The following is a 72,089-nucleotide window of genomic DNA, read 5'->3' on the forward strand; positions in this document are numbered from 1 at the left end:
AGCTTGTTTCCACTCAGGAAATTAAAGAAAAGTGGTTCAAAATGCAGCTGCAAGGCTTCTAACAGGGAGTGGCAGAGGCCAACATATTACTCCAATTTTAAAAACCTTACATTGGCTGCCGGTTAGATTCAGAATCGATTTTAAGATACTCCTCCTAACTTATAAGGCATTAAATGGTCTAGCCCCCGCCTATTTGAGTGTTTTGCTCCATCGATACAATCCCCCTCGTGTTCTTAGATCCGCAGATCAGCTGCTTCTAACCGTTCCCAAGGCACGTTTCAAAGCTCGTGGTGAAAGGGCTTTCTCCGTCGGTGCACCCAGGCTCTGGAACTCCCTACCCTTAGTGGTAAGGCAAGCCACTTCAGTTGCCACATTCAAATTACGCTTAAAAACGCACTTCTTCACATTAGCTTTTAATTCTTAACTTGTTTCATTTTCTACTTGTTTTTCGCTATTTTATTGGGTCCTCTGACCTGTTTTTAGTTTCTTAGCTCAAATTCTCTCTTAATGTTTGCTTTTAATATTTTGTTTTTAGTCCTGTTTGTTTTAACTATACAGCGCTTTGGTCGGTTGTAATGCTGTGTTTTTAAGCGCTTAACAAATAAATATGGTAATATGGTAAAATCACTGAGGTACAACTTGAGAAAGAAAGCAGAATTTTTGAAGCAATTCTCATTTGAAGACTTTTTTCTTTTATTTGGATCTCCAAATAAAGCCAAATCAAAGATTTAATAATGTTTTATATTCATGCATTTATCCATTTTCTACATTTGTTTAGTCCATTAGTGGGATACTTGTAGTTACATGTCATTCATGGCCGGGGAATTCAGGATGGGATGCCAGGACATTGGGAATGAGAAGAAAGAAAATTTTATATAGCAGCTTTCTATAACAAATGCCATTCCAGGCACTTTGAGAAATTTAGATTCTGCCTACAATAATTTTTGGACGATTAGCTAGGAGCCAGGGCAACCACTGTGCCACTATACCCTCCTCAATAAGTATACAGTAGTGGAAAACATTAAACATTGTGGAAGATGACCTGGACACAGACAAGCGGACACGTTGAAGTCACCCAACACACGTTTATTCCAGTACTCCATGTTTACAACAAGTGCACACACAGCCCCAAAGTCCCCAAAGTCCTGGCCAACAACAATGCCTCACTTTCTTTAGGCCGCCTCCTTGTCTCTCCTCCTAGACCTTGTCCTTCCTTCACTCCCGATTCCAGCCCCTGAATGGAAGGAGGAAGCCCCTTTTATGACCACCCGGATGTGCTCCAGGTGCCTCCCGACAATCTTCCGCCAGCACTCCCCAGTGTGGCGGAAGCGCCGGCTGTACAGCCGGAAGCAGTCCAGGTGTCCCTGATCCTCTTCCCCCCCAGCACTTCCGGGTGTGGCAGAAGTACTGAGGTCCAGGGCTCCCAAGGCATTGGGGCACCCCCTGGGGGTGACCACAGGACCCTACAGGGTTGAGCTTCAAAGCTCTGTACCCGTGGTCCTCAAAGCCACCAGGGTGGTTGCCCCCACGGGGTCTGGGGAAGGCGTAAGCCCTCCTCTGGTCCTCCAGGGGCATCCCAGCTGGGTCTCCCCCCCAGCCACCTGTGACAACATACAGTTATCATGTATAAATATTAAAAACAGATAAAGTAACAAGCAGGGATTACATGAAATTGAGACCCAGAATGGTTTTGTATTATATTTTTAGTGTAGATGTTTTCAAGTGATCTGTCTTAGTCACAGATGAGGTCATTCTGTATTAAAGTGAAAACTGTTTGGTAGTCAATTAAATCATTGAATGCTTCCTTGATGGGATGTGTGGGATCTAAGATGATGGATATGGCTTTTTGGGAATAAAGTGTCCTCTATAGGTGGGACATTTACCCTAGTGTTAAATTGGGGCATCTTATACACTCAGTACAGGATCTTGGAGCACAGTAAATCTTCGTTCAACCTTATTGTAAAGTTAAAACATGTTTGAGCCTTTTAAACTAGACAGGTTGCGGGGGCCTCAAGAGGTCCTCATTGAAGTGGACCCCAAATTGCTCACTATCTTTATGGCAGAACCTCGTCTACATCCTGTGAAGCTTACAATCGGCACCTTTGTTTTGGTAAGTTTGGAAAACAGATTGTTGTTATCATATCTTTTAGCAAGAAGTATGGCCACCTACCAGATCCACTACTATTGTGTCACCAGTGTACTTGATAGAATCTGTGTAATGCTTGGCACCTCCATCATGTGTAAACAGGCAGAGCAACAGTGCATCCAAATGTGTACTAGTTTTCATAATATAATGTTAAAATATGAACTGGGTTCTGTCCATGGCCACATCTTTTAATGGTTTTGTGCTAATTGGCCTGCCATCAACATGGTTATTATTTTCTACTTTGACTTGAGAGCTATTTCTGTCACAGATAAATTGAGCTTTGACCAGGATTTGTTTTTGTTGGCTCATCCAGTACATAACTACATTATAATTACTGCAAAGGGATTTACCTGCAGTAGGGTGGTGCACAGAGAAAGCAGTTTCCTGGTTTGTACACTGATTAGGCAATTAGGTAAGGTCTGATGTGGCATAACAGGATAAACCAGAGTTTGTTTGTTTTCATGAAGGGGAGGTGAAAATTGTGACAAAAAATTCAATACCTTCAGAGTAAGGTTGTGACATGAGAAAGAGAGGAAGGCACTTATATAAAATCCATAAGCAGGTGGGGGTGCAACTAATATTGTGTACTAGCAAAATACCCGCGCTTCGCAGCGGAGAAGTAGTGTGTTAAAGAGGTTATGAAAAAGAAAAGGAAACATTTTAAAAATAACGTAACATGATTGTCAATGTAATTGTGTTGTCATTGTTATGAGTGTTGCTGTCATATATATATATATATACACACACAGACACACATAAACATATATATACATATACATATATACATATATATACATATCTACATATACACATATCTACATATACACATATATATATCTATATATATATATATATATATATATATATATATATATATATATATATATATATATATATATATATCTATATATATATATATCTATATATATACACACATATATATATATACATATCTATATATATATATATATACACATATATATACATATCTACATATATACATATCTACATATATATATATTACGATTGTTATAGTTCTCTTTGTATACCACGTTGTCAGTTCAGCACTCCGGTTGTAATATGACCAAGCCGTGCAAGCACACTCTTGAGAATGCAACGTATAGTTGTACAGGAGAAAAGCAATTTTGCCTCAAATCAATGGCAACCTTTTGTAGGTCTATGAACTTAATTTAAACTTTAGGTTTACACGGTGCTTTGTTTCCGACGTGCTGCGTTCAGTCAGTTCACGTGAGCCGCTCTCTTGTGTGATGTTGCGATGTCCACGGCTTTATTTAATGTTAGCTAAGACCTGGCACTTAAAAGTTTCTCGCTACAGCAATTTTAACTCCGTTACAAAGTCATCTAAAGTCTTGTTTATACCTCGTGTCTTCTCATTAAACTTGTATCTCACAAATATGGTATTGCAAACAGCAGCGGGAGCGTTTCTATAAACTTAATTTAAACTTTCGGTTTACACCGTGCTTTGTTTCCGCAGTAGCGAAGTGATCACTCCTGCTGCGTTCAGTCAGTTCACGTGAGCCGCTCTCTTGTGTGATGTTGCGATGTCCACAGCTTTATTTAATGTTAGCCAAGACCTGGCACTTCAAAGTTTCTCGCTACAGCAATTTTAACTCTGTTACAAAGTGATCCAAATCTCGTTTATACCTCGTGTCTTCTCATTAAACTTGTATCTCGCGAATATGGTATTGCAAACGGCAGCGGGAGCGTTTCTATAAACTTAATTTAAACTTACGGTTTACACCGTGCTTTGCTTCTTATTGTTTCGCTGCCTTCTCAATTGTGTAATGAATGTTTTCTTCAGCGCTCTTTGGGGCTCTTCCTTGTTTTGTACGTACTGCCTTCACAGTCAGTTCACGTGATTACGTGGGAGGCATGATGACTGTGAGCTGCAGTCCATTACAGTATATGGACAAAAAAGAGGTTCCAGTTATGACCGTTACGCTTTGAATTTCGAAATGAAACCTGCCTAACTTTTGTAAGTAAGCTGTAAGGAATGAGCCTGCCAAATTTCAGCCTTCCACCTACACGAGAAGTTGGAGAATTAGTGATGAGTCAGTCAGTCAGTCAGTGAGTCAGTGAGGGCTTTGCCTTTTATTAGTATAGATAAACTATAGAGAAAAAGGGATACTTAAGCAATTATACTTTGGATACACTACTATTTATGCAATGGAAATTTATAGAAAATGTACTTACCCAGAAGCAAATAAGCATGCAGTGGCTTAACGTAGGACATAATGGGTATAAAGGAAACACCTTATTGACAAATTGAAAACTTTAGGGCAGACACAATTTACCCTGCGGTGATGGTCATCAATGTACATACAAATGCTTGTTGATAATATTTTCCATTTTATTTGTTTTTTTTTTCAATTGCTGCATTCTCTTGTGTCTTTGCTCCACTCTCCCAACCAGAGGATAATCACTGAAACTTTAACATCACTTAACCATTTCATGAATATAAACAGGTTCAGAATATGGACATTTCTGCTGTTAGGATTTAGCACGGGAGGAAGGGACAAATTCAAAAAAATCCTTCCCTATATTGTAACCAGTAAATGTATAATTTATATATGCTTTTAACAATATTAAAATACAAATTATTAAGAAAATTAAATGAAATAACCAAAACAAGGGGAATCACATACTAAATTGATTAAAAAAAACAAAAATTAACGAAACAACAAACTTAATAAGCAGAACTACTAAAGGAACTAAAGAGGAGAACTAAAGAAACTCTTAATTTAGCAAGTTAAAACCAGAATGTCAAAATCATAACTCCTAAGACTGAATAAAATGTCAAACCAGAAATTGCTTACCTGACTTTTAATCTGTTTTATAATCCTAACCCTTATGAGAAAGGAATCACATATAGCCAAATGAGAAACAACAATAGTAATAACCATTAAGTAGGAGTGGGATATTTAACAATAGACTGAATGAAGTTTTTTATTCCAGTATGGGTTTCAAAGAAAATATTTTACTGGTGTGCAAAAACATGAGTGGAAAACTTGTGAACACATTTAAACATTGTGTACAACAACAGGAAAATAAATGAGACTTTTCTGCTGGTGAATTAGTGTCTTAAAGGTAATGTATTTTGTGTGTGGACTTGTATGTGTTCACTCAGTAAACAACTGAGAAAGAGAGAGAAGGAAGTTGTACTTTTATTTGTTAAAGAGAGGTTAATGCCTGCTGTCATATCTGTTTATGGAGCAGGGCATCAAAATAATTCTGATGAATAAGAAATGCATCTGTGTGCACAATTAATCAGTATTACATTTATCCATCCATCCATCCATTGTCTCCCGCTTATCCGAGATCGGGTCGCAGGGGCAGCAGCTTGAGCAGAGATGCCCAGACGTCCCTGTCCCCGGCAACTTCTTCTAGCTCTTCCGGGAGAATCCCGAGGCGTTCCCAGGCCAGTCGAGAGACATAGTCCCTCCAACGTGTCCTGGGTCTTCCCCGGGGCCTCCTCCCGGTTAGACATGCCCGGAACACCTCACCAGGGAGGCGTCCAGGAGGCATCCTGATCAGATGCCCGAGCCACCTCATCTGACTCCTCTCGATGCGGAGGAGCAGCGGCTCTACTCTGAGCCCCTCCCGGATGACTGAGCTTCTCACCCTATCTTTAAGGGAGAGCCCAGACACCCTGCGGAGGAAACTCATTTCAGCCGCTTGTATTCGCGATCTCGTTCTTTCGGTCACTACCCATAGCTCATGACCATAGGTGAGGGTAGGAACATAGATCGACTGGTAAATTGAGAGCTTTGCCTTATGGCTCAGCTCCTTTTTCACCACGACAGACCGATGCAACGCCCGCATTACTGCGGATGCCGCACCGATCCGCCTGTCGATCTCACGCTCCATTCTTCCCTCACTCGTGAACAAGACCCCGAGATACTTGAACTCCTCCACTTGGGGCAGGATCTCACTCCCAACCCTGAGAGGGCACTCCACCCTTTTCCGGCTGTTATTGTTTTCTAAAAGATATCTTTTGGAAGAAAAATTATATTATAATATATTCTATCTATCTATCTATCTATCTATCTATCTATCTATCTATCTATCTATCTATCTATCTATCTATCTATCTATCTATCTATCTATCTATCTATCTATCTATCTATCTATCTATTGTAATGTTATCTACTGAAACTGTCAGAATTTTAAATTATATCATGATGTGTATTTTTGGCCATACTGCCCACTCCTAACATTAAGCAAATAAAAAGTTTTGGTAAAGAAATCTAAACTAAAGAATATAGTTTTTTGATGCATTAAAAGACCAACTTGGAAAGATGGGGACTGAAGGCTCACAGAAAAGAAATGAGTCAATCAAAGGGTCTTTTTTTATTTTCCCTCAGGTAATTTCAGTTCTGTTATTTAAAAGGAATTTATTAAAATAATTTCTTTCATGAATATGCAGAGACAAAACTTATCAATTACACAATGAAGGGGGTTACTTTTAGTGTATGTGGGTGAGACAAAATGTGTTGTACTACAAATGGTTTCATTTGTGATTGAGCAGGATGAAACCTTTTAGGTAGTGGACTGTATTATTCTGGGTGGAATTGATTTTTTTAAGCCCTCTATCTGATGAATTGGATTGAACAGGTTTGGAAATACAGTATTATGTTTATTTTTGTAATGATGTTGTTATTCCCAATTCACCATGAGTTTAAAATGGAGGTATGCGGCTGGTGAAAAATTCAATGAATGCATTTTGTCTTTTTGTAAATTGGCCAGAGTACAGTATATGTGAGAGAATGTCTGGACACCGCTGCTCTAGTCTTTGGTGCTGCTACAGTTACTGTCTCCTGGAAAACTGAAAGGTCCTCAGACCCATGCTGGAAAAAAACCTCCAGGTTACCTCTGTCAGGGATGGATACAGCAAATGTGTGATGGGACACCATCCAGTTAACTTCAGCGTCATTCATGGCCATACAAGATCTGCGCTACAGATCTCTGTTGTCTATGGGTGACAGTGATGACGGTATGTGTAAGACAAGGTTATCTTTCTGACATTGATTGTGTCACACAGATCCTGCTGGAATTCTAAGCTAAAAGAAAATACATGCATTCTCACCATGTGCCATTTATTTTTTGATTCTACAAGTGATCGGTCCATAATTTTCTACATTCATGAAAATTCATAACTTTTTCATAGATCTCCACAAATTAAAAGGGGAATGAAAAGGGTTTATTAGACACCTTGGAACCACAGTATGACAATAGACCCTCTAATTATAGCAGGTATGAATTTGTTACGAATGAAAGTGTATTTTTTAGGATAGCACACTGTGTAGTAAACATTTTACAAATGTTTTTCAAACAACTATTCATGGTTACAAAGGCAATTCCAAAATCACATTATGTGCAAATAAAATAATCTAAAAATTATTTAGTAATTACATTTATGTTAATTATGAATAGACTAGTAGATCAATTTGCAGAACAAATGGCAACTAAATAATAATTGAAATTATACCAAGTCTTTAAGTAAGCTAAAATAAGAAAGGGCTTATGATTAAATAGCACCCACAGTCGTGATCAGGAAGTTCATTCACATTAAAAACACAGAAATGACTTGTTAGAACAGTTATTTGTTCAGTGTGTCTCCTCATATTTTATGGATGGTACACAGGACATAGCCTTGGACATCTTCACTTTCAAGATCAGGCTTGGCCTTTACACTATGTGCTGAGTCCTTTAAGACAAAAAATAGAGTTTTAGTAAGTTAAGATATGTCTGATCTGTAACAGAAATCATGCTAGCACAATTCCATATGCTATTACCATTTAACACACTTGGTAGCATATGTGTAGTAAGAGCTTTTGGTGGTAGATTAAAATGAGAATTTAAATAGTTTCCAAGCCAGCAGTCAAATGCTTTCTCAATGTGTCAGAGTTCACTCTACTATGTACAGGTGACCGTAAACTTGAACTTTAACTGGAAGAACACTCAATAGACACTCAATAGACCATTTCAACCCATTCTATAGGTGATTGAGTGGGCTGACATTTGGTGACTGGGTGAACCAGGACATTAAGCTGACATTATCCTGCTGGGAAAGTTCATTTGCAAATTGGTATACCTCTGGTACTAGTGGTGATCAACAACAATGTCAGATATTCTGTGACATTCAGACAGGGTTTTCCTCATTTGAAAACACAAATATGTGCCATTGAAGCAAGCTACACACCATCGCCAATGTGTCCAGATGGATCAACTGACTCATTGGGTTTTCTTCATACGGTATATGCATGGTTCTATCACAGTGAATCAGCAAGAACTAGGATTAGGCTGCCTAAGAAATGTTTTTCTAAACTTCTAAACTAGCATTTCTGAACCGTAGCCCACTGTAATCCCATTATTTTTTATTCAATGACAGGAGTGGAACTCATCTGGATGGTCAACAGTTTCGCTGTTTCTGTGTCATTGTACAATTAATTTTGCATTTTGATATGCGTTGTTCATCACCAATTCTACATAAGATGTCTCAGCATCCAGTGGCCACTTTTCTCAAAGATCATTAATGACTCTTGCTGGATGTTTTTTGTACGATGGAACGGTTTTGATACACCTGGAACAATGGTGTACCCCAGGTGTGTAATTGTTTCTGGTATGACACCACATAGCATGCTGCTTTCTGAGTCATTTAAATGTTTAGCTTCCCAGGGTCTTTGCAAACACACTTAACATTTGCAGTAATATATGACTGGAACTTAAAATTCAATGGCAATTTGGATTTTAAAAATTAATAATCATGCATTTTATCCAAAATAATGTAATTAATAATGGTGTCTCAGAATGTCAATTTCTATACTGACACAAATCCCTCTGAGTCAGTCCTTAATAAACTGATAATTAGCACTGAATATTATACATACATGCATACCAATTAGACAATTCAGAGTTGCCAATAAATCCACCGAAACACAAATGAGTACAAGCAATTTCTAAATGAACGCAGAGCAGTTGGGAATTGAACTGATGTTAAGCAAGCAGCCATACCTGCATTATATTTGCCTTTACGTATGCCCTATGTAAAAGTCCTTGAAAGGACCTTAAAGGCACAACTCCCATGATTTTGAACAGAGTTATGGAAGTTTTGTTTTAATTCACATTAACCTTATTGTTTACTCAACCCAAACTCTAAAGGTAGCTCCATTGTTTGGTGCCATTAATAGTGGGATTAAAATTGTTGCTACTTTGTTAACATTCTTACAATGGTTTATGCAGAGCATTTTAAAGAGGGCCAAAGTTTAAGATACATGAGCAATCCCCACCATCCTTAGGTTATAGGTATTTTGTATGTATACCAACCTCTTTTCTTCACCTTCCAGGAGCTTCATGTAGGTGGCAATCTCAATATCTAGTGTCAGCTTTGTGTTCATCAGCAATTGGTATTCTTGCAGTCGTTGAGCCATCTCCTGTTTGGTGTTCTGCAGTGAAGATTCAAGTTCTGCCACATTCTTCTGAGATTCACGGATTGCCTTTTCCCCTTGTTCCTCTGCTTCAGAAACTGCTTGTGCAAGGGAATCACGCTAACATCCAAACAAGAGATATGTTACAGTGTTGCTTGGTTTAAAATTATTATTTAAAGGACTTAGATAAATTAAAAACATGATTTTCGTCTTATGATTCGTAAAATTCCATACTCTGATCCTACTGTAACTCAGTTTAAAAACTAATATAACCGTGGTGTACTTTATTTTCATTTATTATTATAGTAGTACACAAAAACCTTATGTCAAGCACAGACTACTCATTCCATCACATTTAATCAATTATTCTTTAAAAATAATTTGAAGATAATTGCAGAAAACTATGTTAATCCATCCATAATTTTAGTTTATGTAGTAGTGGTTGTGACATAGAGAATTTTGACATCATCTGAGAATATCTTAGAGAGGTGAAAGGGGCACTTTAAGAAACTCCAAAACCTGGATGATATGTCCAGCTTAGAGAAAGCAGTGCTAGAGGCAGTTTAAGTTCAAGTGAAGTGGAAAGAAGAAGAAAATTATTACATTTATTTAGGGAACTTTTACTGGTATAAATGGACACTCGTTCCACATGTGGATGATCATTCCTTTACCCCACTTAGGTTGATATACTGATTTGAAGAGACAGCTGAGAGCAATGTTAGGTTTAAACAATAATGCTGTTCCAAACCACATTTGTCCAAAGGTTACATATGTCCTGACAATAAGTTTTATATTGGGAATATATCACCAAACAGAAGTAAAAGCCTTCATGAAGCTAATCAGCGTACTTAATGGTCTTACTTTTTTTTATCATAACTTAAGTTAGCAAGATAACTCATCTATGTAAACTTGACTCCAAAGGTACTATGAGTGATACACATTCCAGTCTGAGTCAGTCAACAACAGCAACAACAACAATTTATTTCTTGTGTAACCCAAAATCACACAAGGAATGTCTCAATGGGCTTCAACAGGCCCTGTTTTCTGACAGTCTCCCAGTCTTGACTCTCTAAGAAGACAAAAATAAATCTCATAGGTAAAAAATCTTGGGAAAGGCAACTCAGAGAGAGACCCTAATCCCAATAGGTTAGGTGTCAAAAAATGGGGTAAATACAGTTCACAAAACCGAACACAAGTAATCCTCTTCACAGAGCTAGATGGCCAATCTATCATGGCTACCTCAGAAATACAATACAATTGCACAAACTACTTTGTTCTTGCACAGCGGTCCTCACCCTGTTCAGGCATAGAGCAGAGTGATAACTACAATGGCAAAATACAAAAATAGAATGTACCACTCACTGAATACAGAACTATCACATATGACGATACAGATTTGGTCAAATATATTAAAGGAAAGTAGAAACTAATTAAGAAAAACAACAACAGATGTCCATCAGCTAATTGTAGAATGAGGAAGAGTCAGACCAGCCAGACACATTCAGAGTCCTGGAGACCTCGGCCATTCTATAGCTGAGTTAGTGCTAGGCCAGCCAATCAGATGAAAGCACTCTTCTACCTGAGGATTCCAGGACTCCTTTATCTGACATGACTTTTCCATAGGTAGGCAGCTGTTACTGATTAATTATTACCACCCAAACCATGTGAGTCTGGGAACTACAGTAATCCCTCCTCCATCGCGGGGGTTGCGTTCCAGAGCCACCCGCGAAATAAGAAAATCCACGAAGTAGAAACCATATGTTTATATGGTTATTTTTATATTGTCATGCTTGGGTCACAGATTTGCGCAGAAACACAGGAGGTTGTGGAGAGACAGGAACGTTATTCAAACACTGGAAACAAACATTTGTCTCTTTTTCAAAAGTTTAAACTGTGCTCCATGACAAGACAGAGATAACAGTTCCGTCTCACAATTAAAAGAATGCAAACATATCTTCCTCTTCAAAGGAGTGCGTGTCAGAGAGAGAGAGAGAGGAAAAAAAGCAAACAGTCAAAAATCAATAGGGCTGTTTGGCTTTTAAGTATGCGAAGCACTGCGGCACAAAGCTGTTGAAGGCGGCAGCTCACACCCCCTCCGTCAGGAGCAGAGAAAGAGAGAGAGAGAGAGAGAGAGAGAGGCAGAGAAAAACAAACAAGCAAAAATCAATACGTGCCCTTCGAGCTTTTAAGTATGCGAAGCACCGTGCAGCATGTTGCTTCATGGAGCAGCTGCACAGAAGGTAGCAACGTGAAGATAATCTTTCAGCATTTTTAGACGAGCGTCCTTATCGTCTAGGTGTGCGAACAGCCCCCCTGCTCAATCACCCTACGTCAGGATCAGAGAAAGTCAGCGCAAGAGAGAGAGACAGAAAAGTAAGTTGGGTTTCTTCTCAGCCATCTGCCAATAGCGTCCCTTGTATGAAATCAACTGGGCAAACCAACTGAGGAAGCATGTACCAGAAATTAAAAGACCCATTGTCCGCAGAAATCCGCGAACCAGCAAAAAATCCGTGATATATATTTAAATATGCTTACATATAAAATCCGTGATAGAGTGAAGCCGCGAAAGGCGAAGCGCGATATAGCGAGGGATCACTGTATACCACATGTGCTACTTGAATAAACTGAACGGAGAGAGTTTGTCTTCAGAAAGGCTTTATCTCTAGCATTCTCAAAAACATTGATTGTTTCTCAATCAGAATTCTTTCAGGTAAACAGAAATCGGTGGAATTAAGGAGTTAGTTAAGAGTGCTCAAAAGAGAACCAAGTAAGATCTTCATTACACAAAGTGTTCTCAGCACATGGAGTCAAGCAGTGTGATTATTCTTTGAGATTACACTTTGGGTTTACCTGCTTCTTAGCAGCATCAACTTCACTTTGTAGCTTTGCAATCTGTCTCATAATTTTGCTCATCTGTGACTTGATTTCCTTTAGATCACGGCTGATATTCTGATCCTCTTCTGCCTTTTTATTGTACTGTTAGAAAATTAAACACTCAACTAATCAGTCCACAGTGTTGTTCTTGAAAAGCAAACATGAATGAATAACTTATTTTAAGCCATAATATTGCAATTACCATTGAACTGTAAGCCTTCTCTGCCTCGTTTCGGCCTTTGGAAGCAAGTTCTTCATAATGTTTTTTGGCGTCATCCACAATGGCAGCCGTATTCAGGTTATGGTGGCTTTTCAATTGCACTACAGTTGTGGCATTCTCAATACAGGAATTGATTTCTTTGGTCTCCTGTGTAGGATGTAGACAGAGTGTTGTTCATAAGATTATTTTCTATCATTATGTTTAAAAAAAAGTCCAAAACACAACTTACTTAGACATTTACACTGAAACTGGGGCAGTATGCTGGTATAGTTGTTAACGCTGCTGCTTCAAAGTTTCAGGGAGCAAGTTTGTGCCTATGCAGTTTACAGATTCTTTCTTTGTCCATGTGAGTTTTCTCCTGGTTCTCTCATTCCCCTCACATACCTATTAGGTTAATTGGCAAGTGTAAAGTGTCCATGTGTTTGTAGTAGCATGAGCTTGCCCAGTAGTGGATTCTTGGACTGGTTCTAGCATTATGTCTGATGCTACCAGTGACGTCCTGCTGTCTTGTTTTGTAATAATGAGGTTCAGAAGATGAAGGGATGAATTTGCTGCACCTAACTCTATGCCTAATCAAAGCATTTTCACAAAAATGATTAAAGTTGGCCAAAATAATTTAAATTTCAAACTATATAAGGGAAAGGGCTCAGAAACCCATGGACAATTTGAGCATCAAATGAATGTAAAATCTGTTGTTCATCTTGTGACATTTAATCAAACAATTATAAGATGATGCTATTCACATACTGAACTTTGGTTGGCATTTTTTTTATTATAATTATGTTTTGTTTAATACATTTCAGACTTATCAAGTTATTCGAGTTATTATTGAGTTATTCCATACAAAATTTAGTTGAATTATTTATTGTAAATATTGATGTGTGATGTAGGAGTGGTGTCAGTAAATCACATGGATTGTTTATATAAGTGCAGACAAGATTTGTTAAAGTCACTGAGTCTGTCCTTGTGAAATATATACTTAATTGAGCTCTAAAGTGTGAGAAGAAAATAACTTAAATTCCTTAGCAATATGCCCGGTGGCAATTAAATTCTTCAAAAATGGGTACACATGTCAAATATAGTGAATGACAATGAATATGTGTACATTTTGTAGGAAGTTTTCAGAAAGGAAGCCTAATAAGACAGTTAAATGAGAATGAAGCAGGTTGAAGCAAAGCAAAAGTCTTGTACCATAGGTGAGTGCTAATGTGTTGAATGAAGCTAAATATTACAGAGTATATGATTTATAGATGCTATTTTATGGACACGGAAATAAGGCTGATTTTTAACATATTAATTTTTACATATTGCTGCAGTTACACTTAATATTTGTTGGTAACATCACTGTTGATACAGCAGACTTTCATCACTGTCAGTAGATGTCATTTATTCACTCAGGTGCCCAGGGCATATATTCTTTTACAGCACTGTGTGTTCAGTAAGTTAAACTGTTCATTATTATTCAATGCCTTTCTTTATGGTGACTTTTTTCAAGTATTTGCATATTTAAGTCTCCTCCATTTGGCTGTGCTTTTGAAGAAACTAGGACATACCTCATCATATATCTCCCTCAGTAAATCCATTTCTTCATTCAGTGTGTGTATGTTATCTTCCGTTTCAATTTTTTTCATGAATGTGTCATCAAAAGCCTGAGGAATTAAATAGGAATATTAGTATGGAATATCAGTTAGAGGTTTTGTTTAAGACCAATGCAGTAGTACCACAGATCAGGCGTTGTTTAAAATAAAACTAAATTGGTGCCTATAAACATTTTGTGAAGTTCTGTAATTCTTAGGCTTTGTCAAAAATGTATTATTTTTTGTAAGTAATTGTAGTGAAGCTAAAGTGAACTAATCAATTACCACCTAAGCTTCATATATTCTTTCTTTAAATACAGGCCTGCACTATTGCTAATCTATTCTTCAGGGTTTGTCACCTTTCGAGTACAAGAACAAACATTTAGTATTGTTTATCTGTGCATCACTGTTCTTTTATTGGGTTAAATGGTGTTTTCTTTTTTTTTTTTTTACTTGTTTCATTTTAGTGCTTGTCTTATGTCTCTCTTTTACATCCATTTCACTTTTTCTTTGCCTCACTCCTTTTTATTTCTTTATATATGTGGTGCTGAAATCAAAGTCCAGAGGTGCTATTTCTGAAATTAGCATTAGATGTAAATGCTGAGTTACCATCAACTATAAGAAGCTGAAAGTATCTTGTTCTGAAGGACAATGTTGAGTTATTCTACAGGGTGGGCCATTTATATCGATACACCTTAATAAAATGGGAATGGTTGGTGATATTAACTTCCTGTTGTGGCACATTAGTATATGTGAGGGGGGAAAACTTTTCAAGATGGGTGGTGGCCATGGTGGCCATTTTGAAGTCGGCCATTTTAGATCCAACTTTTGTTTTTTCAATAGGAAGAGGGTCATGTGACACATCAACCTTATTGGGAATTTCACAAGAAAAACAATGGTGTGCTTGGTTTTAACGTAACTTTATTCTTTCATGAGTTATTTACAAGTTTCTGACCACTTATAAAATGTGTTCAATGTGTCAGGTCCGAGCATTCCTAGATGAACAGTTTCCTGGAAAGTGGAATGGTTGTCGTGGGCCAGTTGAATGGCCCCCAAGGTCTCCCGATCTGACCCCCTTAGACTTTTATCTTTGGGGTCATCTGAAGGCAATTGTCTATGCTGTGAAGATACGAGATGTGCAGCACCTGAAACTTTGGATACTGGAAGCCTGTGCTAGCATTTCTCCTGCGGTGTTGCTATCAGTGTGTGAAGAGTGGGAGAAGAGGGTTGCATTGACAATCCAACACAATGGGCAGCACATTGAACACATTTTATAAGTGGTCAGAAACTTGTAAATAACTCATGAAAGAATAAAGTTACGTTAAAACCAAGCACACCATTGTTTTTCTTGTGAAATTCCCAATAAGTTTGATGTGTCACAGCAACAACATTTTTTTATTTATTTTATTTATTTATATAGCACATTTTCATACAAAAAGTAGCTCAAAGTGCTTTACATAATGAAGAAAAGAAGAATAAAAGACAAATAAGAAATTAAAATAAGACAACCTTAGTTAACATAAGAAGGAGTAAGGTCCGATGGCCAGAGTGGACAGAAAAAACAAAAAAAAACTCCAGAAGGCTGGAGAAAAAAATAAAATCTGTAGGGGTTCCAGGCCACGAGACCGCCCAGTCCCCTTTGGGCATTCTACCTAACATAAATGAAATAGTCCTCTTTGTAGTTAGGGTTCTCACGGAGTCACTTGATGCTGATGGTTATACAGACTTCTGGCTTTTAATCCATCCATCATTGTTGGAACATCATGGTGCTTTGGGTAGATGGTGGTGGCACAAGCCACCACCAATAGGACACCGGAAAAGGAAACAGAAGAGAGAGTAGGGTTAGTACAGATTTTGAATGGTTATTATAATGAATTGGATATACAGAGTGTCAGGATTAAATTACAGTGAAGTTATGAGAAGGCCATGTTAAAGTAATGTGTTTTCAGTAGTTTTTTAAAGTGCTCCACTGTATTAGCCTGGCGAATTGCTACTGGCAGGCTATTCCAGATTTTAGGTGCATAACAGCAGAAGGCCGCCTCACCACTTCTTTTAAGTTTTGCTCTTGGAATTCTAAGGAGACACTCAGTTGAGGATCTGAGGTTGCGATTTGGAATATAAGGTGTCAGACATTCCGATATATAAGACGGGGCGAGATTATTTAAAGCTTTAAAAACCATAAGCAGAATTTTAAAGTCAATTCTGAATGACACAGGTAACCAGTGTAGTGACATCAAAACTGGAGAAATGTGTTCGGATTTTCTTTTCCTGGTAAGGATTCTAGCAGCTGCATTCTGCACTAACTGCAAACGATTGATGTCTTTTTTGGGTAGTCCTGAGAGGAGTGCATTACAGAAATCTAGTCGACTAAAGACAAACGCATGAACTAATTTCTCTGCATCTTTCGATGATATAAGAGGTCTAACTTTTGCTATGTTCCTTAGGTGAAAAAATGCTGTCCTAGTGATTTTATTAATATGCGATTTAAAATTCAGATTACAATCAACGGTTACCCCTAAGCTTTTTACCTCCGATTTGACTTTTAATCCTAATGCATCCAGTTTATTTCTAATAGCCTCACTGTATCCATTATTGCCAATCACTAAGATTTCGGTTTTTTCTTTATTTAATTTGAGAAAGTTACTATTCATCCATTCTGAGATACAGGTTAGACATTGTGTTAGCGAATCAAGAGATTTAGGGTCATCAGGTGCTATTGATACATACAGCTGTGTGTCATCAGCATAGCTGTGGTAGCTCACGTTATGTCCCGAGATAATCTGACCTAATGGAAGCATGTAGATTGAGAAGAGCAGCGGACCCAGGATAGAGCCTTGTGGAACACCATATAGAATATCATGTGTCTTTGAGTTATAATTACCACAACTAACAAAGAATTTTCTCCCTGCCAGGTAGGATTCAAACCAGTTTAAGACACTGCCAGAGAGGCCCACCCATTGACTAAGGCGATTCTTAAGAATATTATGATCAATAGTGTCAAATGCGGCACTCAAATCTAAGAGGATGAGAACAGATAAATGGCCTCTGTCTGCATTTACCCGCAAGTCATTTACTACTTTAACGAGTGCAGTTTCTGTGCTGTGATTTGTTCTAAAACCTGACTGAAATTTATCAAGAATAGCATGTTTATTGAGGTGCTCATTTAACTGCATAATGACTGCCTTCTCTAGAATTTTACTTAAGAAAGGCAGGTTAGAGATGGGTCTATAATTTTCAAGAGAAGAGGGGTCGAGATTATTTTTCTTAAGTAGGGGTTTAACTACCGCAGTCTTAAGACAGTCTGGGAAGACCCCCGTATCTAATGACGAATTTACTATGTCAAGAACATTATCAATAAGCACACCCGATACTTCTTTGAAAAAATTTGTTGGTATTGGGTCAAGGGCACAGGTGGATGGTTTCATTTGAGAAATTATTTTATGCAAATCAGGTAAATCTATCCTAGTGAAAGACTCTAATTTATTATTATGGAGTACTGGGGTTTCGGGGGATCCTTAGTGTTGGGGAGATATACTATGTTATTTCTAATATCATTAATTTTTTGATTGAAAAATACAGCGATAGCCTCACAGTTTTTACTGGAAGTACTTAGGAGGCATTCCTTTGAGTTACCTGGGTTTAACAGATGATCAATTGTCGAAAATAAGACTCTGGGATTACTAGCATTGTTATTTATAAGCTTAGAGAAATAGCAGCGCCTCTCAAGACGGACTGTGTTATTGTATTCTGTTATTTTAACTTTTAATATCTCATAGTCAATAGTTAGTTTAGTCTTCCTCCATTTACGCTCAGCTCTACGGCATGTTCTCTTTAAATCAGACACTCTTTGGGTCTTCCAAGGTATAACAATGCTAGAAGATTTTTTAACTGTCTTTTCAGGTGCAACTATGTCAACAGCAGCCCTCACTTTAGTATTAAATCTTTCCACCTTACTATTTACATTCTCCTCGCTATTATAGTTGGCACTATAAACGGACTGATTGGTTAGAATGTTTGTAAGTTTTAAAGTTGCTGATGAGTCAAAGAAGCGTTTTTTAACATATGCTTCTCATGAGTGTTTTCTATCATTATTTCTATATTAAAAAGTAGAAGAAAATGGTCTGAAAGACCCGTATCAATGACCTGCTTTATATCAACTTTTAGTCCTTTAGTAATTACTAAGTCTAACGTATGACCTGCTTTATGTGTAGGCTGATTAACGAGCTGTCTCAAATCAAAAGAGTCCAGGAGGTTCATAAATTCTTTTACATGATACATGATACATGACCCTCTTCCTATTGAAAAAACAAAAGGTTGGATCCAAAATGGCCAACTTCAAAATGGCCACCATTGTCACCTACCCTATCTTGAAAAGTTTCGTATTTCAGAAACTCATTGGAGTGAAATTAATGAAGTCTTTAACTTTAATGCCAATCAAACTCATCTTTAGGTTGTTTACAAAAATATCCATTCTTTATCTATATATCTGTGTGCTGCTGGCAATGAGTTGCACCAGACTAGCTAGTTAATTCCAAGTTGCAAGAAACATTTCATTGATAGATATCAACACCCACTGAACCATGTGTGAATGCAGGGTTTTTTATTGTATATATCTGTTCAGTTTGTAAATGCTGGAAACAGGGATAAACTATTGCCTTTTCCCTAATGCATAATGCTTTAAGACCTACTGAAACCAAAAATAGAGGTGAGAGTAAATGAAGATGATATTCCATTTTAATATGTGAGAGGCAAATGTAAGACTACAGTACTGCTTAAGGAAATGAGCAAAACACATTCTTTTGTTTTATTTTGCTATAATTGATTCCTTTTTGAAAGTTACCTTGTAACTGCAATGAACCTCCCTTGATTTTAAAATGTGCGATGGTGTCATTTTGTTAAAGATCCTGGTGAGTCTGTCACTCATTTCTATTAATTTCTTGCAAAGTAATGGGTTTATGCACAGATGGTGTGTATTTAGTGTAAATGAATGCACCTTTCACTTTATCATTAATGTTGAAGAATGTGGTACACTCTGTGGAATTACTATTTGCACCAAATATTGTGTAACATGCAACGTTGATTAACAAAGACCCCATACAGTATGCCTTCTAGTTAGCTAGATCTTACATTAAAGAAAATTATAAGGTTATTGTATTTTAGAATATTTTCAACTTCTTCCAAATTTATAAGATGATAATTTAGACTTTCAATTGTAAATAACAATTTAGTTATATAATATAATATTACAATGTAGGAATTTACCTTTTTACTGTCTGCAAATTCATTTTCAGAGTTGGTGCGTTTGTTGATTTGATCCTCATATCTGATAAGAGCAGAAAAACAAATGTAAATTTAGTTACCATGAAGTCACATGTGCATTCTTGCAACTAAATGCTTATTTTGTAAGGGTCATAAAATATTCTGTTTATGAAAAAAATAATATACTGTATGAATAGTTATCATTATTGTAAATTAGCGTTTCAAGTTTAATCATAGCTGATAATATTTACTAAAACATGGCTTTAAGGTCTGTCTCAAAATAGATAGATAGATAGATAGATAGATAGATAGATAGATAGATAGATAGATAGATAGATAGATAGATAGATAGATAGATAGATAGATAGATACTTTATTAATCCCAATGGGAAATTCACATTCTTCAGCAGCAGCATACTGATACAATAAATAATATTAAATTAAAGAATGATAATAATGCAGGTGAAAAACAGACAATAACTTTGTATAATGTTAACTGTTAACGTTTACCCCCCCCCCCCCCCCCCCCCGGGTGGAATTGAAGAGTCGCATAGTTTGGGGGAGGAACGATCTCCTCAGTCTGTCAGTGGAGCAGGACGGTGACAGCAGTCTGTCGCTGAAGCTGCTCCTCTGTCTGGAGATGACACTGTTTAGTGGATGCAGTGGATTCTCCATAATTGATAGGAGCCTGCTGAGCGCCCTTCACTCTGCCACAGATGTTAAACTGTCCAGCTCCATGCCAACAATAGAGCCTGCCTTCCTCACCAGTTTGTCCAGGCGTGAGGCGTCTTTCCTCTTAATGCTGCCTCCCCAGCACACCACTGCGTAGAAGAGGGCGCTCACCACAACCGTCTGATAGAACATCTGCAGCATCTTATTGCAGATGTTGAAGGATGCCAGCCTTCTAAGGTAGTATAACCGGCTCTGTCCTCTCTTGCACAGAGCATCAGTATTGGCAGTCCAGTCTAATTTATCATCCAGCTGCACTCCCATATATTTATAGGTCTGCACCATCTGCACACAGTCACCTCTGATGATCACGGGGTCCATGAGGTGTCTGGGACTCCTAAAATCCACCACCAGCTCCTTGGTTTTGCTGGTGTTCAGGTGTAGGTGGTTTGAGTCGCACCATTTAACAAAGTCATTGATTAGGTCCCTATACTCATCCTCTAGCCCATTCCTGATGCAGCCCATGATAGCAGTGTCATCCGCGAACTTTTAAAATTAGCATAACAGATTTTCATTAAAACTAGACCTGTTTGTTTAATTACAGTTTTTCTCAGTTGCTTTTAAGGTTTTTCCAAGCCATCAGTGCATGCTATCAGTTCTAAAGGCATCTGAGCAAAACAGAAAACTTTTCTGCGCAACAGTGAACTATTTCTCATTGAATGTACATCAGTCCCTAATGCTAATGGACTTTTTGCAAAACACTAGACACACTGGTCATTTGATAACACCAAAACCACCTGAAAGTCTCAGACCAAGCAAATCACAATAAAATGGCCTCTGCTGCTAAGGCCCTTTCTTCATCATATTGGCCTGGTCTTTCAACTGTTGACACACTTGTTTAAATCTGTCTCTAAACCAATCAACATAAGCCACATCACATAAAAGGGGTAGGCGACGTGTTTGTTTGTTACATTAACATAAAGTGGAGCAAGACAGACAACCACAACCAATGCGACAGAAAGAATGGGCGGATAAAGAAGAAGAGAAGTAGCTCCTGGAAGGGGTGGCCTAAGAGTGTGACATAGAACAGTTGTCTCTGATGAAATCAGAGCAACTATTGTAGACCATGTGATAAATCAAGGCCTCTTAACGTGAGGCTGGTTTGATGGATGCAGCCAAATGTTCCATGACACAAATACCAGGGGGAAAGAGACTCACCCATTACTCTTTGTTGTCAGCTATATCATGCAATGGTCCTGTAGCATACATCCCAACAGTTGGTCCATATAACTCTGTTAAACTGTATTCTTTCCTTGGATGAGATTTACAGATTTCACTGGTTGCTGAATGAGGGATGCTGGGGGTCATTGGCCCACTTTATGTAGTCACATGGGACGATGGCCCCATTTCCTCACTCATCTACAGTAATGGAGTAGTCTTAGGGCTCATGCACGCATGTCCATTGAATTCCTTCCTCCATATTTACCGTTCTTCTGTCCTAATGAGGGTGTTTTTCTACCTGGAGATGGAAAGGTTTTATGGCCACTATCCCTACAACAGAATGCCTCGTTGTTATGCTATGACTGTGGCTGAAAGGGGCAGTCACATTATCTTGGCTGTCATGGGGTGGATCAGGCATGCCCAGAGGTATTTCCCACATTGCATTGCCTAAGCGAAATATTTTATGTGAAATTGTTGAAAACATGTGACTCTGTATCCAGGACAGGATCAATCAGACAGGGGAGATTTTGATTTCCAATTCTCAAGCAAAAGGGAAACCTTTTTTTGTATATTGCACTCCAACTATATCAAATATACAATTAGACATGTTTGATTTCTTGCTCATGATCAAGTTTATGTTTGAGTTTTACTGTACCTGTATAATGTCCAATACAGTAATATTTCATTTCAGTGAATATGCGTCTTCTCTTTTTTGCATTTCACTTTGTTGTACAATCTGGTGTGCATATACCTGTATGTGTTTAGTCCGTGATGTTTATGGTTGACTAGGCAAAATACCCGCGCTTCACAGTGGAGAAGAGTGTGTTAAAGAGGTTATGAAAAAAAAAAGGAAACATTTTAAAAATAATGTAACATGATTGTCAATGTAATTGTGTTGTCATGTGTTATGAGTGTTGCTGTGTTTTATATATATAAAATACACACACACACATATAACATATATATAGCATATACATATACACATCCACATATCAACATATATATATACACATATATACACACACACACGCTTTATGGGTGATGATTGTTTTACTCTTTTTATCTTTATTTTATTTTATTGTAGAATCAACTCGTATCCTGCGCACAGCAGGGCAGCCGTGGGCGGATGCGTTATGGTGTATTCACTCCATGTTATCGTGCATTGCGCTGTCAGTGGTATTTTGATAAAAAGAATTTGAACAACATATAAGAAGCGTATAAATTATTAAACAGTAAAACATTAACATTTAAGAAGTAAAGTTACATTAAGTACTACTGCAGTGCCTTCGGGTATACCTCATTTTTTGTTTTGCCCATTTACCATGCTTAAATGTATACATTTTTTGGTGCACCTCTACCCGAGAACACGCGACATAGAACCGAGCGTGGGAGAAGCATGGATTTTAAACACGCGTTGAGTTCATCTGCTGGTCTCCCTCGTGGAATAACTGGTAATGTTTGACTAAAATCTACAGCGAGTAAAACGACATTACCTCCTATTTTTTTTTTTTACGATCTCTGAGATCTTGCTTTTTTCGGTTCAAGGCTTCATAAGCTCTTTTATGTTGTATGGTGTACTTATCCCAAACCATCACTCTTTGAATGTTGCAAGAGACTTTCACCTTGTATGTAGATTGGGGTAATTACATTCATTGCATTCCTAGTCTGAATCACAATCTGATTGTATGGGTGGTTACCTGGCACTGTAGGGTTGCCACCCGTCCTTTAAAATACGGAATCGTGCCCGCGTTTGAGAAGAAATTGCGCGTCCCGTTTTGAATCAATACTTGGACGGGATTTATCCGTATTTTTTTTAATCATTTTTTTTTAAAGCAGCGTCTCATGCAAATCATCCCACACGCATTTTATGAAGATGCCTCCTTTCCTACTTTTGATTGGGTAATACTTGATGTCATCGTTAGTTTGATTGGTGTTTTTAACTGTCCAGTGAGGAGGGCGTGTCTTTTAAGTACAGTCTGCAAAGTGTTGGCACTGAGATGTGCCGTCAGCGCCATACTTGAAGCCCCTAACGTTGCGGTCAGCAAGTCGGCTAACATCCGCCATGTGCCGTCTTTCAGTTGCGAGAAGCAGATCATAGAATGGTTGAAACTGTTGCCCCTAACGTTGCGCCACGGCGTGTGGTTCGTTTATACCTCGTGTCTTCTCATTAAACTTTTATCTCGCGAATATGTTATTGCAATCCGCAGCGGGAGCGTTTCTATAAACTTTATTTAAACTTACGTTTTACACCGTGGTTTGTTTCCCTTATGAACATGCTTGTATGCTTAACTCGCTCCGTTCTCAATTTGTTAATTAATTTTTTGCTCCTTCGCTGTTTGCGGCTGTTCCTCCATTTCCCCCTACTTCGTTTCTTTTATCTCGCGAATATGTTATTGCAAGCCTTAACGGGAGCGTTTCAATAAACTGATTTGAAAATAGTTTTGCATTTACTTTTTAGTAAAAGGCGAGCTTTTAAGCCTGAGAAATCACCCCGTAAAATGCACACGTTTAATTGGACATGTGTTAATATGTATGGTTACACAGTAATAAAAGACAGTGAACAACGTCAGTTACCTTTGTTCCCGCGTTTGATAAAAGGTGAGCTTTTAAGCCTGAGAAATCACCCCGTAAATGCACACGTTTAATTGCACATGTGTTAATATGTATGCTTACACAGTATTAAAAGACAGTCAAAAATTAACGTCATTTACCTTCGTTCCCGCGTGCGACTCGTGCTGTAAATCTCTCCTTGTTTTTAGTTCACGTGATTACGTAGGAGGCGTGATGACGCGATACGTGACTCCGCCTCCTCCATTACAGTGTATGGACAAAAATATATTCCAGTTATGACCATTACGCTTTGAATTTCGAAATGAAACCTGAGTAACTTTTGTAAGTAAGCTGTAAGGAATGAGCCTGCCCAAATTTCAGCCTTCCACCTACACGGGAAGTTGGAGAATTAGTGATGAGTGAGTCAGTCAGTCAGTGAGTTCAGTCGAGTCAGTCAGTCAGTGAGGGCTTTGCCTTTTATTATTATAGATTACAATAAATGTATGAAACAAGAATTGTGTTGTTAAACTTACTATGTTTTTTTTTCTCTGGTCTCAGTGAGATGTGTGAATATCCAGTGAATACTTGGTTACTATTATAATGCTACTTGTTAATGTTTTGAGTGGATTATGCAGTTTTGATTGGAGTAGTGTATTTTTCAGTGAAAATAAAGAATTTTGCAAAACACGTTATTGTTTTGCGAGGTTTTGTTGATTGTTAAGAGAATGTGGGTTACTGTTTCCACCATTGTGGTAAAAGCACCTAAGAAAAGCTATAAAAAGCACACACAATGTACTGAACTGTAGCTGAACATGTTACTGTATTTTTAATAAGATCCTCTTCCTTAGCAACTGCTTAACATTTGTCTAATTATGAGATGTAATTCATGATAAACATTACATTCTGAATTCTGTAAACTCCAGTCTATAGTCATGGGGGAACCATTGCCAAAAACTGGCAGGTGTGGGAATTGAAAGCAACAGTAAATGAGACACCTGACCCTCTTTCACAGGGTCCACTTATACATACCCACACTAGACCAATTTAGAATCACCAGCTGGCCTAACACACTTGTGTGCATATAGCAAGAGAAAAGTACCTGAAGAAAATGTGCTAAACTCCACACAGAAAATAAAAGACCACAGGATTATAAGGATTATATATAAACTGGATCTGAGATGAAAGCATGGCTACTATTTCAAAATGCAAATTAATTTCTACATTTATATATTTTATAAAGTATTTTACATATTCTTGAAAGTATACATTGCTTGGGATGCACAGCATGGGAACGCCACTACATGAATAAAATGTATTATTATTATTATTATTATTATTATTATTATTATTATTATTATTTATTATGTGTACAGACTCACTTTTGCTTCTGATCTTCTAGCATTTCTTCCAGCATTTCTAACTCTTTCTCAAGTTTTTTTCCTCTCATTCATCTAAGGCATCTATCTGATTCTTCTGGTTTGTCTGGCAATCATCAAGCACTTCATCAATATTTGACTTGTAGAAGTTTTGATTCTGAAGAAGTTCAAGCTTTGCTGTCAGCGTTTTGTTTTCTTTTTCAAGTTCCTGTACCTGTAAAACAATACAATCTATTACAGAACATCCTACACAAATATTGTGTATGCCATCCATCCATCCATATTCTGACATTTATCCTGCCCCAGGTCAGCAGTTTAAACAAAGATTCTCAGATGTCCCTTTTTCCCCTTCGACCTTCTCAGATATTCAAGGTGTTCCTAAGGTAGCCATGAAGATGAGTTGAAGATCTCCTGGATTAGAGCCTCTACCAAATGTTTCTAGCATATCCTCACTATATGTTTGGACCTGTCCAGCATGGTTTATTAGTAGTTTAATTATCTTTTTAGAACTGTATTCTAAAGGACAACTGTATGTCTGATTGTTCCTTCAGAGCTTATTTGAAATTTAAGGAGAGTTAGATATAGCAAATGTTTGTGAATGATTTTTTCCCCTTGGGATTAATAAAGTATCTATCTATCTATCTATCTATCTATCTATCTATCTATCTATCTATCTATCTATCTATCTATCTATCTATCTATCTATCTATCTATCTATCTATCTATCTATCTATCTATCTATCTATCTATCTATCTATCTATCTATCTATCTATCTATCTATCTCTATCTATCTATCTCTATCTGTCTTGTCTTGTCTTGTCTTGTCTTGTCTTGTCTTGTCTTGTCTTGTCTTGTCTTGTCTTAGCTTATAATGAAGCTATTCTTAACAGAGAGTACACAGGTGTACATAGTGGACTACAGAGGGGGGGTATCATTAGATGGGTTAGGCTGTTAAAATCGTCTAACATTCTGCATTTTTAGTTCCATATTTTCTACATAAGTTTTATTATTTTGCTGCTATTATAAGCTTTAAAGTGTTCAGCTTTACATCTATAAGGGTGGTCCAGATCTAATTATGCAATTTTTCATTACGCTATAACTTATTTTAAGTTTATTACATAGAAAATCACCCGAAAAATCCCAGACCATCGAGAAGTGTGCGAACTGACAACATGAAGAATCGTCTTCGTGGCTAAACTGGAATCGTCCCCGCATAAATCAAAGTCATCCAGATGATCTGGATCTGCATAATTAGATCTGGACCACCCTGTACTTTATGTTATTAGAGGCCTAACTTGGGATGCACCAAATTGTCACCCACTGAAAACAGCAATAATGGCACAGGCAGTATTTGGCTCAATTAAAAAAAATGCAGAATATTTTGGCCAAACGTGTGTGATGCTATTTCTTTGCTCTTCCTGCAGTGGTTATTGGTGATGCTATCAAATGCTGCCTCCTGAGCTATAGGGACCCTCTGTGAGATGGCCAAAATACATTGTGAGATGCAAATTGTACTGATTTGTTTACAATGAGGAACTCCACTAATGGTGACTTAATACAAGAAACCACAATGATTTTTACAAACAGCAAAGGCAAATAAACAAAAGAAGGAAGAAGAAGGGCTCAAACTGGGACAAACTGAATTGGAAACCATGTAATGGCATTTAGACAAGTTAATAAACAATGCTATCTGTTCAACTTGCTATTCAAAGGAATTGATAAAGCACCCTGACAAACCATTCTGTGCTCATATGTTTTTTTTTTATTCATTCATTTAAAATTTCATATATACAGTAGAAATTTATTTGGCCCCAGGGGGAAATTTGGCAATTTACAGAAGCTGTTTAAATAAATAAATAATAAATAGGTAAATAAATATAAACACACCAGAATGACTATAAAGAAAGAAAATTAAAAGAAAAGAAAAGTTGTGATTGTCACAGTCTAAGTGAGGAGCTATGTAGATGTATTCCTCTTGGTATAAAGAAGCCCCCGTAGCATTTCCTGATATACTTCTGCTGAATAAGTCATTGGCTGAAAGTCCTCAGTGTTAGTGATGTGCAGAATTGTTCATAATGGCACTCAGTTTTGTTTTAATTCTCTGCTTTGCTACAACCTCCAGGGGTCCAGAGTGCATCTTACTACTGAGCCTGCCCTTTTAATTAGTTGATTCGGTGAGCTTCTCTTGAAGTGATATTACTAGCCAAGCACATCACAGCATTAAACTTTCAAACCTTTAAACTATCTAAGATCACACAAGTAACCCTGACTGGTGATATTTTCATTTTGTGTGACAACAGATGGAGTTAATATTTTTTATGTTTTGATAAACAGAAAACTTTTTACCAGTAGTGTCTGCACCATTAACGTAGCTGATAAAATAATTTCTAAGTAAACATTCATTTCAAAAAGTGCTTCTACTGGCAGCTTTAAAATAAATAATTCCTGCTTTACATTTGCAGCTACTAAAAGCATTAATTTTAGACACATGAGTATGGAGGAATATTTAGGACAAAAATAAAATAAATAAAAAGTAATGCAAATAACTTCATTGTGAAATGTGACAATACATAAATAAAAACAAAATATGTGAGCAATAACAATTAAGTGAGTCAATTCTTTGTCTATTTTGTTATGCATTTACTTATTTCTTCATGTACAGTGCATCCAGAAAGTATTCACAGCGCTTCATCACTTTTTCCACATTTTGTTATGTTACAGCCTTATTCCAAAATGGATTAAATTCATTTTTTTCCTCAGAATTCTACACACAACACCCCATAATGACAACATGAAAAAAGTTTACTTGAGGTTTTTGCAAATTTATTAAAAATAAAAAAACTGAGAAATCATATGTACATAAGTATTCACAGCCTTTGCTCAATACTTTGTCGATGCACCTTTGGCAGCAATTCCAGCCTCAAGTCTTGTTGAATATGATGCCACAAGCTTGGCACACCTATCCTTGGCCAGTTTGCCCATTCCTCTTTGCAGCACCTCTCAAGCTCCATCAGGTTGGATGGGAAGCGTTGGTGCACAGCCATTTTAAGATCTCTCCAGAGATGTTCAATCGGATTCAAGTCTGGGCTCTGGCTGGGCCACTCAAGGACATTCACAGAGTTGTCCTGAAGCCACTTTGATATCTTGGCTGTGTGTTTAGGGTTGTTGTCCTGCTGAAAGATGAACCATCGCCCCCAGTCTGAGGTCAAGAGCGCTCTGGAGCAGGTTTTCATCCAGGATGTCTCTGTACATTGCTGCAGTCATCTTTCCCTTTATCCTGACTAGTCTCCCAGTCCCACAGCATGATGCTGCCACCACCATGCATCACTGTAGGGATGGTATTGGCCTGGTGATGAGCGGTGCCTGGTTTCCTCCAAACGTGATGCCTGGCATTCACACCAAAGAGTTCAATCTTTGTCTCATCAGACCAGAGAATTTTCTTTCTCATGGTCTGAGAGTCCTTCAGGTGCCTTTTGGCAAACTCCAGGTGGGCTGCCATGTGCTTTTACTAAGGAGTGGCTTCCGTCTGGCACCTCTACCATACAGGCCTGATTGGTGGATTGCTGCAGAGATGGTTGTCCTTCTGGAAGGTTCTCCTCTCTCCACAGAGGACCTCTGGAGCTTTGACAAGTGACCATCGGGTTCTTGGTCACCCTCCCTGACTAAGGCCCTTCTCCCCCGATGCTCAGTTTAGATGGCCGGCCAGCTCTAGGAAGAGTTCTGGTGGTTTCAAACTTCTTCCACTTATGGATGATGAAGGCCACTGTGCTCATTGGACCTTCAAAGCAGCAGAAATTTTTCTGTAACCTTCCCCAGATTTGTGCCTCGAGACAATCCTGTCTCAGAGGTCTACAGACAATTCCTTTGACTTCATGCTTGGTTTGTGCTCTGACATGAACTGTCAACTGTGGGACCTTATATAGACGGTGTGTGCCTTTCCAAATCATGTCCAGTCAACTGAATTTACCACAGGTGGACACCAATGAAGCTGCAGAAACATCTCAAGGATGATCAGGGGAAACAGGATACACCGGAGCTCAATTTTGAGCTTCATGGCAAAGGCTGTGAATACTTATGTACATGGGATTTCTCAATTTTTTTATTTTTAATAAATTTGCAAAAACCTCAAGTAAACTTTTTTCACGTTGTCATTATGGGGTGTTGTGTGTAGAATTCTGAGGAAAAAATGAATTTAATCCATTTTGGAATAAGGATGTAACATAACAAAATGTGGAAAAAGTGATGCGCTGTGAATACTTTCCGGATGCACTGTATGTATTTCAGGGACACCACACACAACATGAAATACACATTGAAGTGAAAACTGTTACTTTCACACTTCAAAGTTGAGAGCGTGGGCACTAGTGAGTCCTCTTTTTTATTGGTGAATTGTCTGCAGAATACATATATATCTTGGTCATTAACAGCAACATTTGGTGAATATGGTTCAGATACTGACTCCTGATGATGAATTCAGAGCTTCTTGAATAGTGGGACCAACTTTTTCTTGCATGACTTTCCATTACAGCCATGTAAACAGTCACATCTCTGAAAATATGTTTCACTAATGATTCACCAATCAAAACGCAGTTCTTGCTGGAGCCCATCCTCTCAGCTTTAATGGGTGAAAATTACTGTTTTTATTTCAAGGTGTATTTCATACTGCATGCATTGTAACTGACATATAAACATACATACATACATACGTATATAAGTAAGTAAATAAATAAATCATGAAAACTGTTGTTTTGTGACACATTTAATTATTTACTCTCACATACCATTTTGTTATTATTACTATTATTGTCATATATTACATAAATATATTTGCAAATATATAAATATATTGCATGTATTTATTTCATTTTGTCCTAAAAATCCTCTATACATGAGGACATCACTAACACCATAAAGATTGATTGATTAGCTAAGAGTTAAGCCAATTTTAATAATGTTAAATTATTATATAATTATATATATAAAAATAATTATAAATTTTATAATAGAGTGCAGCATTTTAGTATTTGGGTTTATTTTGTTGTCTCCTAGCTTTAGAGACCTGTTTTCACATCCCTATCACAGTCTCTGTGGAGTTTGCACATTATCTCATTGTCTGCAGTGGTTTTCTCCAGGTACCCCCTATACAGGTTAGGTTGACTGGCCATTTGAAATTGGCCATATGTGAATGAACATAGGTGGGAGAATGAGGCTCTAGTAGACTACATAAATACTTTCAAAAGAGGCATAGATAAATAGGTTTATTTGTAAAGTTTTTCTTTTTACTCCCTTAATACAGCTGCACTTGTGTCTCTGCCTGTCTTTGTCAGGATAGGGTGGCTGTACAAGCCCCTGGTTTCCCACAATTTATTTCCAACCAATTCAATATTTTTTGCAAAAAACTAAAATTATATCTATAGGTATCTACTGGAACTTTCAGGAAAGTAAAAAAAAAATACCTGAAGGGACAAATAATATCTTACAATTTATGCAAAAATAACTTTTAAATTTAAGACGGCAAGGGAAAGAGATATTGAATTGAAAGATATAGCACTGAGCATCTGACAGGCGGTGGAGTGAATTCACCATTAATACTTGGAACAAAGTGGCAGAGCCTTGCTGGTCTATTCTGGTCCAATTTAAGTCTTACAATCTGGGGACTACAAAACTTCAGTTGGACACAGTAGGTGAATAATAATTGACAACTTCCGGTGGGCTGAATGGAATATTCTTTTATTTTGGTTTATTTGTATTTCTGAATATGCCCTCTAGGGTTGCTCCCCTACCTTGTACTTGATGCTAATGATATATGCTGGTGTCACCATTACAGTATATTGAAATACGGTGGTTAAAAGAAGTAAATGATGGTTTTGCCTTTGGGCAGAATGGTAATGCAACCATTGCACTGTGACCTCACTGCTCCAGGGACTGGGATTCAATGCTTGGCCTAGCCACTGTCTGAGTTTTGGGTCCTTCGGGTTTCCTCTAAAACAGAAGATGGATAAGGAAGGAGGGTGCTAGATTTGATTTGCATAATATATAACATTAAATGTCTAACAGATGTAACACGTTCATTGTGACCTATCTATATAATAAAATGCTAATGTCTGTGTGTCCATTGTCTTAGATCAATCAGATTGTTCAGTTTTGATGTGATTGCTCTGTCAAACACAATTGAGGTAGGATGTGCCTGGCAAGGCAGGCTGACACATCGGTTGATACAGATGAAAATTATAGGAGGAATGCTGAGAGTCACCTTCAAACATGGGAAGTGTCTCCAAGAATACAAATGATGTTTTTACAGTGGGTAAAGGGAGACCATCTACCATTTGGGGTACCCAAAAAACAGACAGGAGATGAACAAGGCACTTGAAATAACAGATTCTAAGGGGCTGGCTTTATGGGAACTAGGCTGAGAGAGGAAGTGCTAGCTAACATAGTTGAAACACAAGGATACTGATGAGAAGCGTAGGATAAACACTGAGGGCACACATAAGGCAAGAGATATCAAATATTTTAAAATGTATTCATTTACCTGTCATCAAATGGTAATGTAACTAGTGTAATTTATAAAACCAGTAAATTATTTAAGAATACATATGTTTGTATGCAGCTAAAGCAGCAAACTGTCATCTATTAATTTTCTTAACTGCATCTCCAACAACAAATCTAAACCTGGCAGCAGTAGTCACAATTTAGAACCAATTCCAGGAGAGACGCCATAACTGAGTGGACACCAGCAATCACATCCTTCCCTTCCACCAAATGCCCAATAAATAGCTGTACTCAGTGCTGGCTGCCAACCTAACATTATGCTTCTGGATATTGGGAGGAAATTTGAGTTACATTACATTAAATTACAGTTACTTATTAGGCTGATGCCTTTATCCAAGGCAACTTACAACATTTATGATACAATTGGATGCATTTCTTTTGGTTATTCAATTGAAACACATTTTCATGTAAACACAGGGGGTGCATTTCAGCTCCCACACAGAAGGCCCAACAGCTAAGTTAGGTTAGGTTAGGTTTCTTTATTTAGTCATGTTTACACAGGAAAACATGAAATTTGCCTTCTCAGTTGCATCTAATAACAGGTAACAGACAGAATGAAATAAAACAGACAAATAGAAATAAGAAAGGTTAAGGTAAGGCAGTTAGATAAAACATATTTAGACAAAAAAAAAAAAAAAAAAAGTGCATAATATGAAGCCCAGAATGTTGTTATGAGCACAAAGAAAAAAAATAACCAGGAAGTTATCAGTAAAGGGGCAAAGAAAGAGAATTGTCAGAGACATCAAAATAATATTGAAGCTTCACAGTGAAATGCAGCAAAAACAAGTGTGAAGGTTTATAGAGAAAATAAGCTGATACTGAAAATGAATCCTGAAACTAACTCTTTGAAACTACCTAAGAGTTTTGTTGATCCGATTATCCACCGAGGGATACACAGCACACTGCTTATACTGGAAGGAACAATGACATCACTAACTGTGACAAATTGCAGTCAGATAGTCACTTCTTGTACATCCTCAAAATAGCAGTGATAAAAAAATGGCATCTGACTAAATGAAAATAAGACTCAACTATGCCAACAGCACTGTTAATCTGCAAAATAAAGATACAGTTGGAATGTACATAGTCCACAATTTCATAATAAGTTCAAATGACAGCAAAGAAGAAACAAATAGATCCAAAAAAAACATACCTCACAACAAACTGTATTTGTAAAATAGCAGTGTCAAGTGCTTTACAATGGCATAATCCCTTTTCACACATTCACACATTTATGATTTCTAGGTTTTTAGAATAACTCTCCTAAAGTTTAGTAAAAGATCTGCATAGTCATACTTTTTTTTTATAAAACAGTTCTGTCTGAACAGTACATTTTTTTTCTTCCTTAGAAATACAGGTATTAATAGCCTTTAAATTAATACATTTGACCTTGTATGCAATTTGTGTGTGCTAAATTATTTAACAAATATTTAGTTCGAAAGGAAGAGCTCTTTTGTCACATAATAATTTTTGTGAACTTACAGTACCTTGTTGATGAAGTCAGCAAAACGGTTGTTGAGGTGCTTTATATTATCTTTTTCTTGCTTCCGAATGTCATGAATGTTGTTGTCTGTTTCCATGCTGAGATTCGGTATTGTAGCTCTAACAGATGTCTTTGGCTGACTTAATGGCTGAAATTTTTCTTAACTTTGAGAGCAATGGTGACTTTGTCAGGTTGTCAGTAAAAATACCTCCTGGATGAAACTAGGTTTAAGCAAAATGATTTCATGCACAGCTTTATATATTGTCTGTAACACAATAGCAAGGTCATTTGCCAAATTCCATTTCCAACTAAGCCATTTTAACAGTATAGTATGCAGGTTCCTGCATTCTTTCTTAAGGTGTTTTTCTTTATGTAACAAGGAAGTCCATTTTTAGGCTCAGAAAAATGGCACGCTTTAATCCTGTTTGAGCAGCATTTTGAGATAACAATTGGTAAATAGTCCACCCACAAATATTTTCTATTCATATCACAATTATCGTCTGTCTGACTTGTCAAAATAAAGAACTAAATAAATAAATAGTGGTGTACATTCTAAGTGATGTGTGCAAGGATCTTGAATTTCTAGTTAGCTGGATTTAAATAGTAGACTATTCAAGTTATTTTTAGGGTTTTAGTCACCTGTTTATAGAGAACTATGAAAAAACACTTTTGAAAAAGATTCACAACTCTATTTTTTGTGGACATTTGATTAAAACTTAACAGACACTTTCACGTGTGCCTCTAAGATATCCATATTACTAAACGAGAATGGTAAACCGGATGGACGCAGGGACATGGGCTGTGGACGCAAAAGACGTAGTGCGCAGGCGCCACACAAAGCCCCCCCCCATAGTGAAACGGGAGAGACTACGCACGTGCGCCACACAAAGCCACCCCCCCCCGCACCAGAGCAAAACAGGAGAAACTACGAACCGAGTAGTAAACAAAATAAAACGTCATAAAGAGGATAAAGAACAGGGACAAACACATGAAGAGCAGGTTACAGAACAAAGCCCCATAAAGGGATTAAAGAAACAAAGCACCCCCCCCCAGTGAAACGGGAGAGACTACGCGCGTGCGCAGACACCACACAAAGCCCCCACCCCCCCGCACCAGAGCAAAACGGGAGAGACTACGAACAGTCACAGTAGGAAACAAAGTAAAACGTCATAAAGAGGTTAAAGAACAGGGACAAACACATGGAGAGCAGGTTACAGAACAAGCCCTCAGAAATAAAACACAGAGTAGGAAACGAAGTAAAACTTCATAAAGGGATTAAACAACGGGGACGAACACATGAAGAGCGGGTTACAGATGATGAAAACCGGAATGCGACAGCTACAAACAAACCTGGGCACTAAACACATGCAGACCAAGATACAGAATATAAAGGCAGAAACAACGACAGTTAAACGTCCACAGCACACAGCGGAGGCGGACCCTGAAGGTTCAGGCGCCTACATCGGCCGTCAGAACGCCCAGTGAAGTACAAAACACAAAGGCGCCTGCACAGCATGGTAAGAACCGACATAATACGGAAGGCGCAGGCGTCGCCGCCATATTGTGAGTGGCACTAATGCGTAGATCTAATGAACGTGGACTCCTACAACGCGTGTCTCAAACTGCATAGGCAAAGCAGTCACGGGTTCAACACGACACAGCTCGAGTGACCGAGATACAAACACGCGACTGCCTGGATATAATTAATGAACGCAAGTGCCTACAACGTGCGTCTGAAATGACGCAAACCAGGCAGAGACTCCTCCAAAAAGAAAGAGCTCGACTACACGATATATGAAGTGAAAAAAACAAAATCGCCACGGACCAGGTGTCATTATAACAAAAACAGAATAAAGCGAGGTCTCAAATGAAAGACAGAGTGGAAAGCAAAGTAAAACGTCATAAATGGTACGGACGGGACTCCGTATTACCAGTGGAGAGCCCCAGAGTGACACGGGCGAGCGCTCCGTATTATACGTGTGTCATCCTCACACCTGGCTGCCCAGCGGACACGGGTTCAAAACGCCGGGGGTAGGCAAGCGAAGCGATCAGGGGGCGAAGCCCCCTTGTAGTGAAATATAATAAGGCAGTTATTTGGGATTTTCAATGTCCAGAACTACAGTATTTGAGAATAAAAACAGAAATAAAGTTACATGTGAATTTTAATGAAACTGTCAGGTCCATATTTTTAATGAAATTATGTAGTTGATGCTGTATTACGTGGATAACTAAATAAAATCTCTACAGATGGCCCAACCGTTATATTTCATATTTAAAATATTTAAGTAAGAAGAAAAAATGTATATAAGTTATACAAAACAGTGGTCTAGACCTAATAATAGATTACAATAAATGTTGGGTACTATTTCAACCATCATTGTCTACTACCAAGCAGTGTGCATAAACAATGAATAAACAGAATTATATGCCACATATGTATGGAACACAAGTATGCTGCATAAAACACTTGTACAGCCACATCTAAGAAAAGAATGTATGCCGTGTTGGCTTCCCTATCATAAGGAGGACAAAGCGGCTGTAGAAGAAGACTAGACAAGAGTGACTAAGGTTATTCAAAGAAGGTGTTTTGAAATGTGAGAAGGAATTTGGAAACACAAAAATGAGACATGAAAAAATCTTTCATGAAGAGAATCTCTGAATGAATATGGAACCTTGGCACTAGTTACATTGATATAGAAAGTAGAAAATCCTCTCTCAACATTCTGGCCCTGTGCAAAAGAAACACTCCACCCAACGATGTTGTTTTTATGTATTATTATCTCATGTGGTTTGTACTGACGACTGAGAAAAATTGTTAATCTTATGTTTTTTATGTAGAGTAGAGTAGAGAATCCTAATGGCCAAGAGTTCTGTCTTCAAATCAAAAATGTGTTCCCATGTGAATATGTTTACTTTGCATGCACCACTCTGATTTTCTGGAATTTTTACTTTAAAAATATTTCAGCAAAATGCCCTGTTGTGATTATATGACTCGATTACTTGATGTGCAGATTATGTGACATGAGTAACGTGAGATTTTGGCCAACACCTTAGCAAAGGCTTCCTTTGGTCTTCATAACATTTATGAAACATCAATAGTTTGGTTATACATCTCTGTGCAGTGTGGCAAATTGACACATTGGTAAAACTACTTGTTAATATAAAGGATTCTCAGGTCGCATACTAAATGTATAATATAAAGGATTAACGGGTCACATACTAAATATGTATCTACCTGTTAATGTAAAGGATTCACATGTAAACATCAAGAGAAATGTGTCTTGTTTAAGCCACAACAGAGCACTCAAAAGTGAGGTTTTGTTAAGTCGCGTTTCAGAGATAAATGAACACTTTACAGATGCTTTAAGTGCTATGGAGCACCAAAGAATCCTTGGTTAAGATCTTATTATGTAATAATAAATGAGTAATAATTGCAGTTTGCAGTACCTTAACTAAAGTGTTACCAAGATTTTTTTCATGGGCATTTAATAATTACGGCTGCAGTTCAGTGTTGTTTAAAGATACCTGTTTCATCAGAAAGTTTCTTACCTCTGTTTGTCCATTAGAATATTTTTTTCTGCAGTCACAACAAAACATATGGGGTGAGTAAAATGGGGTGGAGTGTTCCTTTAACTCTTGAAAGGCTTCAGCTGCAAACTACTGTATACTGGACACAGTGGATGAATAGCAATTGGCAGCTTACATCAAAGCCAGAAGGCATATTTTCATGAAAAGGTTTCTAGCGAATACAATAAATGACAACGTAAACTCAGACTAATTATAGTTACATTTTTAACATATATTGAATTGTTTTATTTTTGATGAACTAGTGTCCCCCTCCTGGGTTGGTTCCTACCTTGTACTTGATGTTAATGAGATTGTCTCTGGCCTCTATTACAATATTTTGGAGAATGTTTGTTCAGAAAATGAATGATGGTTTTGCCTTTGGGCAAAAAGGTAATGCGGTCCTTACCACTAAGGAAACACAGCCCAGATATGTGGATTCAGTGCTTGGCCTAATGACTGTCCATATGAAGTTTAGTACTTGGGTATCCTCCAAAATTTTAAGTTAACAGTTGCAGTTTGAGTAATAGTGGATGTGTTAATTAATGTGCCTTTCATTGAAGTTGCTGAGTTAGGTACAGTATTCCTTTGGCCCTGATGGAGGAAATGGCTGAAGTCTTTTTTCCACTACAGTACTATAATCCACCTTTGCCAACAAGTAGCAGCCCAATTTTTATAGCCTTTCCAGTGTGGTATGGCGTGGCTGGCTTTAGGGCGGAGATTTGTATTTCATAATTGCATGTGTTGAGTGGTAAGAGTTGTTCTTCCTAAGAATTGTTATTACTATTTCTTAATAAAAACTATTACTTTTTCTATTTAACTTCCTCGTGTCACAGCTGAGATGGTAAAAACAATAGATGAAAGACTGCTGGTTCAGTTCCTGCCTATGACTACTATGTAAGCCTAAAGAATGTACTGGGCAGACATCCTGTGCACTGTACCTGTAAAGTGCTAAAGTGCATTGGGAAGGTGTGTATGTACTTATATATTTGTGTATATATGTGCATATGCATATATATATTGTGATGGATAGCCAGGACTCTTACCCGGCCAAGAAGTTCTGAGGGAAGGAGCTTGCACGGGGCAATACCTTCCCTGGGAAGACAGAAGACAGCCCCATGGCTTACTGTGGTACCATGTGGTTGGAGCATGGAACCTCAACATTCTCAGAGCCTGTGGCCACCGACATGGGCTGCATGGAGTACAACTGAGTGGTGGGAAATGAGGGGAAAGCATTTCCCACTCTTAATAAATGTGTGTTGTGTGCTGGACTTGTGCTGTGTGTCTGTTGTGTCTGATGTTTGTGGAGCTGTACAACCCCTAGTGGTCACAGCAGATAGAAAGATAGATAGATAGATAGAAAGGCACTATATAAGATAGATAGATAGATAGATAGATAGATAGATAGATAGATAGATAGATAGATAGATAGATAGATAGATAGATAGATAGATAGATAGATAGATAGATAGATAGATAGATAGATAGATAGATAGATAGATAGATAGATAGATAGATAGATACTGTACAAATATATACTGGTGATCGGTGAACATACTGCAAGAGTGCCAGCAGAAATAACTGGGGCACCAACTGGGTTAACCCATTTAATCATCAGCATTTGCCAGAAAAGAAGAATAAACAAAAATGTCTCAGGTTTTTTTTTTTTTTGCTCACAAATGAATAAAGAAACAATGGCCAAATCTGCCCATCTAAACAAAGTGCACATAGAATATGCTGTAGGGAGTTCTGTCTTCTCTACCGTGTAGTCGTAGAATGAGTCGCCATCCTCCATTTTTATTACGGTTAGACTGGAAGGGGCGGAGCCGTCTTGAAGCTGATGGTGGGCACTAGGCGTCATCCTGGGGCTGCCTGTCTGAATTGTGGGAGGGATAGAAGATCTGTTATTGACCCTTTTTGTCATGGGGTGGTACTACCAGAAGGATGACCCCCAAGCACACAAACCAGACAACACTGCTATCAATAAAATATTTAAGTCAAAAAAAGTCTAAAAGTAAATAAAAAGTCTTTAATTAATAATGGATCTATTAACATAACTTGGTGTTAGCAGTCCAACTCGAAACAAGAAAAAATAATTAGACTTTTGGGTTATTTTAAGCCTTAGTGTTGCAATAAATCCACTCTGAAATTTCACGTGTATTTAAAACAAATTCATATTTTAACTTGAATATCAAATTAGGTGAGATGTATGTTATTCATAGATATTATGAATATAGCTGCTGACCACATATGGGATAAAGTGGCTTAATAATGTTTGTAAAGTATAAATAATACCAACTAAAATCATATTGCAGAAGATGTGACATCTCTTGAAGAGAAGTCTGAGGTAAAAAACAATATTCAATACTTTTGCAGCCATATATCATTAAATAATGATAAGTTAAACTGTTTAGTAAAGGTAAATTTTTGTACTCTCAACTCTGGTACAGCTTTGTTCTGAAGGGGCAAAAATTGCACAATGAGGATTTTTTATTTTAATTACCATGGCTTGTTATTGTCATCGTTTCATTTAAACATTTATTTATTATTTATAAATACATTGATCAGCACATCTTAAAATACATTGTAAAAAAGGTTCTGTGCAACACACAAATTAATTCAACAACAACTCCTCATTTTTTGTATAGCACTATTCATGGAGTGCAGGTGCAGAGTGCTGTGAACAATTCTCAGTTAAAATACAAGTGTAGATTATACTAATAATTACTAACTAGTACTCATAAAATACTGATTTCTTAAAACACACTGAGAACAATGTAGTATAAGGTAGAATAAGGTAGAAAGTGATCAAGCATAAATGGAAAACAACAATATCTGTTCATTAATTAATACAGTAGATGAACTATAACCAGTTGACAATGAAAGAGATTAAAATTGTAAAATAAAAGGTCAAAAACAAACCCACAGTCCCAGAGACTTTGGTCAACTAGCCACCTACACTCTCTTGGGTATATATACAGTATATATAGTGGACTCTGTTCTGGTTGCACAATCTGATGAGAAAATCTTTCCATCTGATGATAACAATGCTCATTTATCTGAGATGACTCTTTCATACATAGGACTGCAGCCTGGCAGTAGATCAGTGGGACCAAGTGCCATATCCAATTACTGAGAAGAGAACCTGAATAGAGAAGGTTTAGTGTTGCTTATATTTCCATTCAAATGACTAACAAAAAGAAATGCAGTATACGCAGCTAATCAGCAGGTCTAGTCAGGGTATATTAAACTGAAGTAGTGAGCCTTCAGCATGGAATTAAAAGCTGAGACTGAAAACACATCTCTTATTTTAGCAGGCAGATCATTCAACAGCGTTGAGGCCCTGTAACTAAAAGCTTGACCTGTTATTATATTAGTCCTTGGAATCTTAAGTAGGCCAGCATCTTGAAATCCAGTTTGCACTCTGTTTTGTAAGTAATTATAAGCTTAGATAAGTAAACAGGGCTTCAGGCATTTAAGACTTTATAATTTAAAATAAGGTTTTTGAAATCTACCCTAAGCTTAACTGGGATCCAGTTTAAACATTTGAGAACTGGAGAACTATGTTTGTACTTTCTGGTTCTTATAATAATGCATGAAACAGCATTTTGAATTAACTGAAAGTTGCATAGACAGCCATTTTAACTCCCAGTGAATAACAAATTGTAGTAGCCAAACCTACTATAAATAAATGCATAAATTAATCTCTCAGTATCCTACATATTTATAAAACTTATTATTCTTCCAACATTTTTAAGATGAAAAAACATGTTTTGGATAGTTTTGTAATGTGCTCTTTAAATGACATGTGCATGTCAAAGATGATGCCTAAATTGCAAGCTGATTCAGTAAAAATAATGGTGATTCCAACTGTGTTAAAGAGCAACAGAATTTTTGTTTTGTTCAGCATCTGTCCTTCCAATAACTTGCATTTGTGTTTTTTCTGTATTTAGAGACAAGTAGGTAGTTCTCATCTATCCATTCCTTTATCTCACTGACACAATTAACTAAAATTGACATCGTCACAACATCATTTGATCTAAAAGAAGGGTATAATTTGGTGTATAATTGGAACATCTGCTAAAAAAATGACTGTTTCAGAGACAGGAGGCAAAGCTAACATATGGGTTTACAGTTTACACCAAAGAATAGTTCATAAGTGGCATTCAGTATAAATTGTATCCTGATACAAGAGAGGTGAGACAGTCATCAGGTTGTCATTATCAACTTAAGAGAGAATGTAGATAGAGTCCAGAACCATTTTAGTTAAGGCATGCTTATTTTCATAACTTTTTAAACATTTAAACCAAGATTTTGCCGGTTGTACATTTGGCCATCTAAACTTTAGTAGAAGCTATATCTTTACAAAAGCAATTAAATCCTGCAGTACTTCTTTATATTCCTTGCTTTGTACACGAGTAAATACAAGGCGTTGTCAATACACAATTGTCCTCCATTCACTCAGAACATGGAACCAATGTAGGAAGCATTTTAAGTTAGAGAATATTTTATCTGTGGCACCTCTTCACGATGACCACCTTTTTCAACCCTCTCAAACTTTTTTTTTAATGTTTGGAAAACGAATGGGATTAAATCATTTAGAGATTTGTATATAAATAATGCCTTCACATCCTATGAACAATTACACTTCAAATTTAATCTCCCATCAACACCATTTTTTCACTATCTCCAAATTAGAAACTTTGCTAAATGAAATCTGCCCAATTTTCCTCACCTCACACCTATTTCTATTCTAGAAGAGATATTGATCAGTCTTGGGGACTCAGACAGCATTTGTATAATATATAAAAACATTTTAAAGTCCCTTCCTTTAAAGATTTCAGAATACAGTGGGTATATGATTTGTTACTCAACATTTCAGAAACAGAGTGGAAGGCAACCACACGCATTATTCACTTGAGCTCCATATGTGCAAAGCATTCAATTATTCAACTCAAAATCTTTTATCGAGCACATCTATCTCTCTTAAAATTGTCAAAAAATGTTTCCAGAGCAAGATCCTACCTGCGAACGTTGCAATCAAGCTCCAGCTTCACTAGGCCTCATGTTTTGGGCGTGTACCAATTAACATCTTTCTGGACAAAATTTTTTAAATGCCCATCAGACAGTCTTGGTGTCACAATCCCTCCTAATCAACTAACCGTGTTTGGTGTTCTTCCAGATGGACTTAAAGTGGAGAAGGACAAACAAACTGTAATTGCCTCTACTTCACTATTAGCACATAGACTTACCTTACTCAACTGGAAGAATCCTAACCTACCTCTTTTAAGTCAGTGGGTAACTGATGTTATATCAGTTGAAATTGGAAAAAATCAAAATCTCATTTAGAGGATCTGTTCAAAACTTTTTTAAAACCTGGCAGGACCTAATCAATAATATTTTAGAATAAGCATTTATATTGGGAGGAAAGAGTCCTTTCTCTCTTTACTACTCTGAATAGTTTTCCTCTGGCTGTTGGCCTTCCTCTCTTTCTCATTGGTGGCGGTTGATTTGAATTTAGTTTTGTTAAATTTTGACTTGATTGTATAGAATGTTGTATGTTTTTAATAAATTCAATAAAAGATAAAAAATTAATCTTCCAGGCAGTAGCTCCGCTACAGGCAGACAGCTAAATGTTGCTGTGCTGCAAAGTCTTCGTTTGGGTCAACTCTGTCAACTATATTGGATTAAAAAATACATCTTACTGAGTCAGCCTTATTGCTTATTGAATGTGATTTATCTACAATATGATGATTGAATAAAATATCTAAAAAAAACTTTATAAAGTTGACCTATGTTTGTAGTATGTTATTGCATTTCAGTTTTGAAAATCACTAAGTAACTTTCTTTTGAATGCACAAGGTGACAGTTAAAGAGTTACAAGTTACAAGCCTTGGAAATAATATATGGGTAAAAGTTGAAAATGCAGCCCTCCCAGACATAAAGCTAGCACATGCATTTAACAGACTAGTCTACTGGTATTAGCTAGCCAATGTACTGAAACATAATTTTACATCATGCACTTGTGAGTATGAAAGCAACTGACAAGTACATTTAGCAGACAATTTTTCAGTTCTGTCTAAAGAAATACCACAGCTCTAACTTCATCCCAGTGCTAGTCACAAGCATGAATTTCTCAAGTTACTGTGCTACATGACAATAAAAGAACTATTGTCGAACAGTTAAGTAAGTGTGACTGGGTTACTTATATTGTTGTCTTGTCTAGCGCTATACTTTCAGCATGCTTCCTCTTCAGGTGTTTTGCATCAAGCTAGCACTGTCGTGGATCTCCATCTGTTTTTACACAATGAAAATAAAATAGATAGATAAATCTTTTTTGTCATTGTAACTTTTACAAAAGAACAACGAAATTGAAGGTGCTGTCGACTCAGTGTAAGGCATAAGAGTTAAAAAACAAGAAAAGGAATAGCAATAAATGTACATTGTAAATATATACAAATTACACTTGTCATATATACAAATTGCACTGGTTAAATGTACAAATTGCACTGGCTGACTTAAGATCTATATTGCACATTGGGAGAATGATATGGAGCAGTTTTGTTTTGAGCTCAGGGCCATGATTGCTTTTGGATTAAAGCTGTTTTTAAGGTGGTTTCTCCTGGTTTTCATTGCCCGATGGCAAAAGCTGGAAGAGGCAATGACCGGGATGTGATGAATCCTGTGAAATGTCTGTTGCTTTTTTGCGGCATCAGGAGGTGTAGATTTGTTCCAGAGTGGGGAGGGTACAGCCAGTTGTTCTCTCCGCTGTCCTGACGACCCTGTGGAGCGCTTTCCTTTCTGAGGAAGTGCAGCTGCTGTACCACACACACAAGTCCGTACGTGAGCACACTCTCGATGGAACAGTGATAAAAGGCAAGGAGCAGATTTTTGGGGAGATTGTTCTTTCTGAGGATTCTCAGAAAATACAGTCTCTGTTGTGCCTTCTTCAGCGGTTCCTTGGTGTTGGTGCTCCAGGTCAAGTCATCCTCCAGCTCATTGCCCAGAAACCTGAAAACCAGTACCCTCTCAACACAGGCCCTGCCAATGATGAGTGGTTGGATGTCAGTTTTGTTTTTTCTAAAGTCAATAACAAGCTCCTTCATTTTTGTGGTGTTTAGAAGCAGGTTATTGACTCTGCACCACTCTGACAGCCGCTCCACCTTGTCCCTGTATGCCAGCACACCCTCCTTGCCTGAGATGAGTCTGACCACCGTCGTGTCATCCGCGAACTTTATGATCTTGTTGGATGGTAACACAGTCATATGTGTAGAGGGTGTAGAAGAGCAGGCCGAGCACACAATCCTGCGGCGTCCCGGTGTTGAGGCTGAGAGCAGTGGAGGTGTGGGGAACCACTCTGACCCTCTGGGAGCGACCAGACAGGAAGTCCAGTACCCAACTGCAGGTGAGTGATGGAAGTTCCAGATCTGCCAGTTTGGACAACAGTCGTTGTGGGAGGATGGTGTTAAATACTCCTGCACAGATAAGAAATTTGCCTGATATTTGAAGGAACCTTCTTCCGCTAAATATAGTGAAGCTGCTGCCATATTTAGCCAACTCAAAAGCAGTGCAGAGAGTCGGTATGCAATGTGGGGAAGGGGCAGGAACAATTATTTGATTAAGAAAATACAGTTTAAATTAATTTTGTTAAACATGAGAGCAGGTGTGAAAAAAACTGCCATTACATATGACTAAAGGAGATAGTAAAAAAGTCATTTACATCTGGAGAAATGTTGTGATCCCAGGCTGAGCTTAACTTCTTCTGTTTACTTTGAAAAGAGTCTTTAAAGCCCTTTGAAAGAACACAAACAGAAGATCAGTGTGTCTATGATCGAGGAATGATTGGTTGATGTGAAGTGATCTACAATAGGCTTTGTAAGGTTCTTAATTTTAAAGCCTCAAATCTGCTCTCTAAAATGATTGTCAAGTCATTTTGCCTACCTAGATGGCTGGACACTTACTACAAGAAGTGCAGTTATTAAGATTTTTAGGCTGGCAAGAGGCTTGTTATTTAAAATTGAATTTACCAGATAAATATTTACAAATCGTATTGTGGGTGACATATTTGCAAGTGACACAGCAGCTCCTGTTACTGCTGCACAGTTACAGGCCTTTTACACACTGACACAGCCTTACACCGACTCTCTCTCTCTCCATATATATATATATATATATATATATATATATATATATATATATATATATATATATATATATATATATATATATATATATATATATATATATATATATATATATATATATATATACAGTAATCCCTCGCTATATCGCGCTTCGCCTTTCGCGGCTTCACTCCATCGCGGATTTTATATGTAAGCATATTTAAATATATATCGCGGATTTTTCGCTGCTTCGCAGGTTTCTGTGGACAATGGGTCTTTTAATTTCTGGTACATGCTTCCTCAGTTGGTTTGCCCAGTTGATTTCATACAAGGGACGCTATTGGCAGATGGCTGAGAAGCTACCCAGCTTACTTTTCTCTTTCTCTTGCGCTGACTTTCTCTGCTCCTGACGTAGGGGGATTGAGCAGGGGGGCTGTTTGCACACCTAGACGATACGGACGCTCGTCTAAAAATGCAGAAAGATTATCTTCACGTTGCTATCTTTTGTGCAGCTGCTTCCTGAAACGACATGCTGCACGGTGCTTCGCATACTTAAAAGCTCGAAGGGCACGTATTGATTTTTGTTTGTCTCTCTCTCTCTCTCTCTCTCCCTGCTCCTGACGGAGGGGGTGTGAGCTGCCGCCTTCAACAGCTTTGTGCCGCTGTGCTTCGCATACTTAAGCCAAACAGCCCTATTGATTTGTTTGCTTTCCTCTATCTCTGTGACAGTCACTGCTCCTGACACGCACTTCTTTGAAGAGGAAGATATGTTTGCATTCTTTTAATTGTGAGACGGAACTGTCATCTCTGTCTTGTCATGGAGCACAGTTTAAACTTTTGAAAAAGAGACAAATGTTTGTTTGCAGTGTTTGAATAACGTTCCTGTCTCTCTACAACCTCCTGTGTTTCTGCGCAAATCTGTGACCCAAGCATGACAATATAAAAATAACCATATAAACATATGGTTTCTACTTCGCGGATTTTCTTATTTCGCGGGTGGCTCTGGAACGCAACCCCCGTGATGGAGGAGGGATTACTGTATATATATATATATATATAAATAATAATATATTTATTTCCTGAAGTATAAAAGCACATGTCACAGATTACCCTATTTAAAGGCAGAAAAAAAAGTTAGAAATGAAAACAAAGCAGCTCAACAGCATCAACAAGAACAATATTTACCTGTATATCTATAGTGCATTTCCATACAAAGGATATAGCTCAAAGTGCTTTACAAGATGTAAAGAAGTAGTTATATGTAAAGAAAAATAAATTAAAATTAGATTTGAATAATAATACATAAATAGTAAACAAAATAATGCACACAACTTAAGATATATAGTGCATGTAATTAAGAGAAATAGTGTCCTTTAAAATATAGTTTTTTAAGTCTCAAAATGATGGTCCAATGATAAGTCAGTTGGTCAGGGTGGGCAGAAAAAAAAAACTCAAGTTGCTGGAGAGAAAAATAAAATCTGCAGGGGTTCAGGCCAAAAGACCACCCAGCCCCTACTGTTCTTAAGTAGCTAATTATTGGAATGTTGCTCAAGCTGTTTGTTCTTCATTTACAGTGCCTACTAAAAGTCTTCACCCCTTGGAAGTTTTCACATTTAATTATTTGAATCACAGTGACTTTAATATGTCTTTTTTGACACTGATCAACAGAAAAGACCCATCAATGTCAAAGTGACAACAGATTTCTGAAAAGTGAATTAAATTAATTACAAATATAAAAGATAAAAAATTGATAGCATAAGTTTTGATCCTCTTTAAATTAGTATTTAGTAGCCATGACACTGCAATTTTCCCCATTATTCTTGAAAAACTGCTTAAGTTCTCTCAGGTGTCTTGGGGATCACAAGTGAACAGACTTTATCAAGCGCATCCCCAAATTCTTAGTAGGACTGAGATCTGCACTGTGACTCTTCAGGTCCAAGTCATTTACATTAGGTATTTTTTCCACTACTGGAAGTTTGTTTCAGGAACCAATGAGTTACTGTACGGTGTATATTCTGGGCAATTTGTGGTCCCTGGCCACTTTAATGTATTGCATTCCCACCACAATAGGACTGTAACCTTTATGCAAAATATGTAACATATAAATAAGAGTGATGCAGTGCAAAGTGAGGCACACTCAGGAGTTCATAGAAACCCCTCCTCCCCTGCCCAGCTTATCGCTTCTAAACAACTGTGACTTAAATAAGGGAAATTATTACTTCGATGTGGTGCGAGGAAAGGAAGCTGCTATGAAGAGTGATGCGGTGTTAAGTGTGGTGCTCCAGCTTCACCGATAACGCCCCAAAGTCCGGACTACTAACAGATCTGTAAGATTGTGCCAGTACCTATGATCAGCCAATCAGCATATTGTTCCTGGTTGAAAGAAAAGAACATACCCTAGAGTAGGAGCTTTAAAAACTAACTGGAACTACAAATGGCCCAAGTTCCTGCAGTGGCAACTCTACAAAATTCCCTGGTATGTAGCTTTGGCTTTATGCTTTGGTGTTGTCTTTCTGGAAAACAAGTTTTCTCTCATGGTTCAGGTTTCTTGCAAACTGCATCAGATTTTCTTCTAGGATTTCCCTGTATTTTTATGTATCCATTTTTCCTCTCTACCCTCACTTGCCTTCTAGGGCCTGCTACATAGAAGCATCCCCACGGCCCGATATTGCCACCATCTTGCTTCACGGTGAGGATGATGTGCTTTTGATAATGTGTAGTGTTTACACATGGTATTAAGTCTGATGAACAAAAAGCTCAATTTTGGTCTTTATCAGACCGTAGAACCTTCTTCCCATATAACTTCAGATTCCCCCATGATTAATATAACATGACTCCAAGTGATATTCAGCATCTTGGACTTTTTCTTGTCTCAATCTCTGGGCTGAAAAAATCACAGAGTTGCTTGGCATGTTCTTTGGCCTTCATTTTGTAGGTTAGGCCATAATACTGACTCACCATGAGTTGGGCCAGCCAGGCAATCAGCTGAATTCCCAGGTTGGTGACCTACACTGAACTAATTATGTGGTTCTAAAACCAACTGGTAGCACTAGTGATTATTTAAGTGTGTCTTAATAAAAGGGTGATTATCATGCAATCAAATATATTTAGTATTTTATATTTGTAACTAATTTAAACCACTTTACAGGGATCTGTTTTCACTTTGACATTAAAGAGCTTGTCTCTGTTGATAACTCTCAAAGATGACAAGTTAAATTCACGGTTACGAGGCGAAAGGTAAAAGGTGTACACTGTCAATTCCAGAATTAGAAATGTCAAACCATTTTCAGGTCCTTGTGGAGCTGGACGGTGTCTCTGATGATTCTGTGGTGGTAGGCAGGGATGAAACGGGCCACCTCAAAACCAGTTCCCAGAAAGAGAGAGGTAGGATAGTTGGGGATTCAGTCATTAGGGGGATTGAAGCACAGGTTTGCTCCAAAGACAGAGAGTCTTGCATGGTTTGTGCACAGGTGGGGGACCTCCCTGGAAAGGGACAGAGCGGGGGTGGATACAGTTGTCATTGACCATTTTGGAACAAATGACTTACATAAGGGTAGTCTTTCAGTTATGCAATCCAAATTGAAAGAGTTAGGTGCCAGGCTGAGAAACAGAACTGACAAGGTTGTCTTCTCTGAAGTTCTGCCTGTGCCATGTGCCAGTCCAAGTATGAATGAGGCCCAGATAATATTTACCCTCGAGTTCATAAGGAGGCTGGCGAGTACAGATAACCCTTGATACATATTCTTAGGAAGTCACAGCATATTGGGGAGATTCCTAAGTACTGGAAAATGGCAAATATTACCCTGTTATATAAAAAGTGTGACCAGGTAGATCCAAGCAACTATTTGCCAGTAAGCTTAATGTGCATCACAGGAAAATTAACGGCAAGTACAGGAGTTTTTCCAAACAGTCAGCATGGGTTCAGAAGAGGGAGGTCGTGTTTTACTAGCATGCTGGAATTCTTTGAGGAAGCAACAAAACTTTAAGAAAGCATTTGATAAGGTGCCACATGAGAGGTTGGGCATCAAACTAAAAGAAGTGGGAGTTCAGGGTGATGTTTTTAGGTGGGTTTAGACACAGGAAACAGAGGGTGATGGTGTGAGGAACCTCATTAGAATGGGCTGATGTTAAGAGTGGTGTCCAGCAGGGGTCAGTGCTAGGGCCGCTACTATTTTTAATATAAAGAAATGATTTAGAGAGCAATATAAGTAACAAGCTGGTTACGTTTGCAGATGACACCAAGATAGGTGGATTGGCAGATAATTTGGAATCTGTTGAATCATCACAGAAGGACAAGGATGGCATATAGGCTTGTGCAAATTTGTGGCAGATGAGATTTATTGTTAGTAAATGTAAAGAATTACACATATGAAGTAAAAATGTGAGGTTTGAATGCACAGTAGGAGGTCTGAAAATCGAGAGTCCGCCTTATGAGAAGGATTTAGAAGTCATAGCGGGCTCTACGCTATCAACTTCCTGACAGTGTTCAGAAGCCATTAAGAAGGCTAACAGAATGTTAGATTATATAGCACCTTGATGTGTGGAGTACTAGTCACAGGAGGTTCTGCTCAAGCTTTATAACACACTGGTGAGGCCTCATCTGGAGTATGGTGTGCTGTTTTGGTCTCGAGACTACAAAAAGGACATAGCAGCACCAGAGAATGTCCAGAGAAGAGCAACTAGGCTGATTCAGGGATACAGGGGATGAGTTATGAAGAGAGATTTAAAGAGCTGAGCCTTTACAGTTTAAGCAAAAGAAGATTAAGAGGAGACCTGACTGAAGTGTTTAAAATTATGAAGGGATTTAGTACAGTGGATTGAGACTGTGACTTTAAAATGAGTTAATAACACAGGGGCACAGTTGGAAATTTGTTAAGGATAAATTTCGCAAACATTATGAAATTTTTCATTACACAGTGTAATAGATGGCCAGGAGCCCTGCCCCGCCAGGATGCCTGGAGGAAGGAGGAACCGGGAGAGCGGTGCTTCTTTTCCCTGGGTACCCGGCCAGTCCTTAATCCCTAGGGGACAGCACTTCCAGGACACTAGGAAGTGCTGACAAACCAGGGATTGTTTATGCCTGGAGTGCTTCAGGGCAGCACTTCCACCACACTGGGGAGTGCTGCCGGAAGTCTGTCATCAGGCACCTGGAGCATATCTGGGGCTGAATAAAAGGGGCCATCTCACTCCATTCGGAGGCTGCAGTTGGGAGGAAGAGGACAGAGCTCGGTGGAGAGGAGTGGAGGTGGCGAAGGACCTTTTGAAGGACAGAGGAAAATGGGTGATTGCTGCAGGGGCACCATGTGCTGTTGACTGTACTGTAAATAAACGTGTGCTTTTCTAGACATGGAGGTGTCTGTCTGTCTGTGTCCAGGGCTGGCTTCCACAATAGAGAACCAAGGACACTTGGAATAAGCTACCAAGTAGTGTTGTAGCGGTCCGGTGCCGCTAAGATTCACACCGTCAAGATGACGGTGATTTATTTATTTTTATATAGGATCCCAGGGACGCTCCCAGCCTTGGCCCGACCCGCACACACTCACAAACAGAGACAAAATAAAGCACACTGGGAGCTAACAACAATTAAAGAATATAATGAAATTAAATAATATAAATAATACCACCCCAGTACCCCTATGGCGATATTACATTAAACACAAAAACACAACTCCACACAGCAAAGTCCATGGAATACCACACCGGATGTAATGAAAGATGACGAGAGTAAGTCCAGAGATCTGTATGTTGTAAGGGAATTAAAAAACAGTCCTACTGGTAGACACTGTAAGGGTGAAGGCGGATGGATGGTTCAGGAGCGCTCCTATACTTGCAGGAAAGCCGTGAATTCACAATCAGTCCTCAGCACACAGGTAGACAGAAGACGATCCAGACTCCAACAATGCATAGAATCCAGGACACAGCGACTAAATATGGCTTAATTGACAGAAAGCAGTCCGACAGATAACTGAAACACAAAATACAACAACAAAAAAACACTTTTTTTCTTTTGGACACCTGCCCTCCTTTTAAACTCCTCTGACCACCTTTGACCCCAACAGCCCCAGCAGGGACTGCTGGGAGATGCAGTTTTAACTACTAGAAGCACTTCTACAATCCCCATCCCCAGGCCGTGGTGTACGACCGAACCAAGGCTTGAGGTTTGAGATGTTTACTGTGTCTACCTTCTTAGTCCTCCGGCAATCCCCACTCTACTGGATAGATCACCGGTCCCTTCTTTTGGACAACAGTTGCCGGGCCGAACCACTTCGGAGCCAGTTTAGCCATGAACTTATCTGAGGCTTTGGAGAGGGGATGAGTCCTGATCCAGACTTTCTCCCCAACCGAGAATTGTACAAGCTTATGTCTTTGGTTGTACGATTGAGACTGTCTGGACTGGGACCTCACCATCCTCTCCTTCACCCGTTGTATGATTGTTGTAAAGTTTGTAAGTGATCATGTATTGATGTGTCTGGTTTGGGTGGGTTGTGATCAATTATTCTTTCCAGTTGACCATTTACAGTAGCTGTCTGCCTAAAGCTAACAATGCAGGGGTATCACCTGTAACCTCGTGCACCTCCGTGTTCAATACGAACCATAGCTCAGACAGCCACTTTGTCCAATCCTGATGGTGGTCTCCGACGAAGGATGCTATCATTGTCTTCAGGGTCCGGTTCACCCGCTTTAGATTGGGGATGGTATGCTGTTGTCTTCAGGTGAACCACCCCCCATTGTTTCCAAAATTCTTCGGCCTCTGAGCCGGTAAACTGTGGGCCCCGGTCTGTGATGATGTTCTTTGGCACCCCTGATCGGGTAAATATCTCATCCTTCAGGGTGGAACATATCTTCTTGACTGTGGCATTAGCCATAAGAAATAACACCACACATTGGGTAAAATAGTCCACAACCACCATCAGGTAGGTCTTCCGGTCCTTACTGGCAGGAAATGGTCCCATTAGGTCTATGCCTAGGCTCTCCCCTGGGGTAGTGATGGTTACTGGCTGAAGCTGTCTCGAGAGAAGACCAGGTGGGGTTTTGTATCGCTGACATGTGGTACAAGTCTGGACATGGGACAGATGTCTTTGTGCATCGTCGGCCACCATGCCACCTCCAGGATTTTAAACAGAGTCTTTGTACGTCCAAAATGACCACCGATCGGGCTATCATGGTAATACTGTAGGAACTTGGGCACATATGTCTCTGGCACTACCAACTGATAATGGTAACCTCGATCTTTTGTTGGAACACAGCGATAGAGTGCCCCTTGAAGTTCCCTATAATGTTTGTGGTCAGGCCTCCCCCCTAGGCCCTCTCTCAACCCCTGACATACAGGACTGGTTGTTTGAGACTGAACGATTTCCTGCATGTTCAGAGGAAGAACAGGCCAAGGGTTAGAGACCGATACCGCACATACCACCGGTGCAGGCTCTTGAACCCGTGACAATGCATCGGGCACAACATTAGCACAGCCCTTCTGATAGCACACCTTGAACGTAAACTGTTGTACTCACCTGGTTAGCCTAGATGTGGTCTTCAGGCAATTGAATGCCCAGGTCAGAGCCCTATGGTCAGTGTAGATTTCAGATGAAGTTCCCTCCAGAAAGTGACTCCACTTCTCCACAGCCCACACGACAGCGAGGCATTCCTTCTCGGTAGTGGAATAATTATACTGGGCGCCCTTTAGTGACCGTGAGGCATAGGCCACCACCCTCTCCTCTCCTTGACTTGTTTGAGAGAGAATGGTGCCGAGCCCGAGGTCACTCGCGTCAGTGTGGACCTGAAAGGTTAATGATGGATCAGGCTGTCCCAGGACTGGTGGTGATGTCAGTGCCTGTTTGAATCTTTCGAAGGAGTCCTGGCACTCTGGTGACCACTCCCAAGGGGATCCCTTCCTCAGCAGCTGGAACAATGGGGCAGCGATGTTGGCAAACCCATGTACAAATTTATGGAACCACCCAGTCATCCCCAGGAAGCGTTAGAGACTTTTTACCTCCTGGGGCGCTGGGTAGTTCAAGATGGACTTAATTTTCTTTGGGTCCACACAGACTCCATCTGCCGACACCACATGGCCAAGGAAATTCAGATGGTCTTGTAGAAATCTACACTTCTTGGTGTTGAGTGTAAGATGAGCCTTACGCAGTCACTGGAAAATGTGGTCTAGGTCCTTTAGATGTTGTTGGACAGATAGGGAGAATACAACGATGTCATCTATGTAAACAAAGCAGGTCTTCCCAATGAGCCCCCGGAGGACCTGTTCCATTAGCCGTTGGAATGATGCCCCAGCGTTTTTAAGTCCAAAGGGCATCACCCGAAACTGGAACAACCCCTCTGGGGTGATGATGGAGGTCTTCTCCATGCTACTTTTCCCCATCCTCACCTGCCAATACCCGGACTTCAAATCTAGGGAGCTGAACACCGCTGCCCCATGCAAAGACTCCAAGATGTCATGAATGAGTGGCATGAGGTAAGCATCATCCAGGGTCTTCTTGTTCAGCTCCCGATAGTCCACACAGAATCAGTAGGTCCCATCGGCCTTTTGAACGAGCACCGCAGGGCTAGCCCACAGCGAGGTGGAAGGCTTGATGACCCCATCCGCCAACATCTGGTCAACCCACTCCTTGATTATTCCTCTGTGACACTCTGTAGGCTCTGTGCCGAACCAGGACAGGGTCGACTGTGTGAATGTGGTGACACACCACCTCAATCTGACCCAATTTGTCCGTCCACACAGAACGCCACCTCCTAAGCAGTGGCTGAATGAGCTCCGGCTGTTCAAGAATTGCCTTCTCTACTGGGCTGGGGTCATACACCAACTGCGCAAAGTAATAATACAAGTTAGGCCAAACCAGATTACTTTGAGCCTTCGTCCCAAACTGATGGACCTCCTGCCCCAGCAACTCGTACTCCAGCCACGACAGATGGATGGTAAGACCTACCGACATAAGAGAGTCCATTCCAAGTAATAAGGGCATTGACAGGTGGTCATCTTCCAGGATGTAAACTTCTGTCTCCCAGTGTGTCTCATGTAAGCAGAGCCTCATAGGAACCCTGCCCCTGGCCCCGTGCGCCCTTCCATCCACGAGAAATAATTTTACTTTTGCACTTTCCCTTAACTGCTCATGAGGCACTTTAAGCTTTTCCCACAAGCTGTATTTCATAAGGGTATAAGTGTTCCCTGTATCTACGACTGCCTCTCCAGTGACTCCTTGCACTTGTACGGGCACTACTAAGAAGGGCAAGGTGGCTTGCACCAAGGTGAGATCGGCATGGGGATCCACTGGGGCTTTTCCTTGTGGTTTGGGACAGGGGACTTCTTGAGATGTGGGACCCTTTCGAGACCCACTAATTCCGATAGCCGCCCAGTCCTTTTCCACTCGGGACCCCACCTTTACCAACTCATCTACCAATTTCACGACCCCCCCTCAGAGTAGCTGCCACCCAAGGGTCACATGCATCCAGGACCCGTCGCAATATCTCTTCCTCACGCATTTCAGATCGCCACTTCAGGCACAACGCATGGAATTCAAAGACAGAGTCCCTGAGACTCCGCAATGGCTTTTGCATAAAGGTCCGAAGCTTTTCTTCCAACAGTGCCTGGTATTCATCTGAGAGGAACACTTTCAGGAAAGCAACGCGAAATTCCGCCCAGGTATTACACTTGTGCTGCTCAGCAAACCACCAAGAGAGTGCCGGCTCGCTGAGTGCCGTGTTCAGGAATATCCGCAGCTTGGCTCCAGTCAGAGGATGCAGCTCCATGAACATGTCGACCTCCTCTACAAAGTCGACAATGTTCATGGGTGCACACTGAGTGGACAAGGACTGTCCCCAGTCATTCCCCACTCCCGCTACAGGAGTTGACTGCCGTAGTGGCTGTGAGACGGCATGCCAACTTTCCTGTACCTGCCTTCTGATCTCCTCTCTCATATTTGCTTCCAGGAGCTGCACACACCGCGTGAAGGACTGTTCAAGACACTGCACCCTCACAACCGCCTCACCAGAAACTCGGGCAGCCGTGGCATTGATGAGGTTGTGGACAGTTTCATCCCAATTGATAAAACTACGGGCGATGTCGTCAACTCGCGTCTCTAGCTGTTCTAGGCGCAGCGTCAGGTCTTGCAGAACCCCTCGCTCGCTGGCCTCAGGCTGCTCCGGACTGGAGACACACAGGGTATCCAGCAGGCTCAACTCCTACTCGAGAGGGGCTCTGACTGTTATGTGACAGACGCATCAGACGCATATCAACCAGCGGCACACTCAGTTCAAGCTTCTCGCCCTGCACTGCGCTTTCAACAGACATGCTTGAAGTCGGACTAGAAGGGAACGTAATAAAACCTGGCTCCTACCCAGCTTGCCAAAATCTGTAGTGGTCCGGTGCCGCTAAGATTCACACCATCAAGATGACGGTGATTTATTTATTTTTATAGAGGATCCCAGGGACGCTCCCAGCCTTGGCCTGACCCACACACACTCACAAACAGAGACAAAATAAAGCACATTGGGAACTAATAACAATTAAAGAATATAATGAAATTAAATAATATAAATAATACCACCCCAGTTACCCCTATGGCGATATTACATTAAACACAAAAACATAACACCACACAGCAAAGTCCATGGAATACCACACCGGATGTAATGAGAGATGACGAGAGTAAGTCCAGAGATCTGTATGTTGTAAGGGAATGAAAAAACAGTCCTACTGGTAGACACTGTAAGGGTGAAGATGGATGGATGGTTCAGGAGCGCTCCTATACTTGCGGGAAAGCCGTGAATCCACAATCAGTCCTCAGTACACAGGTAGACAGAAGATGATCCAGACCCTAACAACAAATACAATCCAGGACACAGCGACTAAATATGGCTTAATTGACAGATGGCAGTCCGACAGGTAAACGAAACACAAAATACAATAACAAAAAAACACTTTTTTTTCTTTTGGACTCCTGCCCTCCTTTTAAACCCCTCTGACCACCTTTGACCCCAACAGCCCCTACAGGGACTGCTGGGAGATGCAGTTTAAACTACTAGAAGCACTGCTACAGTGTGATAGACAGTAAAACTTCAGGGAGTTTCAAAACTAGACTTAATGTTTTTTTGGAAGAACGAAGTAGATAGGCTGCGGTGGGTTGGCACCCTGCCCGGGATTGGTCCCTGCCTTGTGCCCTGTGTTGGCTGGGATTGGCTCCAGCAGACCCCCATGACCCTGTGTTCGGATTCAGAGGGTTGGAAAATGGATGGATGGATGGAAGTAGATAGGACTAGTGAGCTTTGCTAGGCTGAATGGCCTGTTCTCATCTAGATTGTTCTAATGTTCTAAAGTTCCACTGTAAATCAATGTTTATATAACAATAAATTGTGAAAACATTTAAGGGACTGAATACTTTTAATAGGCATTTAATTTGGAAATGCTAGGGCTTTCTGATATACTTGTCTTGCTTCCTTGGCTGATCACAGCTGATGCTGAGGATCTTTGACTTGGGATTTCAATAATGTGGTAACCAGACACTTAGTGACAAGATGCAGGTTTTGGAGGCTTCATGATTCACTTGACTTGTCAAAATCATCTTGGTTGTAGGGTTTAACAGAACACTGCTGGCTCATTGTGCTGCTCTCTGTATCTTTTCTTCATAAGAAAAAGTATGAGAACTCTTTGAAAAATACTGGATTTACGTGTAAATAATGTCGCAAAACACCTTTATTTGAGTTACAATAATGAGCAAACACAGGTTTAACTAATAGCATACAAATCAGCGCATTTTCTTTGTACATATTGAATATACCGTTCAAACATTAACATTGTAGGTTGGAAACAGTATGTTTGATCCTGGAGTCCAACCATTGAAATGAGATTGGAGGTTTAGCTTCGAGATGCTTTGACCAATAAAAAAGACTCCATCATTTTGCGTTTGTTATAACCAAGAAGTATCTGCTGATGTGATTAATGCCTTGCCAAAATGAAAGTTCAGACGATCTATGATACAGAATTGATGATTTGCACAGAACTGGAAAGGGTTACAAAGTAATATTTAGAGTTTAGATATTAAATTGGGTAGTAATGGAGGGGTTTTAATACAATGGCTTCTCTCTCTAGAAGTGGACACCTAGGCAAAATAACTAATCAAAGCACTTTACATAGACAGTGGTGAATCATTGCTAATGTGCAGGATCCACCTGGATGATACAACAGCAGCCATTCTGCACCATTTGATCTTTTATGACCACAGAGAGTTAGGACCTCGGTTTTATGTCTCATCCAAAGGACGTCACCAGTTTTTTCAGCATAGTGTCCCTGTCACTGTACTGGAACACTGGAATCCACACAGGGACCACAGGTTAAATGCTACCTGCTTGCTTCACCCACTCCTCTTCTAGCAGCAACCCAAGCTTTCCTGATTGGTCTCCCATCCAAGTGCTTGCCAGGCCAAAACATGCTTAACTTCAGGTGGATAAGCTGTTCTGAAGTTCAAGTGATTGCTGGATAGCTGCTGCATAATTTGAATGTTTGCCAAGTGCCTCATGAATAGTACACATAACAGCAAAAACAACAAAAAATAAATACAACATCAGGCATTGTGTCTATTATTTTGTTTTACAGTAACACCCATTCATATTTACTGATCTGCCACCTTATTAAAAGTGAACAATCTGCCTGTTGGATTCTGATTAAAATTAATTGTGAACAAATCCTTATGAAGCTAAACTCATAACGCATGGCTAATATATGAATATTTTCATAGGGAATTACCATGTTGTCCTGCGGTGGGTTGGCACCCTGCCCGGGATTGGTTCCTGCCTTGTGCCCTGTGTTGGCTGGGATTGGCTCCAGCAGACCCCCGTGACCCTGTGTTCGGATTCAGCGGGTTGGAAAATAGATGGATGGATGGAATTACCATGTTTACCATGTAAGACTTCAGACATTTTTGAATCACAGCCTCAGTTATACTACATATATTTTGAGATACATACTGATGAAGATGACCACTAGAGGTCATGTAAGCATTAACTTTATGTCTGGTTGATGCCTTCTTCCAAATAAGGATACTGCACAATTGTTTGTTTGCATTTTTTGCCAGTGGACCACAAGCAGTTTAAATCACAAAGTGGGTCCAAGGTAAAAACTGAACCATCAGTCTTCTAGTTTAAATGGTAGTCATCACTGTAATGTAAGTGGAGATGTAATTAAATGGAAACAAAGTTTGCTGTTGAAAAATTAAAGGCCTTGAGGTAGGGTGTAGTAATGTTTTGTTTTTTTTTGACAGATGATTTGTTTTTATTCTGTTTTTATTCTGTTAACTGTATTCAATTTAGCCTCCTGCAACATTGGACTGGATGAGTGGGTTAGAAAATGGCTTGATGTTAATTTTTTTAGTACTGTCCTCTGTAGACAGGCTTAGAGAGAGGGGATGCACCCATTTCAATATAAAACTGTCACATGTAAAATTGTCGCAAAATATTTGTAGATTAATTTTATGTTAAACATATTAATTCTGTACAGAAAATATTAAAAAATAATTGAAGCTTTTCAATGTATGGATTATGTTTGATTTTACTCAGTTGTATTTGTATGGTGCCCACCTGATCACAGTAAGACACAGAAAGCTAATGAGCTGGACAGATAAAGAGCTGAACTCTAAATGTCGAAATTAGTTAAAAAGCTGAAATCCTAAAGTGTGAATAATGAGCAAGTGTGAAAATCGAAGTGAAGAATTTCATTATGGTAAATAGCAATCAGAAGAAAATAATTAATATACAGTTTGTAAAAGTAGAAAGACTAACTTTTATGCATTATGATGTGACTTCAATTTGGCAGATAGCTTTTATCATAAATAGCTCATTTTTTGTGAGATTAATTTTTATGAAAAGGAGGCTATATATGTAGTATGCCCTTGTTTTATTGTGGTTTGGCTCATGTATAATAGGGTAAAGGTACTGAAATTCCTAATTCTTATGTGCTTCAGTGCTCTTTCTGTGCTCTTTTCCAAGGGTAAATGGAACATTATTGAATTGCTTAAACAAATTTTCAGATAACAATTAACAGTGACATAGAAACACAAAAACAGCAAACACCTCTCTGGTGCAGTTAATATAGTGCCTTTCACAGCTGCTACAATTACAAAGTAAAGACATCTAAAATAACCTGTGTCACTATTTTATTTTGTCCATTAGACAGTTATTAGATTAGTCTTGCAGGGCCAGATAATAACCATGAAAGAATTTGGTTTAAATATTACTGGAAACAATTAGACAAATTTACTGAGCAAAAACCAGTGGTGCTGTTTTCTGACTAATAGCAAGCCTGTGGTTACAATGGATGAAATGTCTATGGCTGAAAAATCTCCTAAAACATTCCTGTTAAACATATAAATAAGTGTTGTGTGTTTAGAGAAGATGTTACATATATTAAAAAACATATACAAAGTAGAACCTTTTTCAAGGGATAAACCATTCTGTTAGAACAGATGATACTTTGGCATTCAAAGGCATCAATGGAAGTAAGTAATAACGTGAACAACCCATTTCTGCTATGGCTGGGCAATATGGAATTAAACTGACATTTTTTTGACCCAATATGTGAATTTGACATAACTCGATATATTCTCAAAACAGAGCAGTAGAATATCACCATCTTCACATGCATAGTATATACACATTTTCTATACTTAGGCTAAAACCTGGTATATTATCTCACAATAAAAATATGAAAATATGAAACGGAAGTAAAAGAACTCTCATTAGATCAGGGACCTCATGCATAACGTGTGCGTAGAATTCGCACTATAACATGATGTAAGCACAAAAGCGGAAATGTGATTATGCAGAAAAAAATCCAGATGCATAAATCTGTGCGAACGCCAACTTCCACGTTCTTCCGCTCCATAAATTCCGGTCAGCGTGAAAAGTAATGCACGTGCACGCTCCTGCTGTCCCGCCCCAACTCCACCCAGAATTACGCCTCTTTGAATATGCAAATCAATATAAATAGCCCTTAAGATCAGCCTTCTGTGAAAAGACAATGGCAAAAGCACGGGGGAAAATAGAAGAATTTCACTGAATACCAAGTGGAGACAAGGAAAGACTTACTATTTGTTAGTTTAAACAGATATAAACAACAAGAGGAAGTTGATCGAGTGACATAGCCAGTGCCCGAAATAAAAAAGAAGCTGTCAGATATCAAAGTTGCCGTGAAAAAGCGAGTTGTAGCCCACCATCTGAGTGTCATATGAAAGCTTATTTGGGTACAGAGAAAAAAAAAATAGACACACAGTGGGGAAAAAAGCATGAAATGTCAACTTTAATCTCTAAATTTCCACTTTAATCATGTAGTTTATTTTGTCATTAAAATAGAACATCATAAACTTCATCTTAAAATCATTTAATGTTTAGTTTCTCAAATCCCATCGTATCTAAAGTAGCACGTTAAATGCTTTGTTTTGTATTTGATCTTCTATGTGCTCTGTGTGTGTGAATCACTACTTGCTTCCGGGCTTTCTCTTCCTCCAACAGGACACATAATCCATTACATTTGTGATATTACAGCTCTCTGAATAAATAAAATACTGGGATGTATACGTGATATAATTTTCATGATGATAGGAGTTAAAGCATGTTATTAAACATGGGAACACGGTGGCGCAGTGATTGTTCATGTCTCACGCAAGATTCTTGCTGCGCCATGCGCGATCTTTGATGAAATACTTTATTGTAGCAGTACTGTCTCTTTCAAATGTACTAACCCCCAATTCCTGTCCTTACTTTTCTTTTCTCCAAATACCCAATTGCCACACAATCAGCTCCGTAATAGACGTTAAGCCATCTGTAAGCTTAGAACGCCAATTCTTCAAAACTTTTAAGGAACATTGAAATATCTTCGTAGTACGTGTTTAATTATTCTATCCATCTATCCTTCCAGCACCAGCAAGAAGACAACGTGAGGCAAGAACAACCCGTGAATGGAGCGCCAGCGCCTCACTATCGCTGCGGCACTGTGTCCTCACATGTTTAATTATTAACAATGTAGATTATTTAAATGAAGTTTAAGTTTTATCTGTATATTATAATAAACATTTTGCTGCATTTCATCTTAAAAATGATATCGTCATCATATGTAAATACGTGCTTTATAATGTGGCTCACGTTGTACAATATTATAACTATCACAAGTTTACAGTAAGGTGATGGTACTTATAGGTACAAACACTTCTATAAGGAGCACTTGATGGACTGATTGAGTGTGTTTATACTGTAGTTCTTGGGATGAAACTGTTTCTGAACCGCGAGGTCAGTACAGGAAAGGCTCTGAAGTGTTTGCTGTATGAGAGCAGTTCAAATAGACAGCATGGCTGACACAGCGTGTGCTTGATGCTGTATACCGATAATTCTCTTTCTGATTAGCTGCTGTACAGCTGTGATTCCCCACTCAGATACAGTGATATAAATATGAGTGGTGCAGTGAGAGTAATATGGAAAAAGATGATCCGCTGTGGCAACCCCTAACGGGAGCAGCTGAAAGAAGAAGAAGGTGCAGTGAGAGTAATAACGCTAAAACAGCTATTGTATTTAGAATAGTGTGACCATTCTGTGGAGCATTATATTGTTACAGGTTAATTACAATCTGATGCATTAAACTAATAAACAATATGAGGTTAATTTCAGTGTATTTATAAAGCCGCGTTAGGGATGTGGATCTAAAAAAGAAAGGGTAATCACACAGGAACAGTAGCACTGCTTTGATGCTGGGTGCCGCCAGTCTGCATAACCGAGCAGAGAACTTGCGTACGCCAGGGTATGAGCTACTGTGGAAACGTGCGTGGCTTTACGCCAAGTTTAGGTTTTATACATTGCGATTTGAATGGGGAAACGTTCTTACGCAACATTTTTGTGCGTACGCACTGTTTATACATGAGGCCCCAGGTCTTTTGCTGTTGATAACGTAAAGCCACAGGAGGTTCATATTTCTATAGTCAGTACATCAGTAAATTGCCCGATTGACTAAGATACCAGCAGAATCATGGACCACGGCTGAGATTAAACACAAGAGAGGTTCTGACTTCCCCTCTAAACGAATAACTAAAGTAAGTTAACATTGCTGTCTAATTGTAAATGCCAAATATACCATTCATATATATATATTATATATATATATATATATATATATATATATATATATATATATATATATATATATATATATATATATATATTTATTATTGTAGCAAGGGGCTGGGGATGGTACCCAGCCGGGACGCCCAGGAGGACTGGAGGAGGGCTTACTCCTCCTCCAAACCATGAGGGAGTGACCGCCCTGGTGGCTTTGGGGACCATGGGAGCAGAGCTTAGAAGCTCAACCCTATAGGGGCCCGTGGTTTGTCGGTTGCGCATCCATGATGCAAATCTCCCGTTCCACCACATCCCTAAGGTGCTCTATTGGATTGAGATCTGGTGACTGTGGAGGGCTCATTGTTATGTTCAGGAAACCAGATTGAGATGATTTGAGCTTTGTCAGTGGCACATTATCCTGTTGTAAGTAGCCATCAGAAGATGGGTACACTGCACTCATAAAGGTATAGACATGGTCAGCAACAATACTGTGGCATTTAAACAATGCTCATTTGGTACCAAGGGGCACAAAGTGTGCCAAGAAAATATCTCCTACACCATTACACCACCAACACCAGCCTAGATCTTTGATACAAGGCAGGATGGCTCCATGCTTTCATGTTGTTGACACCAAATTATGACCCTACCATCCAAATGTCACAGCAGAAATCGAGACTCATCAGATCAGCAATGTTTTTCCAATCTTGTTCAATATTGGTGAGCCCATGACAACTGTAGCCTCAGTTACCTGTTCTTAGTTGATTAGTGTGGCACCCAGTGTGGTCTCCTGCTGCTGTAGCCCGTCTACTTCAAGGTTTGACATATTGTACATTCAGCAATGCTCTTCTGCATACCTTGGTTATTTGAGTTCCTGTTGCCTTTTTGTCAGCTCGAACTAGTCTGGCCATTTCCTTTGACCTATGGCATCAACAAGACATTTTCGCCTATAAAACTGCGCTCAATGGATATTTTCCCTTTTTCGGACCATTCTGTGTTATACCCTAGAAATGGTTGTGCGTGAAAATCCTAGTAGATCAGCAGTTTCTGGCACAAACAACCATGCCATGTCCAAAGTCACTTCAATCAAGTAACTTTCTTTTCCCCATTCTGATGCTTAGTTTGAACTTCAGCAGGTAGTTTTGACAATGTCTACAGGCCAAAATGCATGGCGTTGCTACCATCTGATTGGCTGACATGATATTTGCGTTAACAAGCAGTGTATACTGATATATATATATATATATATATATATATATATATATATATATATATATATATATATATATATATATATATATATATATATATATATATACAGCTTTTAAAAACTCCTGTGTTACTTTAGCAGTATGTTTCAGATCATTATTATGTTGTAGGATGAAGTGCCACCCAATGAGTTTGAAGGCATTTAGTGGAGCTTGAGCAGATCAGACGTTTCTATACACCCAAGAATTCATTGTGCCATTGCTGCCAGCAGTTTAATCATCAGTGAAGAGAAGTGTGCCAGTTCTTGTGGCAGCTACACGTGCCAAAGCTATAACACCCAGACCACCATGTTTACAAGTGAGGCAGAATGATAGGATCTTGGGCAGTTCTTTTTCATTTCCACACTTGGTTCTTGCAATTAGCCTGATGCAGGTTCATCTTTGTCTTGTCTGTCCATAAGACCTTTTCCCAGAATTCTGCAGGCTCTTTTAAGTCATTTTTCACAAACTGTTATCTAGCCATCCTGTTTTTGTGGTCTGCATCTTGCAGTGGGGCCTTTTTATTTCTGTTCATGAATTCTTCTGTGGATAGTCATTTCTGACAAATCCACATCTGTTTCTGTTCTGTTGGACAGGCGTTTGGAGCTTCTTCTTTTCCATAGTGAAGATTCTTCTGTCATCAGCAGTGGTGGTCTTTCTTGACCTACCAGTCCCTTTGTGATTACTGAGCTCCCCAGTGTGTTCTTTCTTCTTCGTGATATTCCTGACAGTTGTTTTTGGTCATCCTAAGGTTGTAACGATGTCTCCAATGGTTTTATTCTTGTGTTTGAACCTCATAATGGCTTCTTTGACTTCTTTTGACTTGGCACAGCTTGTCATCGTGTTGAACAATGGCAACTCTGGACTCCAAAGGGTAGAAGCAAACTGAGGTAACTTATGAAGCCATGAAATACACCAGAGGAATCACAAACACCTCTGGCTCTAATTGTCCCAAATATTTTGGTGCCCTGAAATGGAGGGACCATGTTTAAAAAGTGTTGTCATTTCTACATGGTGTGACTGAAATGTGTGCAAATATACTTAAGTTAAACTCTGCAGTATTTACATAGATCATAATACTGAATTGATCATTATTCTTAAGACATATTTTTTGAAAAATTATTTTTAATGTTGTCCTTACAAGTAACAAATTCTGAAAATTTTGCTGAACATCATGATGTTTCATTACTTGTGGTTTCAGTTGTATATCAAATGGTTAAAGTACAGTAGTAGTATAAGCCATGCACTTTCTGTCAAAAAGATTTATGACCTTTAAGCCACGCCCCTTTGGCTGTCATCAAGCCCCACCCCTTTTTGATGGATGTGTGACCCTTCCTTGAACCCGCCCCCACCCCCTGTTTACCCCCAGGGACCTGTCAAGGGGGGTTTTGATGGATGTGTGCCACTTCCTTGAAGCCGCCCCCACCCACCTGATTGGTTCTCCTTTCTGCCAAGAGCAGACTTGATGGATGTGTGCCCCATCCTTGAACCCGCCCCCTAACCCTCTCCCGAGGACAAGTCTAGGCATGTCAGGGCCGTTGACATGTGCCCAGGTATGAAGGCCCTGCCTCTGTCTCGGCTTCCGGTCAGGCAGGCCCTGATGACTGGCCCCTTTCACTTCTCCCGAGGACAGGCTCAGAGCATGTTCCAGCCGGAGCGATCTACCTTATAGCCTTTCCTGCCTCTACTGTTTTGGGTAAGAACTCCTGTATTTAAAATATCTATTACTTTAAATATTTAAACTTTGGTTTAGCACTTGTAAACCATTTTTTATTTTATCTAAGTCAAGCAGAGAAAGACCCCAGACAGTCTTTGTGCTGTTAGCAGGCACGCGCTTTCATTCTCTCCCCACAGTTGAGGTATGAGAGCGGAGCAGGCAGCCGAAGCTCCAGACGTACACGCAGGCAAGCGGCTCTCTCTGTCTACATAGCAGAGTACCTGGGTCTCTAATAAGCTGACAGTCTCTGGGCCCCTGCGAGCAGACACATGTCAAGAGTTGTAAAACCCTCCTGCTGCGTTCTGCGCAAGCATCCTTATCAGCAGCTGGGTATAGCTGCAAACACTAAGCCTGGAGCTCCGCAAACTGGGAAACTGACAGCCTCCTAACCCCTCCCTGCTGTGTTGTGTGCGCGCACTCGAGTAGTACTGTTTAGGGGCTGATTTCAGCGCAGGCGCGAACTGTCCTATAGCTGTAAGCTATGAGCGTCCAGCTGGGGGATTCCCTTGTGAGTTCGCTTGCAATCTCACACTCTCCATCCCCCTGAGCACCCAGACCTTCTGTCCATGATACGTAAAGGTTGTACACAGTTAAGGATTTTAAAAATCATACACAATTAAATAAAATAGACAACAGTGACGTTTTATAGCCGTTTGAGACGTATAAAAAAATCTATCCTTGGCCTTATAATTTATATTAAAAGTATACCTTTAAAAAAGCCCTTTTCCATCCATTACCTCCCATTTTAAATAAGCAGCTGCCCCTAAGGAAGCACATTGCGAATAGTTTTCTAAAAGAGAATTGTATTCAGATAATCCCAGAGTGAACGGAGCTGAATTGGTGCAAAGAGGCCTAATGTATACCAAGAAAGCCCTTCCCAAGATACCAAAATACTACGCCACCAACTTACTGTACTGCTGACACAAGAAAGAATTTATGACAAATACTGCCTGATCATCTTCATTTTACAGCAGAAACCAAGATTTGTCCAACCAGGTGATATTTTTCCAATCTTTAGTCTTATAATTTTTATGATCACATTCCCACTGTGGGTGGCACAGTGGCGCAGTGGTAGCACTGCTGCCTCGCAGTAAGGAGACCTGGGTTTGCTTCCCGGGTACTCCCTGCATGGAGTTTGCATGTTCTCCCTGTGTTTGTGTGGGTTTCCTCCGGTTGCTCCGGTTTCCTCCCACAGTCCAAAGACATGCAGGTTAGGTGCATTGGCGATCCTAAATTGTCCCTAGTGTGTCCCTAGTGTGTGCTTGGTATGTGGGTGTGTGTGTGCCCTACGGTGGGCTGGGATTGGCTCCAGGAGACCCCTGTGACCCTGTGTTAGAATATGGCTGGTTGGATAATGACTGACTGACTGACATTCCCACTGTAGTTACACTAACAGGAATGAAATTCAGCATTGTTAACTACACGTCACTGGAGAGGTGGTAACAAGTAAAATTCAAAGACAACATCTGGAACAGCCATATCTGAGACCAATAGTCATCTCATGGTCAAAGTGATTTAGATCACAGGAATTTTTAACTTCTTTTGTTTGGTTAAACAGTAACTAAATCTTTTGACCATGTCTACTTGCTGAATGGTTTCAGTAGAGAAGCAGATTATTTACATTAATCAAGGGTGGATCTAATAAAATATGTTTAGAGTCCATGGCCATGTTCAATACAATTTCTAATGGTACATCTGCACTATCACTGTAAGGATTAAATCTGCAAGGATCTTATATTTAAGATGACTTCAGCTAAGAGAAAGTGAGAGGAAGATTATTTATAGTTGATTATTCTTTATTTTTATGTTTTTATTTTCATTTTGAGTTATTCCTATTGTCCTAACTTCTCTGTAGGGGTGCCTAATTACCGCAAAATGGTGATTATTGCCCTTGATATAATCTGAATTATTACTTTTGAATGATAACACTAAAAGTAAAGGTTTGTGCTGCCAGATACATATACTGTGTTCTATATAGATAGAGTACAGTACAACCTCCATTTAGCACAGAAGCACTTAAAAATTTTAATATGCAATTGTTTAATCCTGAGCTTTTCACAAAATAAAAAAAATAGTTTTTAAAGTTATAAAAATTCAATTAATTTTTATTTTTTACAATAAAGAGGAAAAGAGGAAGGCCTCAGAGAAGGTTTATGGATGTGGTGAGAGGGGACATGGAAGTGGTGTGTGTAACAGAGAAAGATGCAGAGGTCAGGATAATATGGAAACCGATGATCCGCTGTGGCATCCCTAACGGGAGCAGCCGAAAGAAGAAGAAGAAGAAAATAAAAAAAAAACAGGACAATAAAATCATAATTCAATAAGGTACATAGGTAGTAGCAAACAGGCAGTAACAGTGTTAAATTCATAGTTGGTATGAAAAGCTTGAAAAGGTAAGTTTTGAGGGCAGTTTTAAAATGTGTTATTGAGTCTTGTTGACAGAAATGAGAGGGAAGAGAATTCCAGAGTTGAGGAGCACTGTGAGAGAGTGCTGGAGCTCCCATAGCACAGAGTTTGATGTGTGGTACAGAAAGTAGAGCTGCAGATGAGGATCTGAGTGAGCGAGAGGAGTGTAAGTCTAGTAAGAATAGCATTACAGTAATCTATACATGAGGTGACTAGGTATTTAACCAATACTTCAGAACTGTGTTGTGTAACAGCGCAAGTGAGCAGAGAGCTGAGGAGACTTCGTGCCAGCAAAGCAGCGGGTCCAGATGGAGTATCACCACGACTGCTGAAGGTCTGTGCATCGGAGCTGGGGGGTCCTCTACAGCGCATCTTCAACCTGAGCCTGGAACAGGGGAGAGTCCCAAGGCTTTGGAAAACATCTTGTATCACCCCAGTCCCAAAGGTATCACGTCCTAGTGAGCTGAATGACTTCCAGCCTGTCGCTCTAACGTCACGTGATGAAGACCATGGAGAGGCTGCTGCTTCACCACCTTAGGCCACAGGTTCAACACGCCCTTGACCCTCTGCAGTTTACATATCAGGAGAAGGTGGGAGCAGAGGATGCCATCATCTATATGCTACACCGATCCCTCTCTCACTTGGACAGAGGCAGTCGTGCTGTAAGAATTATGTTTCTAGACTTCTCTAGCGCCTTCAACACAATCCAACCTCTGCTCCTTACGGACAAGCTGACAGAGATGGGATTAGATTCATACCTAGTGGCATGGATTGTGGACTATCTTAAAGACAGACCTCAGTATGTGCGTCTTTGGAACTGCACGTCTGACATTGTGGTCAGCAACACAGGAGCGCCACAGGGGACTGTACTTTCTCCGGTCCTGTTCAGCCTATATACATCGGACTTCCAATACAACTCGGAGTCCTGCCATGTGCAAAAGTTCGCTGATGACACTGCTATCGTGGGCTGCATCAGGAATGGGCTGGAGGAGGAGTATAGGGACCTAATCAATGACTTTGTTAAATGGTGCGACTCAAACCACCTACACCTGAACACCAGCAAAACCAAAGAGCTGGTGGTGGATTTTAGGAGGCCCAGACCCCTCATAGACCCAGTGATCATCAGAGGTGACTGTGTGCAGAGGGTACAGACCTATAAATACCTGGGAGTGCAGCTGGATGATAAATTAGACTGGACTGCCAATACTGATGCGCTGTGCAAGAAAGGACAGAGCCGGTTATACTACCTTAGAAGGCTAGCGTCCTTCAACATCTGCAATAAGATGCTGCAGATGTTCTATCAGACAGTTGTGGCGAGCGCCCTCTTCTACGCAGTGGTGTGTTGGGAAGGCAGCATTAAGAGGAAAGACGCCTCACGTCTGGACAAACTGGTGAGGAAGGCAGGCTCTATTGTTGGCATGGAGCTGGACAGTTTGACATTTGTGGCAGAGCGAAGGGCGCTCAGCAGGCTCCTATCAATTATGGAGAATCCACTGCATCCACTTAATAGTATCATCTCCAGACAGAAGAGCAGCTTCAGCGACAGACTGCTGTCACCGTCCTGCTCCACTGACAGATTGAGGAGATCGTTTCTCCCCCAAACTATGCGACTCTTTAATTCCATCCGGGGGGGTAAACGTTAACATTTAACATTATACAAAGTTATTGTCTGTTTTTCACCTGCATTATTATCATTCTTTAATTTAATATTATTTATTGTATCAGTATGCTGCTGCTGAAGAATGTGAATTTCCCATTGGGATTAATAAAGTATCTATCTATCTATCTATCTATCTATCTATCTATCTATCTATCTATCTATCTATCTATCTATCTATCTATCTATCTATCTATCTATCTATCTATCTATCTATCTATCTATCTATCTATCTATCTATCTATCTAAGAACAGGACGAAGTCTAGTAATGTTTTGGAGATGGAAGAAGAAGGCAGACCAAGAAACATTACTTATATGGGAAGAAAAAGAGAGGGTACTGTCTAGAATGACACCCAGGCTCTTAACCTTTGGATGAGATGTTTGTGTTAATATTGTTAATTCAAATACAAGAATGGTTAACCTTAGCAAGTGTGGATTTAGAACCAATGAGGAGCACCTCAGTTATATTACTATTTATTCGGAGAAAATTGTGAGTCATCCATGACTTCATGTCTTGGAGACATGCCATAAGAGTATCTGGAGGGAAAACAGAAGTGGATTTAGTGGATAGATATACAGTAGCTGTGTGTCATTAGCATAACAATGAAATTTAATACCATGGCGCAGAAAGATATTACCTATTGGGAATATATAAACTGCGGTGGGTTGGCACCCTGCCTGGGATTGGTTCCTGCCTTGTGCTCTGTGTTGGCTGGGATTGGCTCCGGCAGACCCCCGTGACCCTGTGTTCGGATTCAGCGGGTTGGAAAATGGATGGATGGATGGATGGATGGATGGATGGATGGATGGATGGATGGATGGATGGAATATATAAATGAGAAAAAGAAGCGGCCCCAAAACAACACCCTGCAGAACTCCCTGAGTAATGACTGCATTCTCAGATTTAAAGCCCTTTAAATGAACAAATTGCCTCCTATCAGTGAGGCAGGAAGAAAACCACAGGAGGACAAGGCCACATACTCCAAAACTAGTGATATCATTTCAAAAGTATCTGATGATACATGAAAGGATGAAACCCAGATTGAAACTGTTCAAAAAGGTAATTTTTTAAAGATGGGACTGAAGCTGGTAGGCAACTATCTTTTCAAGAACTTTAGATATGAATGGAACATTTGAGATAGGCTGATAATTGTATGAGGATATTAGGGTCTAAACCAGGTTTTTTGAGAATTGGAATAATTGAGGCCATTTTAGTGAGAGGGGGACTGTGCCTGTAGTAAGGGAAGAATTAACTATAGTAGTTATCATGGGGGAAATATGTGACAGAACTAAACAAAGCTTGTAGGTATTGGATCTAATTGGCATGTGGAAGAATTAGATTTTGTTATAAACAGAGGAAGCAAGTTGCTGGTGGATTTTTTCAATTTTTGAGTACAGCAGTATTTAACAGAGAGGTTATGGTAAGCAGCATTTTCTGGTGGTGTAATTAGCCTTTTCATTGTAGAAAAAAGAGCTCTAGTATTTTTCCCTCCTGTATTGATAATGTTAGAATAGTTTACAGTTTTGGCAGCAGAGATAGCATTTTTGTATTTTAACATATGATCTGAATACATTTCCTTATGTTAAACAAGACCCGTCTTTTTAGCTAGGCACTCCAACTGTCGGCCCGTGGCTTTGAGCTGAGTGAGTTCAGATGTAAACCAGGGAGCAGTGTGAGTAAATGTAACAGTCCGTGTTTTTAAGGGAGCTAGTGTATCAAAGGCAGAAGACAGAGCAGCATTGTAATGGTCTACTAATTCTGATGGTGTGGTAGCAGAAGGAGAAACAGGCTGGAATTGCAATAAATTTATAAGGCTCTCTGGGTTTACATGCTTGACATTACAAAATGAAATCACACGCTGAACCTTTATTTTACTGAGAGGTAAGCTAACATCAAATGTAATCATTCTGTGATACAAGATGGGTAATTCAGTAGGAATAAGATTGTGAGGTATGATACCTGGGCAACAAACTAAGTCTAAAATATGACCCTTGTTATGAGTCGAAAAGTTGACATATTGAATTAAATTGTAAATTTAATTAATTAAATTTAATTACAGTAAATTGTGAATTTCCCCTTGGGATTAATAAAGTATCTATCTATCTATCTATCTATCTATCTATCTATCTATCTATCTATCTATCTATCTATCTATCTATCTATCTATCTATCTATCTATCTATCTATCTATCTATCTATCTAAATTAAAACAGTCAAACATTTTGTTAAAATCATTTGTCAGTGCATCAGTTGGCATGTCAAAATGTATTTTAAAATCACCCATAAGGATGACATTAGTAGACATTACACACAAAGTTGTTAAAACAGTAAAATGTTCTGCCAAAAAACACTTGATAGTTTAGGAGGGCTATATAAAATATTAACTATACATGCTTGTGTGACAATGTGACACTTGGATTTGACTCCTGGGGCCTCATGTATGGCCATGCGTAGAACTCACACTATAACATGGCGTAAGCACAAAAGCGGGATTGTGCGTACGCACAGAAAAATCCAGATGCAGGAATCTGTGCGCACGCAAACTTTCACGTTCTTCCACTACATAAATCCCGATCAGCGTGAAATGTAACGCACGTGCACGCTCCTTCTGTCCCGCCCCATCTCCTCCCAGAATTACGCCTCTTTGAATATGCAAATCAATATAAATAGCCTTATGTGAATGGACAATGGGAAAAGCACGGGGGGAAATATAAGAATTTCAGCGAATACCAAGTGGAGGCAAAGGAAAAACGTACTATTTGTTGGTTTAAACAGTGGTATAATCAACAAAAGGAAGTTGATCGAGTGACAGAGTGTCGGAGAAACTCGAAGGCTCAAGTTCACAAAGTCGCACAGTGCCCGAAATAAAAAAGAAATCACATATCAAAGTAGCCATTAAAAGG

The 72,089-nt window shown here is 39.2% G+C and overlaps 1 protein-coding gene across 1 annotated transcript; it reads right to left on the bottom strand.

Annotated features, from left to right (window-relative positions):
• Positions 1-7,345: 7,345 nt before the first annotated feature.
• LOC114649109 (keratin, type II cytoskeletal 8-like) lies at positions 7,346-33,672 on the bottom strand. The gene is made up of 8 exons (XM_028798545.2): positions 33,381-33,672; positions 25,344-25,554; positions 19,528-19,588; positions 14,242-14,337; positions 12,671-12,835; positions 12,445-12,570; positions 9,494-9,714; positions 7,346-7,874 (listed from the first exon to the last, which is right to left on the bottom strand). Exons 2-8 carry the CDS (start codon positions 25,409-25,411, stop codon positions 7,856-7,858), a joined length of 756 nt encoding a protein of 251 aa, XP_028654378.2. The 5' UTR covers positions 25,412-25,554; positions 33,381-33,672; the 3' UTR covers positions 7,346-7,855.
• Positions 33,673-72,089: the final 38,417 nt, after the last annotated feature.

This window comes from Erpetoichthys calabaricus, chromosome 3, assembly GCF_900747795.2.
Source record: "Erpetoichthys calabaricus chromosome 3, fErpCal1.3, whole genome shotgun sequence".
Taxonomy (NCBI): Eukaryota; Metazoa; Chordata; class Cladistia; order Polypteriformes; family Polypteridae; genus Erpetoichthys; species Erpetoichthys calabaricus.

What these genes read in the sequence shown, in the direction of transcription:
- LOC114649109 (XM_028798545.2), bottom strand. Translation starts at nt 25,411, where the DNA reads ATGAGAGGAAAAAAACTTGAGAAAGAGTTAGAAATGCTGGAAGAAATG. An exon ending in AATTTGCAGACAGTAAAAAG is followed by an intron (nt 14,338 to 19,527) that starts GTAAATTCCTAC and finishes TTAATTCCTCAG; the next exon opens with GCTTTTGATGACACATTCAT. An exon ending in AGAAGGCTTACAGTTCAATG is followed by an intron (nt 12,571 to 12,670) that starts GTAATTGCAATA and finishes ATTTTCTAACAG; the next exon opens with TACAATAAAAAGGCAGAAGA.